This window comes from Diadema antillarum, unplaced genomic scaffold (assembly GCF_040938485.1).
Source record: "Diadema antillarum isolate AM-2024a unplaced genomic scaffold, OU_Dant_1.0 seq00000788_RagTag, whole genome shotgun sequence".
Taxonomy (NCBI): Eukaryota; Metazoa; Echinodermata; class Echinoidea; order Diadematoida; family Diadematidae; genus Diadema; species Diadema antillarum.
Window position 1 is genome coordinate 155,001 of NW_027271676.1, and position 52,485 is coordinate 207,485.

The 52,485-nt window shown below is 38.9% G+C and overlaps 1 protein-coding gene across 1 annotated transcript; it reads right to left on the reverse strand.

The window, feature by feature from the left end:
- Nucleotides 1–14,760: 14,760 nt before the first annotated feature.
- Nucleotides 14,761–32,315, reverse strand: LOC139739204 (hydroxymethylglutaryl-CoA synthase 1-like). Its single transcript, XM_071649817.1, has 10 exons — nt 32,206–32,315; nt 29,367–29,655; nt 28,371–28,545; nt 23,677–23,802; nt 23,127–23,291; nt 19,363–19,534; nt 18,110–18,280; nt 17,371–17,603; nt 16,196–16,341; nt 14,761–15,438 (listed from the first exon to the last, which is right to left on the reverse strand). The coding sequence occupies exons 2-10, from the start codon at nt 29,640–29,642 to the stop codon at nt 15,367–15,369; spliced, it is 1,536 nt and encodes a 511-aa protein (XP_071505918.1). The 5' UTR covers nt 29,643–29,655; nt 32,206–32,315; the 3' UTR covers nt 14,761–15,366.
- Between the last annotated feature and the right edge of the window lie 20,170 nt (nt 32,316–52,485).

A 52,485-nucleotide genomic window follows, 5' to 3' on the forward strand; every position in this document is an offset into this window, starting at 1 on the left:
CCGCGCCAAATACCTTGGAATTCGGTCAATCGATGCAAAGCTTGCTCTCCATAGTATATTTCTTAACTGCTCTCTTTCGCCATCTCTCCTTTTTTTTTTCTCTCTCTCTATCATTTTCTTTTCTCTTGCCACCGTTCTATCTGTATCTTTACCTTCCCTCTCTCCGTCTTCCTCGCTTTGCACATATAACTATTACACAATATGTATCCATTTTTTTCTCTTCCATTATTTTTTTGAATTTCTCTGTTTAAATATCTCTCCCAGTCTTCCCAGCTTTCCATCCTATTTAGAGGAGATTCCAGGAAATCTCCAGAATATTCCGAACGGCTGTTCATTAAATTTCATAGTTTTGTTTTTACATAGTATCATAATATACTCATAACGGAGAAGTCGATATTTCAAAATAGTTTGCTCTTTCTGTATGTCCTTGTCCTAATGTACTCAATAAGCATACTTGGATATTTCTCCACTTGCATACACTACTGTTTTTATTTTATGTTTCACCACAGTCAGCTGACTGTAATTTGGTTCGTCGATCTGTCTACCTCTCTGGCTTTCTCTCTCTCATACCTAGATTTATATACGCCCATATTACACTGTCTAGACAGGATCATTAAAGAAATTTTCGTTTGCAATCCAGCCTTAATCAAAGCTATAGTCACTCTTCCGATCAACACAATTATCCTGGAAGCCCCCCGTCCTTCAGAAATCTGATTTCCCAAATTCATAGGTGCATTAATTTATCAACGTTGGCATCTAGACCTCCTTCACTACTTATATACTTACACGTATCTCTCTTCCCGCTTTCTCAAATGAGCGTCCCCGTTTAATGATAATAATTTTCCTAGAGTTTAGACTAGTATTATTTGGTTGTTTATGGAGATGAAATTCATTACAGACTCATTATTTCATCTTGATTCAATTTTGCAGTGTTGGATAATTACAGTCCAATTACACCTCCTTAAGGCTCTCAACTTCCTGATCTTCATCACCAGTTCCACTTGTGTCTTATTCTTCTTCCTATTTCTATTCTATATTTCCATCTCGATAACAAGCTTCTTTTACAAAATTCTCTCCGTTTTCCCATCGTCGCAAATCGCTATTTTACCCACTCTCGTGTTCTGTGTTTGCGCTCTCCCTCTATCTCTCTCTTTCTCAATAATCTTTCTTTACCTTACCTCCTCTTTGCTTTTCTCTTCCCCTTTCTCTATATTTTTATTTTCTGGTTCTCTCTCTCTCTTTCTTTTTTCTCTCTCCTCCCACCCCCCCCCCCTTTATCTGTATTTTCCTTTATCACTCGATGTCCTATCGCGCTCCTCTTCTCAGTTTCAAGAAATCTAGGTTGACGAATTACTCGGTCGCGACTCCGGTGGAAAATATTTGTAGCAAGTGATTATCTTTACCTTTTTCTCTTAAACTGGAATGGAAAAAAAAAAGAAGAAAAAAAGATAGGAAGTAACATCAATATTGCCTTGTAGCCTAAATATAATGTCATTCTAAATGCCTCCTAAAGGAAGAGAAAGAAGGAGAGAGAGAGAGAGAGAGAGGGGGGGGGGTGAGGGGATGAGGGAGGGGGTAAGAATGACATCTCATCACGAGAGATCATTTCGTGAAGACAACCTGATATTGTGGTGCTTGAGAAGGGTACAACAAAATGACGCACCAGAGATCTTCTAGTTGTTTTAGTTTTAGCTTCTTTTTTTTTTTTAAATCGAACCGACATTACAGCAATTGAAATGGAGCAGAAGTTTAGTACGAGATAGTAGGTATTGGTAGCTGCATAACGAAAGTCTTTCAGGTTAAGTTTGATTTAAAAAAAAAACTTACAGAAACCCCCCCCCCCCCCCAGAAAATTACATGTCTCTTTCAAATCGGACGAAGATTATGAAAGTTTTGGAATTTTAAAATTCAATATTTGCTACACGGAGACAGCTGTCACTATAACAAGAATATAGGACCCACTTAACTGAATTATGGTTATGGTTTATTTTACCTGAATATTAAGGAAGCAATACGTGTTTGTAAGCAAGCAACAAAGCCGAACTAATGCTCACGGCTTCATATTCCCTCCGAAGGAAGTAGATATTACAATAATTATCTTCTCTCACCTTTCATAATGCATTATCAGATTAATTTCTTCATAGAAATGTGAAATTATTCTGCTCAATGATTAATCGATTGTGATCCTTAAATAAAAAATAATAATCGATGGTTAATCTTCGAGACTATTCAGAAAGCCTCAGATTTTTGGATAATCTATAATATCTGATTCTTTTTGATATGTCAAATTTCAGATTTTCACTTTTAAACTATACGCAGGTGACATCGCTCACTCATGACATGACGGAAACAAAACCATAACTTGCGCGTTTGTTTGTTTTTAATGTTGATAGATGAATTTTTGGTGTTATTGTTTTTCTCTTTTTTGGTTTTGATTTATCGGTTCTTTATTTTCTGTGTTTGTGTTTAGATTTTGGCTTTCTTTCTAAAGGTTTTTGCATTTTTGTGTGTTTGCAAACGTGTTTGCAATGATATTTGTTTGTCAATTCATTCATTTGTTGTACTGTTTTCTTATAATAGTTGTATTTTTGTAACGAGAATATTTCAGCTTTTATGCGTAGAACACATCACACGGTAGAAAAACGAAACGGTACAGCGAAGATTCGTAGCAACTTGACAGTTTGCATCAGGATGCAGAATTTATGTACAGATATAGCTGACATGTAGCATTGGCGCACATCTACTGCGAAAAAAAAAAACAACAACCTGTAATTCCTGCGGGCTTTAAGCTGGAATTTTCAGACCTGTTATGTAAATTCACAGGCAATACGTGCAAAGAAAAATATCGCGGGAATCGAGTAGATAGGCCTAACAGCGCAACCAAGCTCGCAAATGCGCAGACTACTAATTGAAGTGACAGCACACTCATCGAAAGGTACAAAGCATTTTGAATCCTTTACAAATACAGACAATGTCAGCACTTCTTACATCGATGATAACACCGACAATTGACCGAGGTGTACATGAGACAAATCTTTTCTACTCTGCATAACAAAAAATAATAATGTATCTTATGGAGTAAAATTCGTGAAGCATTTTACAGCAGTTTGATTTTCACGCCATCTTGGACTATCATGATAGCAGCAGGTCAAGTATCACGCAATTGTCATTGCGAGTTTTACTTTTTTTTAACCTGGGTAACTGCACTGGGCGATGTTAATTATTTCAAAGGTTCGTTAATCCGAAACACACAAATTCCGTATACCCAGATGTGTGTTAACCCGAAAATGAAATCGGGATCGTTAATCCAAACTTTCATGGCGTTGCTTCGCTGTTCGAATGTTTCGTTTCGTTCGTTGTTCCAAAGTTTCGTAATTCGTAATTCCGAAAATGAAATAAGGTTCGTTATTTCGAAGATTCATTTCTCCGAAAGTGAAAGAAAGGCTCGTTATGCCGAAGGAAATCGTTCATTGAAAAAAAAGACATAAGGTTTGCTAATTCGAAAATGAAAAAAAAAAATCAAAAAATCACATAAGGTTTGTTTATCTAGTTTACTATTTATAGTACATGAACCGGAATTACGAACCTTATTTCATTTTCGGCATAACAAACTGTAACCAACTGTAACCATTGTTATTTTGTAAATGGAAATCAATGGGTATCTTATGACACAGACACAATCAGACACATGAAAATATAACAAACGAGCTCCAGGAGGTCGAACGTCAACACTCAAAGCTGTAAAAGAAACTCAGAGACTCCCGGCCAGCACTGTAAAAAAATATCTGTATTTTAAATCAGGGGAAAAATCTGCAGATTTGTTCTGTTTGAACTAAATGCAGCAATTATGGTTTGGTTCTTATATTTAGCCCTTAAAAATACTTCATTGTGAAAATGAGTTACATCAGAAACTTGTGAATTTAGAGCGAAATAGGATTATTTACAAGTTTTCGTGTAATTTTCCAGTTTAAATTGTTTAACTTAGTGTATTTTTACAGATTTCTGTATTCCAACAGCGATTTATTAAATTAAATTAAATGACATGATGTAGAATTACTTAGACGTGACTTGATTTTATTGCAGAAACTGATATTATTCTACCCATCTTCCGTTTATATAAAGTTATGTCGTTTTGATTGATTACAAATTCGCATTTTATTTAGATTATTGCACGTAATTAATAAGTAGCATATTTACAGAATTCCGTTTACCAACCAAATGCCAACGTTGCTCGTGACTTGATTTTAATGCAGAAACTAACATTTTTTTCACCAGACTCTCGTTTTTATACGTTGTTTTGATTGAATAAGTCGTTATATGGGTATAATTATCTTTACTTGTTCATTAATTAGTGGTTTCTTTTTGGTTTTGTTCTTGTTCTTGTTGATGTTTATTTGATTGCTTATTTCTACATTTTGTTATTTTGTTCAGCATCTTACTGACACACACACACGCACACACACACACACAAAATAAACAAACCTGGACAAAGTATGTGAAAGACCTCTATATCTGAGGCAATGTTCGTAACCAAACTGAAATGTTTAATTTGTAGTTCAGAATGTCAAAGAAAAAAAAAGTCGGGTTTGACTTTACGTCGTTGTCGGGTGTTAAGTCTTTGACAGCATTTTGTTAAACTCCCAGTTGATCGTTATTGGACGATATTTTTCAAACTTAGGACAACTTGAATGTTAGGTTTAGCAGAGACTAATCCCTGTTTTTAGCATGGGTATAAGCTGGCACGGTTTTGGAGGGTAATTCTTATTCAGCAAGGGATGCGCGTGACTCTGATGTATGATCGTGCATTTTCTTAACGTATTAACATTCTGGTTGCCCTCTTCCTTTGCTTTTTGCTTCGGTATATTATTATATACGGAGAGAAGATGAAGTAGATTTCCCTATCGTGTGACACGAACTTACCAAGCATTTAGTTTCAAAACCAAAAACAAAAATTACTGCAATCAATTAAACCACCTCATTCGCGGCAGCTTCGGGCGGCCTGCCATATGAGTCTTGGTGCGAAATGCATCAAACTATAATATTTTGCCTATACGCTGAGTGAATCCGGTACGTGATGGAAATTTGATAACGCCACCATCGAGTTTTGTTTTTGAATGAGTGTAGTTCATGCAAGTCATACCCGATGACTTAACCATCCAATATGTCTTGATGGTATAGAATACCAATCAAGGCTTACAGAATCAGCGCAACTACACAAACTTTAAAGGTCTCTTTTCTTTGGTTTTGTTTGTTGCTTTATTTTGTTTTGTATTTTAATTCTACCGAATTTTATAAACACGATGATGATGATCCACGGCATTTGTATAACGCTATAGATCTGTTGTAGAAACATTCAAAGACGCAGATTCAAACATTCAAGCATACCTATATATTGACATTATGAAATGATGATCAGGGATAATTTGCACCTCTGTTGCTCTGTAATGGGGTCGTTATCTTTCTAAAATGGATGTTGTGAGAGCTCTCATCTCACTAGGCTCATCATTAATGTGTGTTTTTCCTGCATTAAAGGTTTATGTTTCTCCAAGGGATATCGACTTATTTTCCATATCGGTGTTATAAATCGAATATTTCGCGGTATGTGAGCATTTGAGAAATCACAATACCATAACCTACATTTGAATGAAAGCAATTGCAAGGAAAACGAATAATTTCAAACATGGCGCGAAGGTGGGTGTGAGTTAAGGCCACCGCACACTACACGATCCGACTGGTCTTAAAGTCTTAAGCCAAGCTGGGTCTTAAGACCAGTCGTACGACCGGACACCGCACACTATACGACCCGACTGTAAAGCGCGCGCAGTGCGCACTGCGTGCGCTTGCATTTTACTGCATTGTGAATGGCTGGAAGCTCCCGACTGGTCGTAGAAATTCAACATGTCAAATCTCTACGACTGGTGCTAAGACCCAGTCGTACGACTGGAAACTGGCAAGACTGTGACGTCACACTTCTAGTCTTAAGGTCTTAAGACCGGTGAATCGGGGCAAAATCGTGTAGTGTGCGGCGGGCTTAAATTTCAGAGGCAGAGTTTACAAAAATTCGAATGATATTAAAGAAGTGCAAGCCGAAAACTCCTGAAGAAAACATTAACAGACTTCGGAAGACATGCGCAAATTTACAGTCTATGCATGACAAGTATCCATTATGAATAATCAATTCATGACAACATAATAAAGCTAGTTCATTGTTTACAGGGGTATAGCCAGGAAGAAGCTTGCTAAACATTATATCTATGAAAAGAAAAAGGGGAAAATCCCTAAAAACGGTTCTGATGAACGGTGGCCTTTCTTGACATGAGAATACTATTGTTATAACTCTATGATGAAATTAAGGTTTTATTGTCGAGTTTAAACCTATGGATGTTTCATTCCGTAGACCTATATAATGGGTAATCAATTTGCATGTTCCAGAATGATATATTTCAGTACTAAAAATGCCCGTCTTAGAATCTGGTTTTTCGTGTTCTAGTTGATGCTATGTTGGACAAGTCATTGGCAAACCTCCTTGTTGTCAGCCCAACCTCTGTTTGTAGCGATGTGCATATAGGGAAATTTGAATATACTAAATAAGTCGATCATTCAGACTTTTTTGTGCAGTGAGCAAAGGTTGATTCGCTTTTGAGTTATTTTGAGTGCATATCTGACAGCTGTTGAGTACTTAAATCGAGTTGGGTCTTGGTTTTATGTTACTCGTTGAACAGGAAAAAAAAAACCCGACTAAACGTGAATTTAGTATGATTCTGATTTCATCTGTAGTTTATAATCAGTATACCCCTCAGGAATGACTTTCAGTACTCATTTCTCGTTCACATTCTATTATTGAATGACATTCGGGTGTTCCCCCCCCCCCCCCCCCCCCCCCCCCTGTGGGCAATGTGCTTCTTTTTGAATTCCTAAGACATTGAGAGTTTCGGTGACTTGGAATTTCTTTCCACTTGTAAACGACAGCTGATCAAGCATTAAACATCATCTAATATCATCGCACTAATATGTTCCTAGATAATTACCCCCACATTTTAAAAAAGATCCCATTGAGACATATGAATATATCATTATAATAACACATTAATGGCATGGTGTGTGAATGTTTGAGTGCACAACAGATAATGGTGTGTATGTGTGAAAAACAGTCGAGTGGGTGTGTGTGCTCTGGAGAAAGTTCACCGAGAGCCGTCTTGAAACGTCCTCCTGCAGAAATCACTGATGATGTCCACGTCCTTGCCTCAATCTCGTAGTCAATTTATGTCTACTTGAGGCATTTTGCTTCCTCGTCAACTGGCCTTGTAAAGATGTCGGTGACTATCACCACTACATTATAGTCATGATAGTAGTGTAATATGCGACTATTGAAAAGTGCGCATGCGCTCAAGCGAAACTCCGCCATTGGTTGAATACGCGCAGTCGCACTGGCAGGCCTGGTATCGAACTCGTTGACGGAGTGACTTGTGGAGTGCATACTCGGTTTCGTAAAGTGCATCCTCATACTATTAGCGCGCCCGCACGCTGTATGTGTGTGGTGCGAGGATCGGCTGCGGTCTGTTTAACCTAGATGTGGTAATCAACCGACCCAACTACTCAATGCCTTTCATTTGCGTGATGTGATCAAACACAAAACACTCACAGGAACATTTATTTATATGTGTCATTTCAGACGGTAATCATTGTCCATCGCTCCCCCCGATAACCTTCGCTCTGCGCAAATGAACGCTGAGCAAGGCCCCCCACTGTATATCGGACGTTTCGAAACTGTCAATTTTGGCATAATGCTGGTAATTGAGATCCACGCCTTTCGGATCTCAGCCAATATATGCACTTGTTACGGGTAGATTAGAGCTTGATTGGTCGTCTGTGCTTGGTCAATATACTTTGTCATACTTGGTTTTGCTCTCCTTTCCTCTCTCCCTCTCTTTACAGAACGCACGCACACACACACACACACACACACACACACACACACACACACACACACACACACGCACACACGCACACACACACACACAAATACCCAACCACACCCGAGCCACAGAAAATCCGTGTGCTTAAGACAGTCTATAAAATGTTTTACGGATAAAAGAGAGGGCGAGAGATCTGAGAGGGATTACATACGAAGATGCGATACCACATCAATACTTGTAGGCCTACAGCTTTCGAAAGTTATCGGAAGTAAAATATAAACATGTGCAACTCTCAATATGCAGAGCATATCATACACAGATATCAAGGCTTTTTTTTTCTGGTTGCCTATTCGGGCCACTAAAATCTTTAAATCTGAAATTTTGGTGCCCACCCCCCCCCCCCCAAAAAAAGGATATGCATTCGCCCGAAATAAACGCAAAAGTAACAATCCACAGATCGAGTCTTAGTTGCCCGATTGGGCCACCAACAGCACGTAGACCTACGTGTATGTTAATACATCGGTATACTCTTTGGCCGAATAATTCGTTTTTCGTAATTGTCTCCTGTATTCGTATTACATAATGATCAGCCTGCAGAAGGGAATTTTAGGGGCACATGATTTATGATCACCTTCTACAATGTAACAGGCATTTTATGCTTTGCTCGTGCGTCTCATATTCATGCAGAATACTTAATGTTTTGGTACGTGCACTATGCATCACGTTCTATACTCTCAGGGAGTATAACTTTTCCAATCCCTTGTACAATATGACACTCCCTGTAGTCTTGTTGTTGTTGCTGCAGTTGTTGTTGTTCTTGATGTTATTGTTGCTGTTGTTGTTGTTGTTGTTGCGTGTTGTCATCGTCATTGTTTCTGTTGTTGATATTTCCACCAGAGCAGTTAAATGTGTATTACCGTCATATATGGGAAGTATTTACAGGGCATATTATTTCCCTCTTTTTTTTTCTCACTGGGTGCGTTCGAGCGCTCTCCTAAAGTGAACTGTACCGTACCGTACCCGCGCCAGAGGAGCGCTCAAACGCTCCTAAAGTGTACCATACCGTACTGTACCGAGCCAAAAGTGGACCACTTCGCGATGTGCTCCAAAAGCGTACCAAAAGCGTACCAAAAGTTTGTTGTAAAGCATGCGCATATCATACGCATACGTCACAATGGAAAGACATCATTCCCTTTGTTCGGGACAGCTGTAAGTAGTTCAAGCGCCAGGTTGATGACATTCCTGCTACAAAAATGCGTGAAATTTTCTAAAAATAACTCGTGAGGTACGCTTTCTCAACAGAGCGCTCGAACGCTTCAAATCTGGCACAGTTCGGTACAGTACGTTTTGGTTCAGTTCGCTTTGATTCGCTTTAGAGCGCTCGAACGCACCCACTGACACTTCTCCCCTAATATGGCATCAACTCACAACCACACCATGGGAAAAAAAAAAATTAAAAATGAAGCACATACATTACAGCAACTCAGATCCTTGAATTCAAGTCAGTATGGACTATTTGCTCCATTCATTCTTTCATTTATGAATACAGGGAAGCCCATCTTAAATAATTATTTTAGCCTGCTTCTACAGAGAACTTTTCAAACATATAAAAAAAACCCAAAACAAGTTCAAAAAGAATGCGTATAGGGCTATGGATAGATTTGTATCATCCATCAATCACACACACAAATATTTCCATTGAAACAACTCGAATACACTCCCCAATTATGACTACTGAGAAGAATACACCGATAATGATAGAAAAGAGACAAAGAAAAATACTGGTACAGAATTGTGCATGGTATCTTTCAAAATAAACATTTGCAACAAAGATAAAATATTGCAAAGACAATGACATCCATGATACAATGCCCTTCTTAATGCAGAACGGAATAAAAAAGAGGCCTGACATTGTAGAGAATATATATCTATGTTTGAGAAACTGAAGCATCAGTTTTAAATACAGAAATCAAACATCAAATAAGGATATTTCACTAACACGAGGGTCTCTGAACCAGGAAAGGGGATTTGGTGGGGGGGGGGGGGGGGGGGGGAGGGGGATAAGACAAACGAGCAGAATGTTATCATACCCAACTGTGAGCATTCTCATTCCAATCATCTGTATGAAAAGGTCTCTCATCCAACTAGACGAGTTTGGAGGGGTTTTGTCTTCAACCAAACCCCAACACGTATTCCGCCCTCTATAGGCAAATACATTATAGCCAAGTCAATATGCAATACATTAATACAGCCAAGTCAAAGCCCCGTCGGAGCAGCAATGTGTATAATGATACCGACGGCATACACGTGATCTGTGGCTTCACTTTGTGTGTGTGTGTGAAGTTCAAAGGACAATGGAAGTGGACAACGTATGTATCGTGAATAATCAATTTGCATACAAGCACAAAAGTTAGAGCTTATCTACACATATGTAAAGTTGATTTGTTAGTGTGACAAAATAAACAATGGTGTCATCCATGTCTCCAGTCGTAATTATTACTTGTATGATTTAACTTTTTCACACACTTGCATCAGAGGAATTTGTCTTTTTGTGACTCCATAGCAATACACGTTGTTTGCATATACGTAGGTGACGTACAACTGTAATTGTCGTCGATGCATGTGAAACCTTAAGAATGGCTATTAAGACATTAAGACACTAATTCAGCACAAAACAGCAATACCCGTTTGTGCAAACATACCACCTACAGGATTAAGAAGACCCACGACTGGAAGAATTCTCAGTCAGTTGGCTTTCCGAGAGGCAAAAATGCTCTTTCTTCATGCACCAACTTCTATCAAAGTCCCTTGATACAGGGCAGACTCAGTGTGAATAATCCTACCTCCCTGCTTGTAAAGCATTATGATGCAATAATGCACAAAAGCAAACAGACATTAAACAACTTACAGTCAGAAGTTTTAAAATGTTCTCTTAATACATTATGGTTCAACATTACAGTTGAAGCATTACCCTGAATCTGAGAAGACATAGCAGAGTACAGTCTGACCTCTGTTATCCAACCATGTCAGGACCAGCTCCCTGTACCTCTACACCTCGCATTACACCATATTTACCCTGTGAGTTACATCATTATTTTTTATAAGCACCTGTGCTTTGATGTGGAAAGAAATCTCTCCTGGTTTCAAATCATAAAACTAGAAATGTCGCTACGGCGACTGATGCCTCCGCCATAATGCATGATTCTCCCAATAGGTGTATAGTACAATGTCTTCACAATGTGTGATGACAGTTTCACATACAGTGTAACTGGCAAAATATCGAAATAACAGGTTTATCAGAAATATCTTGAATGTTCACTTTCCACGATTTGGGTTTGCTATAATTGTCTATTAAAGAGTACAGGTACACATATTTGGGGAATTCAAAATTTTTACTTGACTTCTGACCGACCTTATTATAAGTTTATGCATTGAGTATAATTTTCAAGGTATGAAGAAAGAGTGTAATTACAGTACAAAATATATCTTTTTTTTCATTCAAACCTAACCTTTGACCCTTAACCTTTGACCTTTGACCTTCTGGCTGGAAACTTCCAAAAGAATCTCCATTAAGTAATACATGTATATATATTAAATTTTAAAACTAATAATGCAATTATTGCATATACTAGTATATGAGGGAAATAGTAACATTTTGAGGAGTTGACCTTGACCTTTGACCTCTGACTATTGACCCATGACCCCTAAATTCCCTAGATAATCCCTGCCAGTCAGTATGAGATGCATATGTACCAAGTTCCATGAAGATACATTGAACCATTTGTGAGAAATGTGATATTGCAACATTTTCACCTAACCTTTGACCTTTTGACCTTTGACCTTATGACATGAAACTCTCTCGGGTGAATCTTTATGCAGTAGTACATGTCTACACTAAGTTTCAAGAAAATAACTGCCGGCATTGCATAGATATGGGGGAAATAGCAACATTTTTAGCATTTGACCTTGACCTTTTGACCTTTGACCTCTTGTCAATGTCACTAAAATCTACTCAACTAATTGTCCCATCATACATCATCCTTGGACCAAGTTTGGTGAAAGCTGCTTCATCCAGTTTTGAGTTATCACGTAAACAGATAAATTTTAGGATTTGACCTTGATCTTTGACCTTTGACCTCTGTCCGATTTCACTGAAAAACTAATCAAGTAATTGTCCCATCATACATCATCCTCCAACAAAGTTTGGTGAAATTTGCTCTTTACAGTCTTCAGTTATCGCGTAAACGGATAAATTTCATGATTTGACCTTGACCTTTGACCTTTGACCTTTTGCCGATTTCACCTAAAATCTAATCAAGTCATTGCCCCATCATACTTCATACTTGGACCAAGTTTGGTTAAATTCCAGTAAATATTACTCAAGTTATCGCGTAAACGAAAGCGGACGGACGTACGTACGGACGTACGTACGGAAGTATGGACGTACGGACGGACGGACGGACAACCCGAAAACATAATGCCTCCGGCACCACTACGTGGCGGAGGCATAAACAAGGGCAAAGGGTACCAAGTATAAGGAACCAAAACAGCTATGATATCATGCAGACAGTTCTGACACACAGCTACCATGTTATGCTGCATTACAAGCTAAAGTTTCATTCTTATAGTCACTATTCTAAATGTTTCATATACATCTAGGTAGAGTCTTGAACATATCTTTACATTTGTACACGTTTTAGATTTGTACAGCAACCTCTCGCTATACAGAAATTGATATAATAAATTTTGTTATAACATAGCAAATTCTCATTCCCCTGAAGTTTGGAGTTTTTCTTTGTTCCACGGGTGGTCAGACCCTGATAAAGTGACTTCACTTCTTGCAAAGGAGTGTGAAAAAGAGTCCACTCATGTGGACAAAACTGCCTAAATGACCACCAATTCTATTAAACAACACACTCCCACTGCACAGGTGGCAATACATTGTATGTCAAAATTCATATGGTAGTGTGGTGGTTGTACAGCTCCACTCCCATGTTCTACACAGCAATATTTGACACCTTGTGTTCACAAAACATGTTTGTGTCAGATGATGTTCATCCTGCTAAAGTCCACGAGAAACATGAATGAATGAAATCTATTGCAACGAAACAGGCCATTGCAGCATATGGTTGATTGTATAGCCTCTTTATAAAAAGAAAGCGAGTGGTCTACGCCCTTGTGACACAACAAACTCTGACGCATTCAGCGATAAAGCAGCATCTACTTGAAGAGACGAAACAGGACACGGAGAAGCGCGCCTGCATGTCGGTAAACTTTGCAGCACGGAAAACAGCCTCTCGTCACCCGCTTCACACTAACCCCAAGTCTCTGGGGCCGGAAAACTTCTCGAAAGCGGACAAATTTCAACGAGTAACATTTTTCTCCTCCGAGTGCTGCCAAATGCCACCAACTGCTGGGTGGAATCAAAATGACATAATTCTATGCAAGGTTCCAGCTAAAACTGTCTGCAGCTTCAGCAACAAGAATTTTCTTATCTAAGTTATGCTCTGTATACATGTGTACGTCAATTGCATCTGTGCAATCTTTGGGGAGTCAGGAATCTCAATATTTGGGGCAAGCTTACACAAGGATATACATTTGTAATATACACAAGTGTAAATGTCATGAAAAGATTGTGTATGTAGTCAAGGCTCGACACAAACTTTTTTCTTTTGGTGGCCTGGCAATGAAATTTGGTGGCCCAATTTGGGCCAACAAAACATATCTTCTCCTAAAAAGTGGTGGCCCGACATCTATTTCTGGTGGGCCATGGCCACCAGGCCACTGCTTACGTACATGTATATCAAGCCTTGATGTACGGCATTAATTCATCAGATTGACAAGTGGTGCATGTGTTTGAGACACAATGTTTTACCATTGACTGATAAGTATATTTCATGGACCTATACACTGTATAGCATCACAAAAGAGAGTCACCTAAACCTTAACATAAGTTCGACAGCATTAAACCACTTCATTACGGTCAGACACTTGATACCGTATTCCATGTTTCAAATAACTTATTTTTCTCTTGGAAATAGCCACAAGACACACATCATGACAAGTTGTGGAAATCGTCGACCGCAATCAGAGTTCAGATTTTCCTTCCAAGATTGAATGCATAAAATATTAAGAAATAAAAGAAAGAAGCACACACTACGCAACCTAAAAATGACTTGGTCCACTTTTGATAACTGTCCTGATGATAAATTTCGTATGCATCTTGGTCACCTACACTGTAGAGTAAATGTACCTGCTTCTTCCCTGCTGATTAATGATGCAAAGGGCAGTGAAATGCAGCATAACAATAAAAAATTCTCTTTGAGACAGATTTCAAACAGAAGCATCCATATATACTGTAAACTTGGCAACACATATTTTTATGAGTGTAGGGTTTGAGGAAAATTGGTAATATACAATGCTATTATGGATCGTTGTACACAGGTTACTCGATTGTACAGCTTCTCATCTATCAAAGATATCAATAAAAAAATGATGACACAAACGGCTCTAGTGTAACCATCTTAAATACATTAACAGAAGCTTGCTAGGGGCTAACTCTTAGAATCCAGTACTGACTCCTTCTAGAAGTCCGGATTCATTAATTTGAGGTTACAGAGGTCTGAACAAGACACCAATAAAAAAATGCATGGCAATTGGTGTTTTCTACAGAAGAAAAAAAAAAGAATTGTTAAAAACATTTTATGCCTTTAGTGGACTGCGTTCATCTGGCATCTATTTACTAATGCATAAAATGAAAGAATATATATGTAAAAAAAAAAAAAAATCAGTCTGAAAAGCACACACATCATATGCAAAATGAGAGCATGTTGCTAATCCTGATTGGCCTCTAACATCAATATTTTCTTTTGAAGTCAGCTTGGCAATAACGTCCTTCATCAATAATGTCAATTAAGCACGGATCTGGGATTACTTCCAGTCTGAAATCTACTGAACTTTATCTGACACGTCACAAGGAATGTCTGGTCCGTCCGAGCTGGACCAAAATCTGACCCGCATCGCAGAGAAGAAAATGTGGTCACGACACTGCGCAGACATGGAAATCTTCAAATCGGTGCTTGCAACAGCTTTACTGGCTCTGGTACACAAGACTAACATCAGTACTTCATACAAATTGCCTCCATGTGACCCACATCTACATGGCACCACTGACATACAGCCACTATCTCATAATAGTTCATAAACACTACAAAAACATAAATCCCAAACTGACACCACAGTCAATGAGTATAGTTTGTCATCACAATTTTCATAATTCATACGTTACGTCCAACCGACAAGAGGAGTAGCAATTCTGACGTATATGACATTGCACAAGAGTGCGCATGATTATACTTTGCAGTGTCTAACATTGGAATAATAATAATTAGCTCTGTGACCTGGCATAATTATACATGACCCCCTAGACTCACTCTCCAGGAGTTTGGTTCTATTGGGCCGACACTGCCTCTGCATTGCCTGTCTCCATGTCTTCCTCCGTCTTGGTTTCTTTCACTGTATCCTGGAGGGGACAAACAAACAAACAAACAGACAAACAGACAGTGAAAATGAAGCGATACTGCACAAGTTTGTCTGTGTGTGGATTTCATTTACAGAGACTCCAACCCCCAGCACCTTCTGATCTGGAGATTCTCCCGCCTGAAACCCCTAGCAAACGGGAGACTCCAAGTTGATGTGTGCGAAGCGCGGAGTTCCTAGGGTTCTAGATGCTCTCTGGTGCTATCTAAGGCTTATTTTTTCAACATACGATAGCAATAAGTAAGAAATCCTTTCCAACGGGAGACACAGAACCAGGGCGGGAGAAATTAAATCTCAAGCGGGAGAACGGGAGATTTTGCAAAAATGGGTTTTCAGCGGGAGATCTCCCGTCGAAAACGGGAGAGTTGGAGTCTCTGCATTTATGCCGCCACTGAGCACGACATCACATGCTTAACCCTTTGCGTGTTTTGAATGCATAAAAACTGTCATAAAAAATCCTAGAAACACAGAGATTTTTCCTTTTTTTTTTTTTCTGTTACTCTCCATGAATACGATAGACAATTTTGCTTGTGGATAAAAACAGCATAAATGGATAATCTCTGTACCTTCACTCTCTCTGCAAAACAAAAAAGTCCCTTTAGCAGTGGCAGAGAAGCCCAAGGGGGAACATGAATTGTTAGGATACAATTTCCTGTGAATACAGTTGACTCACAGAAACCAGGAAAGACAACGAAAACAAAAGAAATAACGGGTTTAAGGGAAGCGAGGGAAGTCGTTACCTCGATGATCTGTGAACTTTGATCGGCGGAGATCTGCTGGCTGACTGGGCTGCGGTTGTACTGTCGCCGGTGCATCTCGTCAACGTAGGTCAGGTACCACGTCCCAGGGAACAGGTCCGTTATGCTCCCCTGTGGGGTATACTTGGCTGCAAAGGACCAAGTTCAGCACGGAAAGACACGCAATGATTTTTACCTCAAACCAGGCAGTGATACGAGGTGTATGGTCTATACATATACAAGGCAGTGTCACTATCACAGATTTATACACAGACACCTGTACATGTATGCATTGGCTGCTGAAGCAATAGAAAATACCAAAATTGACCCTATCGTTTGTCTTTAATTCTAGCCATGGCTTAATGATCTATTTTAATGCTATCTGATTGATAATGAAGAGAAGAAATGAACAAGTAAACTAAATTAATGAATAATTGCATATTGAGGATTTAACAAATTAAAGTGAGAGTGAAGAAAATTTACACTGTTCTCAAATACAGTCAACCTTGCCTAAATCAACCTTGCCTAAATCGACCTTGCACAAATCCAAAGATTGGTTTAGTCGACAGAAAATGCTACCCAGGTTGGATATTAACATGTATTAATCCTACTGTGTAAGGCAAAGGATATTCTTCAGGCCCCTTTGGATTTGACTTTAGCAAAGTTGACTGTATATGTAATGAAAAAAAAATCTATTGAAAGTAAATAAAAATATTTAAAAAACTTAGAATACATTGTGTGTTTATTAGACAAACCCAACTCTGGTGCACGAATGCAGCCATTCCATACAAAGTTACTGCAGTAAGGGATGACTAAAGGTGCGGTCAGACTGGCAAAAGATCGAAAATTTTAGATCGCGAAGTTTTGCGATCTTTTGTCGTTTGGTCACACTGGCAAAAGATTGAGAAGATTGGTAGGGTGGCATGCAGGAAACATCCCTAGTTGGAGTGGGAAGTTTCGCTCACTGGAAGGTTTGCGGGAAGTTTGCCGTCATACTGGAAAAACTTTGAGATCTTAGAGATCGTGATCTTAACTTCTCTTGATCTTTTGCCAGTCTGACCGTGCCTTAGGAGTAGACTTGACATACCTGTGATTACACACACAAAAAAGAAGCACATGAGCACGTGCACAGATCAGCAGCTAAAGTATACATCACTCCACAATGTGGACAAACTCACCCAGATGGTGAGTGTCCTCCCGGAGTTTCATCGTGTCGGCGAAGGCTCCCGGTTCGACGCATCGCCGGCTCTCTAGCCTCGCCTCCAGGTCGTCGACACTCGCCCTGAGCTTTGCAAGTGGCAAGCCGGCGCTGTTGTCGCTGGACACGCGTATCGAGTACATGGACGAGGCAAGACCGGAACCATACGAAAACAGGGCTATGCGCTTGTTAGCCAGCTGATCCAAGGGAACACTATTCACAGCAATGGCAAAGGAAGAAACAAAAATGAACAGGATCAATTGATGATGAATCATATAAATGATGGCTTTCCGAACCAGAATAGAAATGGACATTAGATTTATTTGCTGGCTTGTCAACCATACGAACGAATATCAATGTTAGAGATGAAATAAGACCCTTAAAACAATGATGATTGACTGAATCAAAATTGGTGTACTTAACATGAGGAGATATATTTCATAATGACCATCACGCTTTTCTAGTGATTTTCATATCTTTTCAACATGACCTGTGTTGGCTTCATAAAGTTCAAAAATTGCTGCTACAGTTGTATGTACATGTAGAGCAAGCCTCAGGCAAGCTTTTGGTTGTCAGGAACAACCTTTGTAGAAAAAGATTTGAATCTTTTTAGTAAATCGTACTGTTCCAATGCAATCTGAGGGGTGCAGATGTGTCTGGACATGTCCACACACAAAAAAAGAGAAACCCAACTGAAGGCTGCACGCATGCAAATGTACCTTGCGAGGTAAGAGACCAGACAGCCGTAGAGAGATGGGGTGTACATGTTTCCGACCATGCTGGCGAGCAGGAGGCTGGGCTGTGTCTTCTCGCTGAACACTTCTTTGCTGGCAGCCATGAACGCCTTCTCCACCGCCTTATCGAAGAAGGTGTCCTCTAATTTGACGTTCCTGCCACGTAAAAAAAGAAAAAAGAAACATAATCAATCCTTATCCACACTGGTTTACGGAGTGCCAAGATGTACACTGTTATGTGTGGTACCACCTTGGTTATGACATCACAGCTGATACTGTAAAAGTCATATATTTAGCAAATTTTTCAGGAATTGGGACTTCCCGACAATTTAGCATGAAGTTAAATTCTTGACCGTGGAGTATAATATCATCACGCCCCTTGTTCATGTACTGTGTACTTGGTAATGGTACATGTACGAGTGCACGTAGCAGTCATGTCGGGATGAGAGTTAATATTATAAAATCATGTGTTGTTTAATTCGTGAATAGCACCAGACTCATGAAATCTCTGAAAATAAAAATTTTGCAAAATATATGCAGTATATTGTTCTTTATCATAAGTAAACATGCACAAACATACACACACACACACAGAAAAAAAAAATCACAGTGAGAACAGCTACAAATGATTGCATAAAAACAAGCCCTGCTTACAGGTTGGCACACTTGGAGAGGTAGTCATGACTATTTGCCAACCATGAAAGATTGATTTCTCATTAGGCAAACCAGCTTTTAAGCCTGCACACTTCTATTCTAAATAATCATCGACAGGAATCAGTCTTTGCATGTGACTAGCATAAATTCACTGCATTATATTTGAGCAATTCATGACATGAAAGATGAGTCTCCCCAAAACTACAAAAACAACAACTGAAAAAAAAGATGTTTCCAATGTGACAATGTTGCACGAACAATCAAGGAACATAATATAATTCATTCTTACACTCACTGGACAGGTTGATACCAACACCCTACTATCGACACGAATCAAAATGCAATTCAATGTAGTCACATCACATTCAAACTGAAACTGTAACTTAACTACACTCAAATTCCTGTTTACCAGTATCACATGACAGTGGATGCATAGAATGCAAGCAGAACTCTGCTGAACACTCAATAAGAGGAGAAAATTATAATTTGTCTTTGGGCAAAATTGAAGAAGGATGACTACTGATGACATTGATTCAAGAACAAACAAAGCATTAGCATCTTGGTAGAAAGCATGCACAGCTGACCTGAACTGCTCGGTGCCGGCGTATCTGCTGCCCTCTGTGGTGTCGGCTGAGGGGTCTCTCAGGAAGTCGTTGAGGACGAGCCTGGCCAGCGATTTCTGGACAAGCTTGCAGTAGGGCGAGTGGAAACAGAACCCGTCAAAGGCGTCCACGGTTAACTGACAAGCCTCTCCGGCTGTATGATGGGGGGGGGGGGGGGGGGGGGGGGGGGGGGGGGGGGGGGGGGGGGCAAAGGGAGAGGAGGTAATGGGAGGGGCAAAGGGGAGGAAAGAGTCAAATGGCATTTCTACTAGTACAACCATACTGCACTTGTAAGTACAGTCAGTCGTGAAATGGCGAATCCAAAGGGACGTAATTAAAATCCTTTGATTCATCTTCTTTTTTTTTTGAGCTTACATGATAGAATCAATTGACACATGTTCACATCAATCTCACGCAGAATCTTTTTGTGACTTAGCCACTTTTTTTTTTGACTGTGCGAGGTTGACTTATGCAAGGCTGAGAGTGTACTGCACTTGCATTACCATAAACTCATAAATGTAGATATGCAAAAAGAAGAAGAAGAAGAAGAAGAAGAAGAAAACAGTATGACATTGCACACTAATCTTCCTTGATTGTGTACTGTTTTAGACAGGAAATGACATCCCCCCCCCAAAAAAAAAAAGAGCTTTTAGTCAATCCACAGAAACTCAGGCATACATACATGATACATCTAACCTCAACAAGTCCATGTAGTTGGTCATGGGATCAATGCAACACCTACGTTGTACATTATTGTATACAGGTAGTATATTTATAGTATGCAACATCTAATGAAATCCCTTGAATAAAGCTACGTAGTACTGTTCCCTGACAGGGAAGATACAAGTACCTGACAAGCTCACAAACTCAGATCCAGGTTTCACTAAGGAACCCCACAGAATTATGGTCATTACTTTTGTCTGCTAAAAATGCTTGAGGATTGAGTCTGGGACAAGACGAATGTGTAGACAGGTATTGCCAAAAATCTGCTCTTGTTATTGTACACAGAAGCACCGAGTTGTGATAAGGCATATAACCATTAGGCATTGTAACGCTTATGTTAGCTGATCTGAATGTTGATGACATCCCAAAAGGCAGGAAAGATATCAGCAGTTGTCAACACGGAATAGAATTTCAGACGATCTTAAAATTTCAAAGTACTTATCCATGCTGCCCCCACCCCCCCCCCCCCCCCTAAAGAGTACACAAAAACTTCAAAGTTTATCAGCCTTTCAAAGACTCTGGCTTTCTAGGTGATTGGTCACATAAAGCTCAATATCATTGTCTAGCATGTGCAAGTGAAGAGGTGTTGTTCTTCAAATTGAGCAAAACAAACTAAAACATAAAATGTAGTTGTTGGTGTTGAATGTTGGCATTTAGAGATAATTTCAGGGGAGCTTTAGAGTCCAAGGAATTTAAATGTCACAAGAAAAAAAAAGATCAGCTTTATAACAGGTTTTCTTGGGTATTGTGTGACTGTAACATCTAGCATACAAAAGAAGAGATGCTGTTTTTCTTTTGGGTATGATTAAAAAGAAGACAAGTTTTTGTGGATATTTTCATGCAGATACATTTCAGAGGAGTAATCTTGACATTGTTACAACATAGTTTAAAAACTCACCAGTGTTTCCCAATTGCATCAGGTTATTATCAGTGATTGGCCAAAAAGAACTCTATCCTCTAGCCATTGGTTTGTTTCATTTTGTTTTTCTCTCTTTCTTTTAGATAGGGAAAGAGACAAAACAAACTCATATTGAATGTCTGCATATGTAACAAATGTGTTTATCTGGAACTGAAAAATAAACAAAATGATCTGTTGGAGTTTCTATTGTCTTTTGTATTAGTTTGCATACATGGCTTGGTGAAGAAGATGAAGAGGTAAATAAAATCCAAAGTTTTTTTATAATCTATTAAAAAAAACAAGACAAACAGAAAAGTAAATATTATTGCACATAGTATTGTCTCCAACTTATATGTTTGTAGAGCTCACATAAAAGATGATGTTTACATTGCACAAAAGTTTCTATTCCAGGGGGTGGCCAGACCTTGTATCTCAATTGGCATATATTCAAAAACCTCCTAACTCAATTCTGAATACAAAAAATACTGATTTGTGTTTTGAAACTTGATACAATTGGTATGTAATCCAAAGCCATGTTTCTGCATTATTGGACGTCAACATTGATGTTGTTTTGTGAAAGTACTGCGAAAATAAATAAAGAGTTTTTTTATGTTTTTTTTTTTTTTTTTTTTTTTTTGCTCTTCTGAAAATTCATGAGATCTGAGATACAAACACAAGGGGCATATTACAATATGATTGCAATCCTGTTTCATTAGCTCTTACTGTGCTCTCTTCACTGATAGACACATGTGCTGGAGAGCTGTCTGCACCAAATGGTACAGATGTCTGGAAACTGACAGTCAATTAACAAAGATTACCTAATCCCCCTAATCTCTATTGTGTCACCATGGCCTTCCTGTTGGACTGAGGCACATTGCTACACCTCAGTGGGCTTGCTAACTTTACAACTACAGTAGGTGTAGTTTGGATAGATTTACTGAATGCTGAATGTAAAGCTCGGCAAGTTAATAAGCAGAGTGTCTAGGGACACAAAGGGTTTAGACATACAGATGTTTTATTGTTATGCTCAGGTAGATTTAGTTGGCAGAAATTGGGTGTATCCATAGAAAGAACATTAACAATATTTCATTCAACTGATGTCACCTGACTTGGTTTTATCTACCTCTCTTGGAAAAGCTACACTCCCGGGCATACCGCCTTGAAGCCACGCCCCTTTGAAAAAATTTGTCACCCCCGAAATTGCTCAATATCATGATTTTGTGTACTAATCCAAAGTAAATTGTGTTTTTGCAATTAATTCATATAAAAATAAATATTTTTACTTTCAATGGCTGATAACGATTTTAGCCTGATTATGCTTTAAAAAGTTTCTGCGACAAATTTTGAAGAAAAAAACAAACAAACACAAAAAGTATACAACAAAGAAATACATAAGAAATTCAATAAATAATAAAATGCATGAGAAATAATTATGAAGCGAATTTTTGCTTCAATATTACTGTTGAGGATATTGAAAAGAATATGTTCACCAAAACTTAGAAGTCTTGGAGCTTTATTTTTTGATTTCTAGGCACAAAAATGATGTTTGAATAAATTAGCTAAATTAATTAATATAAAATACATGAATCAAAATTTGAAAAATCTAACTATACAACAGTCTTGTAGATTACATTGGCCTCTATCTTAGTGCAAATTTTCGCGAGGATCGCGCGATCCACAACCGAGATCTGAAGGTGGGGGGGGGGGGGGGGGGGGGGGGGGCCAAAAAGGCCCCCCGGTGGTTTCAAGTCCCTCAAAAAACCTGGTGGGATTAGGGTTAAGTTAACATTTCCTCATCACTGAAACAATGGACTAAATTTAAACCATGGATTTGATTCAAACTCCTTTTGTGAATTCGGGACATTGAGCGGAAAAAGGAAATGCTGGAATGGCCAGATTCCTGTCATTTCAGGGCACCGATACCACCCCCCCCCCCCACCAACACACACACACACCACCATAATGGTGGTTATCTGATGAAGATGCCATCTCCACTTTCCCATGAACCACTACTCGGTAGTTCAATCAGAATACTCCTGTGAAGTTAAAAACAAGCATTATCTGGGCACATCTCCACATGTGGCATACAGTGTGCACTCAAGAATACCTTCAAAGAGTGTCTCACCATTTTGCAGGGCTGCCTCGGCCTTAGCGAGGTAGCGCTGGTAGCACTTGTCTAGCGCCCCCAGGTAGCACTGGATGGACAGCTTGCCATCCACACGGGGGTACTCTGATGACATGTCCGGCTTGTAGAAGTCGTACACGTGCTGCATGTGGCTGCTACGAAGACCTTTGAAGGGCAAGCATACGAAAAACAAAATCATATGAAGTTTGCATGAATAGAGGTGTCTAAAGTTTTCAAGATGACTACCGGGTACACACTGACAGCTTTCGATACAAGCATGCACTCTAACAGTGCCTTCAAAGATGTGCATTCAAAGATGAATAATTCTTTAAACTTTACTTATGATACTTGTCCAATCTATGATGACATTTTGCTATTATTTTTGTTTTAGTGAACATCAGTGTATGAGAGACAATAGGTTCTGATGGTATACACGCAATCATCATCCTTACCCTCATCCTTCCCACGAGCCACACAACACCAGTCACTTGTGTAAAGTTTAAAAGTATTATGGCTGATCTAAAGAGCAAGTAGAAGTCCCATCTCTCACCTCTCTCGATGACCAGTGGGGCATGGGGCCCAACGAGCATGGCGACAGCTCCAGCGCCCCCAGTAGGCCGGGCACTGCCAGTGGCATAGACTGCAATGTCTCCAGCTATGACCAGCGCATAGCGTCCTGCAGGAAGAACAATAAATAATCCTTTTTTTCCAGCTGTGTAATATCTGACAAAGGTGATTCACGGAGACATGAATTTGACATTTTTTGTTAAATAATAGGTCTTCAAGAAAATTGCCATGGTTGCTGACTTGTACTGTATGAAGGCACAATCTCGGTCCATGGTACACGACCCCCCCCCCCCCCCGGCCTTTGATTTGCAGAAGCCTCTTAGTCTAAGAGAAATCCCCACAAGGAAATGTTTTCTCACTGAAGTCCTATTAAGGAGAAAGACTTCCCTTTCCCCAACAAACTTTTTTTTGGTTTCAGGTACAAAACTAAAGGGGCGAGACACTTCGAGCAATAAACAAATGTCACATGCATGCATCATGTGTGCAGAAAATGAGGGCTTAAAAAACACTTTCCCAGTCTGCCCAGTTTACCCATTGTTCCAAATGAAGGACGACTACTCAAGGGTGACCTGTAAACCGATCATGTGTGAACTTTCTTGTGAATTTGGGAAGTTGGGTTTGTGAGAGATGGACAAGTGTTAAAGGGGAAATCCAGTCTAAATATGAGTTAGTCTGATAAGAAAGATTAAAATATTATGAGTTCAACTGTACAATTTTGATTGAAATCGGGTGAAAAATAAGGAAGTTATGATATTTTGAAGTTTCGCTAATTTTCCAGGGAACAGTTCTTGAATGGTCAATACATATTTTATATTCAAATGGTAAAATGAGCATGACATCCCCTCACAACTTACCATATAGTTTGCACATAAACCTGTGAAATTTCCAATTTTTTCACTCAAACGCAATTATGACCGAGGCTCAAATCCTGATGTTTCTTTAAACACTGATCACTATTCTGAAGTTATTCAACCAGGAAGAACATCATGTTCCAGACTTCACTGACAGAAATATTGATTTTTTGTCATTTCTTGTACATGATCTATGGAAAATTGTGAGGTTATGACATGGTCAGCTCACTCATTTGCATATTCATATCCACTGTACAAGAACTGTTAAATGCAAAAATTATCAAAAACTTCAAAATGTCATAATTTCTTTATTTTTCATCTGATTTCAGTCAAATTTTTATCATTGACCACGTAAGATTTTACTCTTTTTTTATAAGACTAACTTATATTTGGGCTGGATTTTCCCCTTCAATGGTCAGCTATAGACTGTGCAAAATGTTTCTGTGGACTGTGTCTCACACAAACAGAAAAGTGTCAATGTTTGGGTACTGGAATCAAAATTGTGATGTTATGCAGTGAGTCTGCACAAATGACAAGTAATATTTTGGCTGTGTAAGACAATAATTGTACTCAAAGCACAGACGGCTAAAGTGGCCATCCTGACATGTTGGTTACTTCTGTCCTTGGCTGATGCCCTTCAATTCGTAAAAGATGAAATGAGGAGGAATCAAGGAAAGGTGTTTTTAAAGAGCCATAGGGAGGAGAAGAGAAAGCAAGGAGTGTTTAAGAGCAGTCTAACCAATAGGAAAAGACATGTGGCCAAAAGATATATTGTATGTAACAGTATGTGCATGTGTGGCCTTGCTAAACAAATGCTCTTAATATCAATAGTAACTGCAGTAATACAGAGAAAATGGTAATGAAAATTTCAGTATCACAAGCTTTTAAAAATCTATTCTTTACGCTCTAGATATCATGATGGAGATTACTGGCTGAACAATTGTGACCCTGCATCACAAAGCCATCAACAAAAATCACCAGACATGGAGTTTTAGTACCGTAAAGGGTAGAATCTGAAAGAGCAGATTTGAAGCTTTGAAATAATGTATGGACATTCCTAACCCACTTGAATAGTGGAGAAGAAAGTACATCCTCTGGAAAAGTGTTTACTGAGAACAGGGGCTCTGAATCTTAGAGTCTTTTCAAGTGCTTAATCTCATTCAGCGGTGCTTTGTGCAATAAATAGGACAAAAAAAAACAGGACAAAACTTCATAAAAGCCACTACAAAGGGATGATCAGATTGCGCTGAAATGTTGCATACTAACCGCATACATTCTACTCCCTTTCAATGCAGATCATCTTTTCAAAAGTTATTAGAGCAGGTTTACTTTGTAAGTGAAGAACATGAAAAGGGCTTATCAGAAATGAAAAGGGACCTCTGACATACCTAATCACACTTCTTGAGGAAAAAACAAAATACTGTGAATGTTTGGGAAAAACAGCATTAAGACAATTTCCCATTCATTTCACGGTCCCAAACTTTAGAACATACAGAACTGCTCCTCCCAGAAAATACCCCAAAACAAATAAACATTTATTCGGTCGGCAAATTTTACTTATTCTGAGTCCTCTTATAGGATCGCAGGGTGGTCCACGAGGGGTTTTAGCATGTCGCTGCAACATGCTAAAATTCTTGTGCAACATGCTAAAAAGCCAGCAACATGCTATGCAACATCCTCAAGAATTTGCAACAAGCTCAAAGTAAAAGTAATAAAAAATGTGCAAAACATGTGCATAACATAAGAAACATCTAACTACCAGGTACTTTAGATATTTGTGTGCAAACATGAGAGAGAACATTGAAAGTAAGCAGCACAAAGAGAGATAAGCAGCAAAATATTGCGTACTACGTACTCATCGCGTGCGCTCTGCGCATATTCAATTTCTGCAATATTCTCAGATTCTGAGCTTGCAACAAGCTAAAATTTCAAGTTGTGGACCACCCTGCGATTGGGTTGTGTGAATTTTTGTTGGTTTTATGATGCATATGATCCTGAATACAGTCTAGATATACAAGTATGGACAATTGGTGACCTACAACAAGGTACAAGAAATGGTGATAATGATACAACACACTCTACTAAGTCTCAAGTGCACTTGCAGGTAGAAAAAAAGTCAAAAAGAAGAATCAATGTCACACCAGCGCACACAAATTGTAACACAAAATGACTGCCAGGTCAATGACATGGTGTTCAATTAACCCTATACAGCAAACACAGGTAAGACCTTGGCCTTTGTTATCAAAACCACTTGAATAGTATTAATACCCACATGGATTACAATGGATTCCTTATCACAGCTTTACATATCAGCCTATACCTTGACACTAACTCTCTCCCCCCCCCCCCCCCCTTGCCCACAAGCTGTGGGATGACGTTGCCTTCCATCAGGTTGTGATTACTAGTACTGATGATCTGTTCACTGATAACCTAAACGGAAGCTTAATCTTTTGTACAAATTGACAGGCTACGGGTACTTGTATTTGTCACATTTCAATCGAGTAGGACATTAATTCCTGAAAGCTGAGCACTGTTTTTCAGTGACAATGAAGGACGGGAAAATGGGTCGGAGAACTTAGACGGACCGAGATGGTGTTTCACCTTCTGAGGGTGTAGCAGATACATACATGTACTGTATGTCAAAGAATTTAAGTGCTGTATCATGAAATAGCTGGAAAACCCACATCAACAATTTTGTTGCGAAAAAGAACAATGGTTACAATGCGCCAGAGATACGTGTAATGAATGCTAAAGAGAATCAAGACAGACTTAAAGGGAAAGTAAACCCAAAGAGCAATGTGGATTGAGTGAAAGCAGTAATATTAGTAGAACACATCAGTGAAAATTTGAGGAAAATCGGGCAATCGATGCAAAAGTTATGAATTTTTAAAGTTTTGGTGTTGCAACTGCTGGGTAAGGAGACTACTAGAGGTTATGACGCATGAGTGGACTACAATATAAAGAAAATAAAAGGGGAATTCAATGAAAATTCATTTTTCATGAAAATTACACATTCCATCAACTTGATACTGACATAAATATGTTAGGGGTAGCACTTATTCCCCCTGTTTTCTGAAAGCTGTTAGTCAAGAACTTTTTCATTTTGATGGAAAAGTGAAATTTTGTGGAATTCCTTTTATATTTTCTTTATATTGTCGTCCTCTCATACGTCATAACCTCTATTAGTCTCCTCATCCAGCGGTTCCAACACCAAAACTTTAAAAATTCATAACTTTTGCATCGATTGTCCGATTTTCCTCAAACTTTCACTGATGTGTTCTACTTATGTTACTGCTTTTACTCAATCCACATTGCTCTTTGGGTTTGTGTTCCCTTTAAGACAAGATATGTTGGGTCAGAAAGATTACGTGTATCTTCATTTTATGAAGTTCGTAAAGTCAGCGATTGAAACGATCAGCTAAAAATTACAAAACTTGACCTTGTCTTCTTACTACATGAGTCCCGGCAACATTTTATCCATGAAGGATTGAAAAAAAAAAAATTGCTTTTGGGCCAATACTTTTATCCCCAGAACTCATAATGCAGTACACTCCCCTGCAATGAAGAATAATCTCATTGGTCCTGCATACCTATGGCATTCCTATGAGTCATACAGTAGTACTTAGCACATGTGGTCTACAGCAAGTTTTTCTCTTGTATGATTTTTTACTCCTTTTTTTTTCTTTCTTTTGGTTAAATTTTCCCTCACCACATTAATCCAAAATCAAACTTACAGCAAATATCTCAATCTAGTTTCTGTATAATTCATCCAATATAAATACACCCGAACTCGATGCCTGTACACTGCAGTCATCTTTGAACTCACCATCCCAAGCACTGGATTCCACCCATGACAGGGCGTTGAAGAGGGCAGCAGTGCCCCCGTAGCAGGCGTTGGTGGTGTCGATCCCTTCAAGGTCTGTGTTTCCGGAATCCTCAAAGAGCTGCATAAGCACAGTCTTTACACTCTTTGACTTGTCGATGATCGTTTCTGTTCCAACCTGTGAAATGATAAGTTCATATTGGAGAAGGTATTAGGACAATTACCGGACCCCCTGGAGAATTACACCAGACCCTTCCTCTGACCCTAACCCTAACCCTTACCCTAATCTGTACTCCAACCCTATCACAGACCAGGGTTTAGCTGGGGGGGGGGGGGGGGGGGGGTAATTGTACTTTCATAATTAGAGAATGCAGGGGGACAAACATCCAACAATGAACCCATAAAGTGACTGTCATACATAGTGAGACAAAGATGAGAATTTACTGAGATTGGCTTTTTCACTTTAATTCTGGAATTATAACTAGCATTCTCATTTCTCTGCAGACCTACCTATGTTTTCTGCTACTTCAATAAGATAAAGTCAGTCTTGGACATACATTTAATACTGTAGCAGCTGTATCATAATAAGGGGAAACATGAAAACTGTGAATGTACGCGTGTAGAGATACCCTGCAGTATATTGATCTAATTTCACTTTAATTGTGAACTCATGCCAATTTCATTGAAAATTTTGCTTGTGATAATCTATGCTTTGACATCAGAAGTCACGAGTTCAATGTTACTGACGAGGATACGCTTCTGTGCACCTATCGGCTGATCCAAGAGGGGCAATTCTATTCCAGCAGGCCTTTGCTTCAAATGGTTTTCGAATGAACCCCAGTTTATATAGCAAATAGAGATCAATTCAATTGGGCTCTTTAACATTTATGAGTGAGAGGAACTCTAACTTTACACAGTAAGTATGCATTTTAAAGTGAGGAATGTGTTTCATGATGTGCCAGATTTGTTTCAGATTCTAGATTCCTTTCTATGCTGTACCTCGAGCCTTCCAATGGCATCGAAGGGAAGCTGGTTACGCTCCATCAGATTCTGGACGACGGTCAAGCACAGGGAGTTGATGTCCTCGCGGTCTGAGCAGAATCCCATCTTCTTCTGGCCCAGCCCAATGGTGTACTTGCCGGCGGACGCACCGTCAAACTTCTCCAGCTCCGTCTGGTCCACGTACTGCGAGGGAAAGTAGACCTCGATGGCCACGATCCCCACATCTTCTGGCCACTTGCCTGCTGGAGCAGTCATCCTCTGGAAACCTGGCATGCTGATTGATGATCTGGTGGGCATTGTCAAAATATACATGTACATATTTGTCTAAGATACTGTAGAAGGTACATGTATAATATTCCAGATGAAGATTCAATATGGAATGGGAGTCAGGACCTGCTGCAGTGCTGGTAAGACACTTGTTATTAATTAGGGGGGGGGGGGGGGGGGCGGGTGTGTCACATGCATGCAACTTCCATTGTCCCAGTGGTGAACTACAATGTATCACTTAAAACATGGCATCTAATGAATATAAAAACAGAAAACTCTATAGACGAGCCGAATAAACTTGGCTTGGGTAGAAGTTTCATATTACAAACTGTAAGTCTTCAAAAGAAAAGACCATCGATTGCACAGTGGCATACATTAATAATGTTCATTTGTACACTGGATCAAATATGTTTTATTTAAGAAAACGGTTTCACAAACTTCATCAATTATTCATTCACCAAGCAATAACACATTCTGACGTAAATTTTTCCACCTTCAGCAGTGCTGAATGAATGAATTGAAAGTTAAGTATGCATGTCAAATGTTTTTATTTTCATGTTTCCAATCCAGCAAAACTAGAATGTACAATACCCGATGTAAGATCTAATGACATTCATGCTACACTAAGCTACTGATTAGACTCTATAATCTATAGTCTGACATTTCTGGTAGATGTCTAGTATAGTAGATATCTAGAAAAGGAAGGTCAGAATTAGAAGCAGAAACCGGTGCTGTATAGTAAGCAAATAACCAACGTTGGTGAAGGTGATGGGACAAACTATCACTTCCGAGGCGATCTGGATGTAGCTATCCTTCCGAAGCGCAGCTGAGGAAAGATAGCGTACACATTCAAATCGCCGAGGAAGTGATAGTTTGTCTCATTATTGCCCGAGACTAAAAGGTGATTATTTGCTTTATATTCCACATCTAGGGTCCTAGATATTCCCATTTTATTCCACATTTGAAACTGTTTTAGCTGTCTTATGGTATCCTCAGGGCTTAGGCTACGTACCGTAGTTTACTTTAGACATATGCGCGTAGATGACAAAACAATGAATTTGCTCCGCGCCCCACGCGTGGCACCAAAATAAAAGTGCGTTGCACTATGGTCTATCACTTGACCGAGGTCAAATGATAGACCACAGTGCAACGCACTTTTATTTCGCGTGTACTCAAAATTGTAAGTTATATCACGCGTGAGGACTGTGTGGACTAAGACTAAGAGATCAGCGAAACAAAATGACTATCATCATAGAGTGTAATGGCCTTTTCTTCTCAGGTGATGTGATGGGCAAAACTACGCTAAATCACATGATCAGCTCTTGACCAATCCTGCTACAGCAAGATTCTTAGTAAGTGGAATATAATTCAGTACAGTTGAACCTCCCTTATCCGGCCTCCCTTTATCCGGATCTCTCTATTATACGGATGCAATCTCGCCGTGATTTTTCTCTTTTTTTTGAATAATTACGGTAGGAAAGGGGGATTCCCAACTCCTTGAGAACTCCTACACAAACACACATGAATTTATAACATACTTGATACATTTCTTAATAATTATTTAGGTAAATCATCCCAAGAATTTATAAAAGAAAATGATTTCATTCTTGCAAACACGAACCTCTATTTTGGGGTCTGTTACTGAGTGTAACAATGAAAAGATTGCAGTATACACATTACTACATGTGGTACTACAAAGGGCTACATCACTCAGTACATGGGTATGTATATATGTACATGTATTAAAGCATTGAGTCTCCCGTATCCGGCCAAATCCCTTATCCGGATATGAGCCCCGGTCCCGTTCAACTGTATATCACAGAGACTCCAACTCTCCCGTTTTCGACGGGAGATCTCCGGATACGAGAGGATTTCTTCAACTGTATATCACCAGTATTGTCGGTTTCATTTCATTGTCGGTTTCATTTTTTATACTGACGGTTAAAATTACTGTAGGACAACTTCTACTATACTGTATTGGGAAAGGGTTAGATAAATTATACCAGTTTGCACTGCATGCAGTTTACCATATTGTATCCTAACTGCGACCAGCAGCCCCAAACGCGTAGCGCTACGTACGCGTTTGGGGCTGCTGATCGCAGTTACTCAGTAATTGTATCCCTGCACCTAGGCTATCCATAGAAACAAACCCAGGAAAATGTTTCTAGGTCTAACGTTAGATCTATATTGTTGAATCTGGAGCTCAGCATACAGTAGGCCCCTATCTGCATACATTTCTGCCTTCAGAACAGGTAGTAATAAAGGATGCACGTTGTCATCAACACAAGCGCATGATCGGGTCAGAGGATAATCAGGGCGAGGACTCCGGGCGGGCGCGCGGCACGGCGTGGCGTGTTTTACTGCAAGGAGAGCTGCGAGAGGGGAGCTAGGCGGTTTCAGGAGGCAAAAATATTTCAGGGTAGTGAGTACAGATGAGTAGAGTCGAGTCTAGATTTGTGAATTGAACATCCTGCATAGGCTTCAATGTGTAAACTGGAGCTGTAACAGCACAACTTTGTGAGTTTAACACTCATCACATCCACGCACCAACAGCAATGAGTTGACTCACCTTTAGATTTCAGCTCACTCCAATAAAAATCACAAACGCCGATTGGTATGATCACACGATCTGAATATGCCGGGCCGAGTATGTGTATACGTAGGTGTGATGTACTTGGCCGCCGTACAAATGGGTCGATGGCACGAGTATCATCACAGTATGCATGAACGACTGGCGTGGGTATCGTAAACACAGGACGGCATTTAAATTCGTTGCTAATTTAGGTAATAAGTTATTTTTGTTTTGTTTTTCAAAACATATTTATTTTAAAATGTCAAAATCTGTTAAAATATTCTATTATATGACATAACTATATTTTTTTGTATCTTAACTGTCATTGAATAAATAAATACCAAAATAATTTAACATTCTAAATCGACAATTGACAATGAACCTAGCTCGGCAATGAAACACCTGCTAAATATTCATTTCAGGTCATGGGGCGCTATACCAATAGAGAGGCGGCATGTGATCGTGCGAGAGTTCCCCCTTTCTTTCATGACATGTCAAATGAAAATCGTACCATCGACCCACGATGGACTTCCAGCAGCTACACACACTCACACACACACACACACACTCCAAATCCCCGTGTTATTCACGATTCGTGATGAGTTTGACATTTTTATTCCCAGGCAAGCCTAGCCCACCCGGCTCCCTCCCCCTGTTCATTTTTCACTGACACTCCACATGTTTTCTCAGACCAAGGAGCTATTGCTCAGACAGACATGAACCTAACCAGTGAGGACTGGTCGTTTTTGACTCAAAAAGTATCACCAAGGAGGTACTAGTGATATCACTAACTCAGTATGCAGTATATATACAGGAGGTAGCCTACAAAATAATGTAAATCTGCTCCTGTGGGACTTGAAATCAGGGTACAGTTATTCTCTCGCGCTTTAAATCTATTTATATTCATATACTGTGCAACAGAATCTCTAACTTTCAGTAACATAGACAGCAAAATATCAAAGACAAAGTGGTAAGAAGGCAACGAAAGAAAGAAAACATACAAGCAATAATGATATTATCTTCTTCTTCTTTTCCTCCTGGCTCCGGAGATTGGCGAGCGTGGATCGCAGAGAGGTGTTCAGGAATAGGCACCTTCCTGTTAGATAGGTGATATCAAAAGAACTATTAAAATGGGTTTTATATCGTCATGAGTTTGTGTCGCCTTTGTAGTTTGATTGTAATTGACTGGACTCCGTAATCGTATTCAAGTTCGGTTTCCTCTTCAGCGAGTTCGTGGATGATTCACGCAGAGGACAAGGTGACTTTCTGGTTGGATGAGCGACCAAGATGGGTGTGACAGCCGCGATGAACACCGCATTGCCAATATAACACTGTTAATAGTATGGCTATCATGAACATTATTTAGTGTTGCAGATAAATACTTGTAAAATGTGTTTTTATTTCATTTGCTATTATAAGGTCATGTCATGTCCATGTGCAACGTGTGTAAAAATAATTAGGAAGTGACATAGGGTTTGTTATCGATCATTTTAATATGTCACGTGACGCATGCCATAGGATATGTGGCATGATCGACATAAGTAATGTAGGCCTATATAGCTATAGAACATGATTGTAGTATGTCTTTTGTGATAATAAGTATATAAGGCCTATTCAGACATGTCTGGCTTCCAGACCGTACGCCCTCTAACGACAAATGGGATGGAGCAGGGTCTGTTGGAAGGAAAAGAAAATTGAAAACCTCAAGGGGGTTTTAAAGAGGAGATCCACCCCCCCCCCCCAAAAAAAAAAAAAAAAACCGAGTAAAGTTCAAAAGAAAGAGAAAAATATTCCCTACAGAATGATACAGAAATGACAAAAGTCGGAAAAGAAATAAGGAAGATATGACAGTGTTAAATTTCATTTTTTCGGAAAACATGTCTTGACTAGTCCTTATAAATATTCAAATGAGCAAGTAGACGATGTCATAATCTCTAGGCCTATTCATTTCATGATATGCAGAAATGACGAAAATCTCATATTTCAGCTGTATAAATATAAAACTTGCCTTGAAGCCACCCAAAATAAAAAAGAACAAATGTTAACTCTTACTTATCTTGGTATGAGAACATGCCCTGTCTTAACTTGTAATAGCTAAAAATTACAATTGAAGGGGTCGGTGCAATATAGTGCTAACCCACACCTTTGTCAAAATTGAGTTACATGCATTTTCATAATCCTTATCCTTCACTCTAACCTCCGTGAAAATATCATATTTGAATTCAACCAATAAGATGGTAAAAGTGCATGCATTCATGTTTTGTTAATGTACAATGTATGGACTTTCCAAACATTCAACAGCGATTACCTCAAAATGACCATTGTGTGGGTTACCACTATATTGCACCGACCCCTTCAGTTTTTCGAATTTCATATATAAATGAACAATTGTGAGGGCATGACATCATCAACTCGCTTATCTGAATATTCATAAGGACTGGTCATGAAAATGTTTTCCGAAAACAAAATAATGTGAAATTTCAAAATGTCATTTCTTCCTTATTTTTTATCCGAATTTTGTCATTTTTGTGTCACTTATTCTGTAGGGAATATTTTTCTCTTTCTTTTGAAGTTTATTTATTTTGGGATGAATTTCTTCTTTAAAGATCCCGCGACCCCTAAAAAGAAAAACAAACAATGATGGGGGGGGGGGGGGGTTAAACCCCTAATCACCCAGATCCGTCACTGATGATATATGATCAATGTGATGTGATGTTATCTCATTCTGTAATTTGAAGTGACGAGTCATAAGTATACGACATTATTTTTGTGATGGTTCTGTATTGCAGCATTGAATATACATGTAGGGAACCTACAGCTGAAGCTTATCAGGTATATAGGCATTTTATTAGGGCGCCATCTATACACAATCCTACCCGAGTCCCTTCAACACTGTTTAATGGAGAAACTCCAGTCAGATAGCATTGGGTCAACGAAGTACCCGACAGCATTGAGTCAACCTAGAGTTAAAAAGAAAGAAAAGAGCTAACGCGAATCGTGTAAAAAGAGGTCTTGAAGAAAACTTAGATTTATATCACAATCATGGATGAATTGAGATGGAGAAAAAGAATGAACCATATACTTGGGATGTCTGTTAATAATTAAAAGAAGATAAGAAAAGACGTCAGATAGTTCCTAAGACAAAGACAATTCAATGTTTGTCATAGTATTTCAAATAAACATGAGTTTGTATATAGGGCCACTTTTGTGGAATAACGAAAACGAGGGGTGGGAACGCTCAATTTCCCCAATTACTGGTGATTAACTATCACACAGAAAAATCAGAAAAAAGACTTAAAAAAAAGAAAGCTTTTGATAACTTTACCCAGAAAAAGTAACTTTGTTTGTAAACAAAAGGGCACATCCCCCCCCCCCCCCCCCCCCCCCATCCACATAGCTTCCGCCATGCAAGCACCCATTGCGATGTGAAATCAAAACGACGTGCACTTTCTTACACGGCATGATAGTTGATAAGCCCATAGAGGATAGTTATATTACTACATTATGACGTAGCCTCAAGTCATTCATGATTCCCCCTCAAGCTCCGCCTTCAATATATGCAAATAAGAAAACAAAGAACTTACATTCTTCACATATTTACCAAGGAGTGTTTCAGCCCAATCGTAATGGTGTCAACCAATGACAGGCGAGCAGCCCAGCGTGTTTCGTGGAATAGCCACACACGCTCAGACATCAAACGGCATTCTAACCACTGTCATCTCTATAAACACTCCGCGATAGCTGAAGTATACACGGTGATAAATCGGTACGTTCACGCATTCATTCGATCAATCAAGTTCATCGAGAAGTGAGGATTTTGAGGTTGGCCGCTTGCTTCGCCATTGGTGGACTTCCACATTATTTTCATCTGTTTGGTACTTTAACCTTCTTATATAATATCTGCACTACAGCTTCTCTGCTTTCTCTTTATTTTTGAGGCCCCCAAATTACCTCGTAATAAGAAAAATTTCAATATTTTTAAAGAAATTGTTGCAGTGGCGGATCGGGGGGGGGGGGGGGCACACCGGGCACGCGCTCCTCCTTATTTTTTTTTTTTTTGGTTAAAACAAAAGAAATAAAAAGAAAACACGGGGGGGGCAGGTGCACCCCCTTTAATTTTGTAAAGGCACCTCCCCTTTACAGAATTCCTGGATCCGACAATGTGTTGTCAAGTGATTTAACTTTTTTATAAATTTTTCGCTTAAATCTTGTTATGACGGAATTTTGTACTTGCGTTGTTAAGTATGTTTATTAGATTTTTGTTCTTGTTTTGTTTGTCTATTTGTTTCTGTTTGTTGTTGCCGTTTTTCCTTCTTTTAATCAGTGTGATTAAAAAAAGAAATCATTGTTATCATTATTATTTTACCGCGATCCAAAACGAGGATTAGATTGGGAATACCAGCTGATGTCATTATCTGGTATTACTACACATGTTATTTATCCCTGTTTTGTTTTTCGACACTTTGGGACCGAAAGACCAGTGCTGGAGTCGTTGTTCTTCTCTTCTTAGAACGCCAGAAAATTTCATATTTGTCATCCAGAGTTCGACTAAAGAAAAGTGAGTAACAACTCATAATCAAACCGTAGCCATCGGTATTATAGATGTTAATTAGGTGTACATGAACAAGACGAAGCAAAAAGAAAAAAAAGAAGGAAAAAAGAAATGGAGATTTTTCGCCCACGCTTGCAATGGGACAATAAGGTTGCCTGCTAGTAAGCCATGGTTCGTGGTTACAGGCCCAGGAGAGGTATCACACATCTCATTTGGTAAGGTCAATAAACTACTACGGTATAACCTCTGTAAGTAGCTGTGCATGCACTTCGACGATCTGAACCCTATCAGCATTTTCATCATATATGTTTATTGTGTTTGATATGTAATCTATAGCTCTATAATCATTATTTCGGTGTTGGTGTAGGATGCAGATCCATTGCATCAAAATTAATTAATGCATTCTCTTTTCACTTAATCAACATTATATGCTTGATGCATGTGGTCAACTCCAAACAATCTAATCATAAAACGTTTTAGTTAGAGATCAACGAGAATTGCAACATTGCTTTGAAAATAGTTTTGTCTGTCTGCCTGTTTGTCTGTCTGCTTGATTGTTTGTTGGTTGGTGGTTTGGTGTTTTGTTTGTTTTTAAACACTACAATTTTTAAAATTTTGTGACATTTTTTTTTTTCGAGACGCGCTGGCAAGTGGGAATTCTAATGGTAATGACTTTTTTTTTCTTCTCACAAGTATAGGGAATATCACTGTTCTAAAGGTGTCTGTAGCACGCAAATCATTGTTCTCGGCACAAGTCACATTTTCAACTTTGTCAGCTCTGTGATTGTTCCTCCATCTCACCAGTAGAGCTAACTGAGGTCCTTGTCGTCCTGGATGTTGGGTGATGTTGTGATATTGGTGTCGCTACAATCGTATGCATGGTGAATGGTGATGTCGATGAGTTCCTGGTATCGAACTTCCTTTGGTATCTGTCCTTGAAAACCGAAGGCTTAAAGGGATAGTACAGTATTGGTTGAGATGAGGATTGAGCTTTAACTTCTTGTGAGATACAAAGAAATCACAAATGAAATTTTACGGAGCATACAATTCTAAGAGGAATTCAAAATCTATTTGATGAAAATGGATTTTGAAATGAACGAAATATCCAAAAACTAAGGTAAAACAAAGGGATACGAATTAAAGGTGGATCCCACCTTTTAAAAGGTGGGATTCTTAGGATCCTTTTGTTTTGGATATCTCATCCATTTCAAAACCAATTTTCGAAACCAATTTTCATAAAAAAACAACTTTTGAACCCCTCTTAGAATTACATGTTATTTCATATTTCATAAGATGTTTTTCATTATCTGACATTAAAGCTTGGAACCTGAAGCATCATCTCAACTAAAATTATACCATCCCTTTAACAATGTATACTTCAATCCCACATGCACTGAATAATAAAATGCATTATTATGAATATGTATAACGTTTACGCATGCCCCGACAAAGAAGTATATGACATAGGGTCAATATAAGAATTATACAAGAATGATTATAAGTAATATATATATTACTTATAATCATTCTTCGTATGGTCCCATGGACTATACTTCGTCTAAAAATCAACTCCAGATCACACGCCAATCTATCATGTACCATAAATCAAATAGATACTGAAATTCTATTCCAGAGTAATTGTTTTTCGTGAACCATGTTAATGAAAAGTTGTTTTTTTTTTCTTTCTCATACTCTAAGGTCATGCAATGAAACCAGGGGAAGAAACATACTCGTTTGTTGCTTTTCCTTAACACATGGACAAAACATCCATAAACAATTTTTAAGACATAAAGTTGAGCACTGTATATTGAGCACTGTATGTACATTATCTTGGGAAAATTACCATGAGTATTTCGGTTTCAAACACAGTGAAAGATAAAACATTCACTTTTTGTTTCGTATAGAGGAAAATAGATATTAAAATTTGCAATCACTGTCCTCTAACAGTGTTTATACACAAGCGAGTACACGCAGATATCTTTCACTTTCAAAATATAGCATTTACAGAATTTATTTATCTTCATGTACATCAAAGACACTTAATATTTTTCGCTGTTGTTTATGACTTTTTATAAGCACGGCATGCAAAAGAAGTATGTCGTTTTTATGATTTAATGCAGGTTAGAATCGCAATCACAAACTGGTGTAGAGTAAAAAATGGAAAACTCTATACACGAAATTGTATAATATACTCGCAAGTACAAGAAACACGAATTCTGATTAATTCATGATACTGCTTATTACAATGTATATGGCTTATAGCTTAGATATCTTGAGTGCTTTCTTAACTTTACCTTTCAAACCATAAGAGTCTGAAAGCCTTAAGGCCCATCTTCATCACTCATGACATAGTGGGTAGCTGTTAGTGCCATTATGCATTGTAACAAAATGTCCAGTCTGCAGAAAAGATATGTAATAATGATTATATAGGCCTATATACATATATATATATATATATTTATTTATTTATTTATATATATATATATATATATTTATTTATTTATATATAATATATATATATATATATTTATTTATTTATTTATATATATATATAAAGATAAGTAACAAAGCTGCAACAAAGTTCATGCTGTATTCACCAACGGTTTATTTCTTTACACAAATTTTCGAGCGTCTCGCCGCCCTTTCTCAAGTGTTGATACTGTATTTGAGAAAGTGCGGCGAGACGCTCGAAAATTTGTGTGAAGAAATAAACCGTTGGTGAATACAGCATGAACGTTGTTGCAGCTTTGTTACTTATCTTTTTATCTTGCCAACACGTGGACTATCTTATCAACATATATATATATATATATATATATATATATATATATATATATATATATATATATATATTACTTCTGCTAACTATAATTTATATCTGTGGTTGGAATTATTTTTGCACTAATTTTGGCCACTCTGTTTGTACTTGAAATATTTTTCGTCTCGCTAGCTGAAGGGGTTTGCTTACCCTCTTAAGTGGGTCAGAGTGTAGTTTGACCTCAATGTTGGGCCAATTTTAAGATTATTTTGTGATGATGACACTGAATTGATGGACAGACAGGTAGTTTCCCTATATATCAGGGAACATCATGTGGAGAGGATGGCTACAGTTGAGGATTGGCAATGATGGGGGTTTGTAGTCGAATTGACCCAAACAGGTCCAGCATAAATTCAAAATGGCTGATCTCTTTGCAGCATTCCGTGGGTGTAAACGTGTCTTACGGGTGGGTCTCGATCCCGATCCTTGCAACTGCTTTAAGACCGGTTTGTAGGTAACCTACTGGTGGTTCCGGTACCACAGCTTGAAGCCCACTAATTATCCTGCATATTTTGCGTTAAATCGTGTTCCTAGAGACGGCCTAGCGATCATTGACCAGAGATTAATAAGTCTTATGTTGGGTGATTCACATCGAATTTTTCTGGCAGTAGGTCAATCGATGTCCATTCGTCAAGTAAGACATGATAGCATCTCTGTCGTCGTACGTGTTGTTGATATTGCTGCAAGTCTAGAATTTGTGAAGTGAGACTGTAGGCCCTACTGCAGTTTCGAAATACATGCTTCCTTGCCTTCAGGTTGTGTCTGGGTCATTCCATGAGCTCGACATCCACGAGTCATACATGTACAGCCCACGAGCTGGACCAGGTAAAACAGGCAGACTAGCCAGACAACAAGTAAAACAGGCCCGTGAGCTAGACACCAAGCTAATAAGGCCCACGAGCTCGACAGGAGGCAAAGAGACCCACGAGCTTGACACTACGGACATTAAGCCCCATGATTTAATGTTGAGCTTAAGGGCCTTCTTTGCCTAGTGTCGAGCTCATGGGACTTATTTCCTGGTCACGGTCTAGAGCCTGTGGACCGTATATCTCGTGGGCCTATAAACAAGCTCGTGGGGCTTGTTCACTTGTAGTGTCTAACTTCGTATGACTCGTGAGCTGTGTACTCGTAGGCTGAATGACTCTTAGGCTCTATACTCGTGGGCTGTATAACTCGTGAACTGTATAACTCGATGGCGAGCTCGTGATGGCCCTTTCTGTCACCCCTGTGTTTGACCACACGGCTTCTCACCGCAGGTCGAGTTTGCGCCACACGGTGCACTCTCTAATTGGTACCCACCTTGAGAGCTCTGCAGACGTTTGGGCTTATTCTCTCTTCCACCTCCCTGCGGGTCTGAGATTATGTAGCGAACGATGTTCTCTAACAGATCGCTTCTTCTTGTTGTTTTTTCCTTTGTGATATGAGATATTTACTCTTGCTTTGGATGTTGCTTCTGTGTGAGTTGGTCGAGTTCCTTGAATCTTCACTCATCTGGACGGTTCGGATTTGATGGGGAACAATTTCTTTTCATTCATGCAGTAGCTGAGATGGGGTCTCTTTATAAAGGGTGCGTTCGAGCGCTCTAAAGCGGACCAAAACCAACCGAACCAAAGCAACCCGTACCGAACTGTGCCAGATGTGGAGCGGGTTCGGTATACGGTTCAGTTCGCTTTATAGAAAAGCGCTTGAACGCACCCTAGACTGTTAAACAGAACCCCCTCTTCACGAACTGCAATGTACAGGGTATCTGGAGTGGTGGCACCAGGACCCCATCCCATAAAAAAGTTGATATGATAGCAAGTCCTGCTGGAATAGCATTTGCCATAGTAACGACAAGAATCCAGCTTCCTGATTGGCTGTTGCTATATGGGAAGTTGACATTCCAGCAAGAGTAGCTGTCCTAACATTTTTAATGAAACGGAGCCTTATCTTGTGCTTCAAGTCTTGCGATGATTTATATTCGCAATAATTCTTCTTATTATGCCTCCTCTTCATATCGCTGCAAAGAATCTTCCACCAGTGTTTTGATACAGCAGCATATACTTGAGAAAGTTCATAAGCATGATGCGCCAACAGGGATTACGAATTGCATGTGTAACTGTTCCCGAACTGACACACCTGCAAAGGCATTACCTAATTACCGTCTCCACCTTTAATGCCATTATCGTTATCATTATCATTATCATTGTCATTATCATTATCATCAGCATTATCACTATTATTACCATTATCAATATCATTATCATGCGCTTGAATCATGATCCGTTATAGCAGCATTAAAGGGATGGTATAGTTTTGGTTAAGATGGGACTTCAGGTTTCCTTTTTTCTGAGATAATGAGAAATATAAATAAAGAAATATTTACATTAAGACCACTTTATACTACATTGCTTTTAGATATCTCGGCCATTTCAAAACCGGTTTTCATCATAATAAACTTTGAATTTCTTTTAGAATCTTATATGTTCTTTAATATTCCATAAGCGGTTTCTAATTATCTCACAAAAATACCTTAAGTCTGAATCTCTCACCTAAACCATGTAAACCGAAACTATACCATCCCTTTAACATGAGATACTTGTGAAACCAAAACTGAATTTTTATGTTTGCCTTTTTCCTCGACAGTGGCAACATCAGGAGACACAATGCAGCCAATCACTGACCCCAGACACAAAAAAGTGTTGTGGAGGGGGTATCTTTCTCTTCTCGTTCCGAAGGAGAATGTGGTTTGGCAAAAGGTGAGTGACTCTGCGTTTGTGTGAGCATGCACGTAAGTATGTCTCCCTCCCCACCCACCCCTCTCTCCTCTCTAACTCACTCTGGCAAAGGGGGGGGGGGGAAGGATGGGAAGTGGAGAAGTGTGTAAAGAATTAAGGTACATTATCACAGGTGAAATGAACACTTTGTACAACATGTATATACAAAGTGATTTCAAACATCCAATGATTACCTATGGTACCAAGATTATAGGTTGATAACAATACAGTTACAGTTTGCCTATGTGCATCTCCTTAATGTTAGTTTTGTTCTATATTGTAAAAAAAAAAAAAAATCTGCATCAATTTCGCGTGAATATATACAAAAGTCACCTTTTTTGTATATGCAAATACCATATTGTATATTATGATTTTGTCGGAAATGAAATCGAATGGAATGAAATGAAATATTTGCGTTTTAGACCACTATTACTTGACGAGGTATATCAACAGATTTTTAAAGACATTTCCCATTGGAGGTCCGTGGTGATCTCGGCATAGGTTTGTGCTCTCCGAGTGTGCAAGAGATCATGAGAACAACATGCCTCTCGTCTCTATGTGTTTTTGATATCAGATAATGTAAGGTAAACTTTAAAAATGCTTATAGTACTGTATTCTACCTTCTCATCTCGTAGGTAGAACTTTCGACCAACGTCGTTGGTAAAACGAAAAAAAAAGAATAAAAACAAAACTTATCACACAAAAATAGAAAACAACGGAAAAAAACAACAGCAACTGAATTGGCATTTCCTATCCATAGTGCTAGAATATACATTATTTACAATCTCGTGACAAAAACATTCTACCCTCCTTTTATTGTACAATAGCATTTATTAAGTTCATTGTTCATTGCTGTGTGATATAATGGTGGCAAATTTCGTGGAATCCACAATAATGTATAGATTCCCATCGAGAGTGAGAGATATTTCCAGTAATTCATTCCTCTTTCGCTTTCCCTCAAAGTTAACTCGGAACCCGACCCATAAATTGACGGTTCTCTTTTGGGAAGCTGTTCTCCAAGACCGTGTCCCTTTCATCCACGGCTACAGGCGTCAGGAGATCACATGCAGGCCGGCTTTCTCGTTCCAGGTACGGAACTACACGACCAAGTTCGGCTTGCCAAACAACGCTCAGCAGCTCTGCAGAGGAGGCGAAGTCGTGATCTGTCTTCAAACTGCAAATCCTGATGATTTTATCTTCCTGGTTGCAACTAACAAGTATACTAGTATTCAGATTCTTCACTGTTTTCCTGCATGCTCCTCCTAGCTCTTCTTCTTTCCTCTTCCTTTTCTATCTCAATATCCTTTCTTTTTTCTCCCGTTTATTTCAACCTCCTATAATAGCTAATTAAGTCTACCTATCATGCCTCTCTGCTAGCAATTTGCTACATATTACAAATACATGTGAAGGGATTTGCACGCATTTTGTTGGACAGGACAGACATGCTGATTAGAAAGAGTACAAATGTGTAAGCACAGAAGTGCAGATTTGACCAAATCGGACCAAAGTTGAGGATATTATGAAATCGTGATGTTTCGCTAATTTTCATGAAGGAGTTCTTGAACAGTCAATAATTATGAATATGATTTCACACAAAAACCACTTAATTAATTGCACCATAATCATACGTCACCCTTGGACAAAGTTTGGTGAAATTTGCTTAATCCAGTCTTGAGTTATCGCGTAAATGGATACAATTTCATGACTTGACCTTGACCCTTGACCTCTGGCCGATTTCACCCAAAATCTAATGAAGTAATTGCCTCATCATACTTTATACTTGGACCAGGTTTGGTAAAATTCCACTCAATATTACTCAAGTTATCGCGTGAACAAAATGGGGACGGACAACCGGAAGACATACGCACCCTTTAGACAAAGACATAAAGAGTATGAAAAGGGATGGAGGGAAAATGCAGTCAACCTTTACCGCAAGAGTAAACTTTGATCACAGTTATTATTTAGGTAGTTCTACATTATTTTTTCTTTCGGTTGTCTTTGTTGCTAGGTGATTGTAATGTTTATTTGCTTGCTTGTTTGTTTGTTTTTTCAGGGAAAATATCCAGAAATTTGTGGATGGTATCAATGATGTAATGGAGAATCCTGGATTGAAAACAACATACCGAAAAGATGAACGACTCGAGGGCAAGAACCAGAGGTCAGGCGAGGTCACGAGAGCTTCCGTTCTGGTGAACCCTACCCGTCGACAAGGTCCAAGTATGGACCAAGATCTCATCAGTGCGCCGTCTCCATTGCGCGTAAGATACCGTGCATCATACAGTATTTCAAGACAAATATGAATACATGTAGAAATAAAATGTCCATGACTGATACATGTCATCTTTTCTCCCTTTCATCCGTACATACACACACACACACACACACAATTATAATACATATGTCCTACATTTGCCGCGGAAGGGGGTGATATAGGTTTAACCTCCATACACACATAAACACACATAAACACACATATACACACAGACGCACACACTCACTCACATTTTTGGCTATAATTATGAAAACAAAGATAGATATGAAGAACACAGGAACACCCTTGACTTTCCATGGGTTCCACCCCAAGATCCCTCTCATGAGATGAATGTGGGGGGGGGGGGGGAGGGTGGTGTTGGGGGCTGGGGACCTTAGACATTGACCCTCAACCCAACCACTAGTCTACCTTATGTCAGTGTTGGGGAAGCACAAGATTAACGGGAAAAAAAATACTGTACTCAGTTAGTGGTCCAGACTACAGATCTGAATTTTATTTCTGTGATCAGAATTTACACGTTGTGGTACACGGAGGGAGAAATAATGTGCAAGAGGTAGGTTCTAAAGATACTTATATGTATTACAAATACTAACAGCTCGTCATGTGCCCGGCACAACGACACGAACGCACCCAATTGAAGGAAGGTTTGCCCGGCAAAAGGACACGGACGCATTCGATGCGCGTAAGTATAACACGCGCTTAGCGGCGCTCGTGTCATTCTGCCGGGTACACCTAGTCCAGTCCTTCCTTGAATGGCGTCCATTCGTGCCGTTCTGCCGGGGATTCGACGAGCTTGCGATTCCTTTCTCCCACAGTCGGACCTTGAGCGCACGCCAAGTCATCTGTCTCCGGTGGCGTTAGCCCCTCCACAGGAGGGCAGATCCCATAGCTGGGCAGGCTCCCAAGATGAGCTTGAATCTGAGCAGGATACGTATTGTCCCATGGATGCAGGACCGGGAGTTAATCACCTGTACATGCAGGTTCCTCAGTCCCCACCCTCGAGTTCCCTGACGCGCAGTTCCTCGGCTGTATTACACCCCTCTGGTAACCCATCGTTGAAGAACCTGCATTCAAGGGATAATCGATACACGTTCCACATTAAACCAGTATACCCTCCGCTCCCTCCCCGAGACCACACATGTAATGAAAGGGATGTTGAAGGGGACGGGCCACGAACATTGCGAACGCCCTCAGCGACCCCTTTTGCTTCCATTTATTCCGAGTCGCCCGTGATGAACAATCTTACGCAGCCAAACCAACATAAACCAATTCAGCTCAGTAGGAGTAACCCTGACTTCACTACCAGAAAGTCTTTAAAGGAGGAGAGTCTTGGCCAGTTTGTCAGGTGAGCTACACAAACAAAGTGTTCCAGAAATGGATGAATAAATGGTCATAACATATAAGATGTAATATGACATATAGATAATTATGGAAAAAATACATTATGTATGACAATATACAGATGTATTATGATAAGCTTTACGAATATGTTGTATCAGTATTAGCTCATCACACAAGAACGTACAGATATCATGCTGCGTAAACGAATGTGTGTGTGCAGGCGTGATATATGAATGAATGAATGAATGAATGGATGGATGAATGAATGAATACACGAATAAATGAACGAATGAATGAATGAATGACTGAATGAATGAAATGTAGGCCTACACTTGATTCATGTATACATACACGGCGTATGATGTCTTTGATTTTTCTTGTTCAATAGGAGATTCGAAAGTGAACAACGTGAGGTCAAGGGAATAGAAATCACAGTGCAGAAGTTGGTGTTAGGCCGGCGATCATTGAAGCTTTCAGTGGTGAACGGGAAGGTGACGTAAGTCTGATATCATATATCACCCCTATACATGTATGTATATACATAGATACATATATGGATCAAAGGGGAATTACCCCAAATATCAATGTGGAGTGAGTAAATGCAGCAATATTAGTAAAACATTGGAATCAGTGAAAGTCTGAGGAAAATCTGACAATTCGTTCAAAAGTATAATGAATATTTGTGCGATGTTTTTTGTTTGTTTGTGTACTATTAAGCGTTGCTGGATTGGCACTCATCCTGGCAAGGATCTTCCATGTCGGTGACGTCATCACGAAAGTGAACCAAATATGTGTATCTTCCGCAGATGAGTGCTATGATCAATTCAAGATGAACTTGCGACAAGAGGTAATCTGGGTTCGAGGGATTACAGTTAAGATACGTTATTCCGAAGGTTGGTTAATACGAAATTTGAATAAGGTTCATTATTCTGATGACTTGCCTATCCTTGTTTATCCATAAGTGAAAAAAAAAAAATTGTTCGTCATTCCATAAAGGTTCGTTAATCAGGAAAACGAAATATGGCTCACAATTACGAAGGTTCACTTGTACTGACCTTCTTTTCATTTTCGGATTAATGAACATTCGTAATGACGAACCTAAATTCGTTGCAACTGATTGACAAATTGCCCTACATCGACGTAAATAAGCACTGAATTGATCAGTGTTTTAGTAGTAGCCATGATAAAAAATCATGGGCGTACATACTCGAGCAGGATTCGAACCCACGACCTCCTGATCACCGGACAGGCGTCATCTCCACTAGACCACCGAGCTTTCGCCCGATAGCAAGTGTTGGTTCTAATCCTTATAGCATGCAGCGGGTACTGCTTTTATTATTCAAATTTATGAAGTTCTTCCGTCGAGATGTTTTCATTGCAACTGATTGACAAATTGCCCTACATCGACGTAAATAAGCACTGAATTGATCCGTGTTTTAGTTCGAATCCTGCTCGAGTATGTACGCCCATGATTTTTTATCATGGCTACTACTAAACCACTGATCAATTCAGTGCTTGTTTACGTCGATGTAGGGCAATTTGTCAATCAGTTGCAATGAAAACATCTCGACGGAAGAACTTCTTAAATTTGAAGAACCTAAATTCGTTTTCGGATTCACGCACCTTCGGAATCTTTAGCTATGTATATTTTGCGTATAAAAATGAATCAGTGAAAAGTTAAAGGCATTCTTGACAGTCATTTATTCAAGATTTTGGACTACCTAGCAGTAATGATTAGTGTGTTTGTTTGTTTGTTTGTTTGTTTGGGGGGTTTTATTCTACCAAGAAAGGGACAATCGACGATATTGAATCACTGATCCCTGAAAAGTAGAAAGTGTCATATCTTTTTAATGTATCATTACGTGCAAACAAAAGGAAAAAATATGTGGCAATGACTGACAAAATATCTCAGAAGCGCTTACAAGTTTAAGATCCCTTATACATTTCTCTTTTTTTTTAATTGTAACGATCCTTTTGATATGTTTTGTTTTTTTTTTTTTTGTTGTTTTTTGGCGGCATTTTTCAGTTCATAAGGATCACCTATAGATGACTTGGAATATTCACTGAAAGCGAAAATAGTAAACGACGGGATTTCAACAGACGCCCAAACACAAGAAAACATGATATACTACGAAGGCGATATTCTAAATAATACTTGTGGTTTTTTTTTTCCCCCGCAACAGATTGAGGTGCTTTTAAGCGCGTACCCGACGGAGCGATGTGCAGAGTCAATCTGCCGGAGAACGGAAGAATAGGTGCTCTCGGACTCGAGTTCAAGAGCGCCACCTACGGCATAGAGGTATTTATTGTATATCTTTGACCTACGTCATGGAGGTGTATATCAAGTTACCTTTGACCCATGACATAGAGGTAGGCCTATCTATCAAGTTAACCTTGACCTGAGGCATGGACGTGTTTACAAAGTAACCTTTGACCCATGGTCAAAGGTTGAGGTACATGTAATTGCATGTATCAACTTACCTTAACCTGTAAGTCTTGCATGTGTTTATTAGGTTACATTTGACCCATTATGATGGCATAGAGGTATTTATCAAGTTACCTTTGACCTAGGGTATGGAGATGTTTATCAAGTTACTTTTGACCTATTCGTCATGGATGTGTTTATTAGGTTACCTTTGACCCACATATGGCATAGCGGTATTTATCAAGTTACCTTTGACCTATACGTCATGGAGGTGTTTATCAGGTTACCCTTGGCCCATGGCATAGAGGTATTTATCAAGTAACCTTTGACCTACGGCATGGAGATGTTTATCAGATTACCTTTGACCCATGGCATAGAGGTCTTTATCAAGTTACGTGACCTAAGGCATGACCCAGCTTTCACGTTACCTTCCATGCTCACTTGAAACATGACCAAAACTTCAACAAACCCGATGACACAAAGAGGGAGACGTTTTACCTTTCCCGATAACAAACGAGGACATGTTAAATCGTTAAAGACTCATGGGTGGGGATTCGTGCAATGGGAAACCTGCACCTATTCGGATGTCTCCGTGAATCCCCGTAAAGATTTGTGTACAGCTTTACCACACTCACTGATCTCCATGTAAAAGTTGATGAACACAGTCGAAGAATCTCGTCTGGAGTCGAACTTTATCGATAAGCATAAGCTTCAATACACAACACATTCGTTACGGGCACCTCAATTCTACAACTGGGCGTAGTTTCCGAATGCTTCACGAAGCTTTATGATATAAGCCTTTAAGATCGGCCATTATCTCACTTAACCTGAACTGAACTTCGATTCAATCCAACGACTAATAGACAGTTGATCTGGATAGATTCAAATAGGTTATAAAGACACCAGCGTAAAAGATTAAAAATACACGTTTACTTTGTGTAGGTAACTAAAATCGAAAGTAGTGGCCTTGTCGGGAAAAGCGGTAAATTGTCCAGATACCTGTCGACCAGCCTGTCCCAAGACGGGGATCAGACTGGCTTGGGCCTGGTAGAGATCAACCACGTGCCTGTCCATTTTGACTGCTCGAAAGAAGAGGTATGTTTCTTGTTTCTAGGAAATAATGTAGCCCCCTTTATAACTCACACGCTTACAAGATAAGAATATAGGACCTATGTGTGCGTGAATATACAGAAATGACAAAAATCGCATATTTCAGCGGTATAGATATAAAACTTTTCCCCAAACCACCCCAAAAATAAAACAAGACAAATGGTAACTCTGATAGGACCTCTATCTTAGTATGGAAAGGTGTATTAGCTAAGAATAACAATTTTCTGAAATATATATATATATATATATATATATATAAATATGTATATATATATATATATATATATATATATATGTATATATATATATATATATATATATATATATATATATATATATATAACATACATGATCAATTGTGAGGGTATGACATCAACTCGCTCATTTGAATATTCATAATGACTGGTCAAGTGATGTTTCAAAAAAAATCTGAAATTTCAAAATGTCATGTCTTCCTTCTCATCCGATTTTTGTCATCATGTATCGTTCTGAGGGAATATTCTTCTCTTTCTTTTGAAGTTTATCTATTTTGGGGGTGAATTTCCTCTTTAAATAAGGGACTCGGAGGAATCACTGTAGGGGGCCGTCATCGGTATCAGAATTGGGCTTGCATGATGCAGCCTATCGCCTGACGTACTGTATATCTACATTACTGTTCATTATGTTATTCGTGTCAAGGGAAAGTGAGAATGATGTACTTTGCCTTGAGAGTTTTTGGTTAAAACTATGAGCAGTGGTGACTCCAAAAATGATACTATTCACTGAGGGGTGCCGGCCTGAAGTGAATAGTACTTTTGGAGGCACCAAGCCCCATATTTTTAACCAGAAACTCGAAGAGTATAAATTTGCTTGTAACAGATTTTAAGCAAAAGAAGGGGAAAATGAGAGGCAAGAGGTCGTATAAGGGTGGATGTAATGCTGTGGAGGGATGCTATTGTGACTGTACTAAGTATGGCGCGATATCACAATAATTGCTTTGTGATGTCGCACAATTTACTTTGTTAAAACTGTTACATTTTATGACAGTACGAAGCAGCGCGCGGCGTAAGAATTGCATTGTATTGTCACAATTGCTCTGTTAGTTCATTAGACCAAATTGTTACATTTCACAAGTTTGAAGTTTGAAGTTTGATTTATTTACTCAACGACCCTCATGGGGTATGGGAGGACAATGTCAATTGGAAATACACAAAATAGAAAAATTTCAAATAAGATTTAACATATTGTGTTTATACATGTATTATACAAATATATACAAGATATCAACATAATTATCAAATACAATTTGCATAAAAGTATGCTATAAATAATCATACAAATGTAAATCTATCATATAAATTACGAACAATGCAGGCACTGCCTGATGCAAATAATCACACAAAGGATGCATGGAATAAACTAAATGAAACGAAATAATAAAGTACAGTAACTGACGAAAAAAGGACATTATTACTTTACAAAACCTCGCGATATTCGACCAACTCTTTTTCTCGGTGGAATTGAACAATTGGTCATATTTAAATGTGTTAGGATATTTCCTATAACACTTCTCGAGAAATGTTTCACGTTCCGTCTTAAAAGAAGGGACATACAAACAAATAATGGAATTCATCACCAATATCGTTTTTAGAACAATGAGTACACAGACGTTCAGTTCTTGGAATGTCTTTGTAACGCCCAGACACTATTGGAAGCTTATGATTGAGGCAATGAAAACGTGTAAGAGATTTCCTATTATTTTTCATTAAGACAAATCAGATACTTTTCAAAGCATAATTGTTGCTTAAAAATTCTATAAACAGTGCATTGATTGTTTAGCTCGGCATCACTGTGCCACTCCTGCTGACTCATATCTTTAATTTTTGAATCTACTATTCTTTGAATGTAGATAAAGACAGGTTACTTGCTTGACTCTTCCACACGTCAGAAAGGCCTAAGCTATCAAGAATATTCTTCACTTTGAGAATCCAACCCATCTGATTTTTTCCCTTTCAAAAAGAAGAAAAATTCAAAGCTATAAATGATGCTTGATAATTTAGCTGATTTCCCATTTACGAGACGATACCAGAACATTAACATTCGACTAGCGACAGTTTTTTCTAGTTTGAAGAGCCCAAGTTCACCGTAAGTCATACAATTGGGAGTTCTCTTGTTATATTAATAGCTCAAGTTGAATATCGACAGGTAGACAAAGAGATGCAATTTTGCTCTGTATGGAGTACATAGCTCTGTGCTAGAGTTACTTGTTTATTTATAGCTTTTTTGAAGCTATTGTTGCAGTTGAAAGTTGTTCCTATAAATACACGTACTCATCTATTACACTTAAAGGTTCATTGGCAAAATAAAACTTCGGAATATTTCTCACTTTTCCTCTAGAAAAAATAACAACCTTCGTCTTCGTGGTATTAACAGTAAGATGCCACAATTGGCAATAATCAGAAAGAGCGTTAAGAGTATCTTGTAAATCATTCGCACTTTCAGCAAGTACAATAGTATCGTCAGCGTACAAAAGAGTGAATAGATTTATATAAACATCCATTTCTTTCCCGTAAAAGCAGTCGTGAATTGATGTAGATAGAGAGCTTAGACCGTTGTATCTCTCTTGTAAAAAAGATTCAAAATCATGCAGGTACAGTGCAATGTTGGAGACAAATTTTCTAACCACCGTATGATATGCAAGATTTAGCGTTGTCATAAATTTTGACTATTACACGCGACAATTTTCCATCAATCCCGTCCTTCAGTAATTTAATCCAAAGCGAACTTCGATCAACTAAATCAAAAGCTTTTTTATAATCTACAAAAGCACAATACAATTTCTTCTTTTTTTTTTTTTTTTTTTGTAAATGCCAATCAACAATTGCGTGCAATGAGAAAATATGATCCATCGTAGAATAACCTGACCGGAAACCGGTGACGACAGTACGAAAGCGCAGCGTGCGATGTCAGAATTGCTTTGTGATGTCACAATTGCTATTTTACAAAGTGACTATATAATATGAA

Excerpts from the sequence above, each read along its gene's own strand:
- LOC139739204 (XM_071649817.1), bottom strand. The coding sequence starts at position 29,642 with ATGCCAGGTTTCCAGAGGATGACTGCTCCAGCAGGCAAGTGGCCAGAA. Across the intron at positions 23,292-23,676 it reads CCCACTGGTCATCGAGAGAG|GTCTTCGTAGCAGCCACATG; the intron begins GTGAGAGATGGG and ends TGCCCTTCAAAG. Across the intron at positions 18,281-19,362 it reads GCCGGCACCGAGCAGTTCAG|GAACGTCAAATTAGAGGACA; the intron begins GTCAGCTGTGCA and ends TTTACGTGGCAG.